Source organism: Rutidosis leptorrhynchoides, chromosome 11, assembly GCF_046630445.1.
Source record: "Rutidosis leptorrhynchoides isolate AG116_Rl617_1_P2 chromosome 11, CSIRO_AGI_Rlap_v1, whole genome shotgun sequence".
Taxonomy (NCBI): Eukaryota; Viridiplantae; Streptophyta; class Magnoliopsida; order Asterales; family Asteraceae; genus Rutidosis; species Rutidosis leptorrhynchoides.
This window is the reverse complement of record NC_092343.1, coordinates 3,817,107-3,889,195: the sequence shown is the minus strand read 5'-3', so window position 1 is coordinate 3,889,195 and position 72,089 is coordinate 3,817,107. Positions and strand designations below refer to the sequence as shown.

Sequence of the window (72,089 nt, the reverse complement as noted above, 5' to 3'; positions counted from 1 at the left end):
CAAATCTGTATTACATCTGAAGAAAATATACATACATATATTTTTATAAAGACGGTAATAAAAATTCTTTTGTACAAAGTATTAATTGTGAAATCTTTAACGGGTAGGTAATACCCGGGAAATATATAAGTTCGCAATTAATATGTTACACTGTACATTCTCCAACTTTGATTCAAAAATTATTAACAAGGCTCACAACGATATACAATCGTTTTCATACAAATTCAATTACATATTCTGATATTGACGGATCAGAATCCAAGTCATAACTCTGAACCGGTGACATCATTCTTAGATCTCTACAACTTTCAAAGCTATACTTTAACTTTAAATATGTGCAAGATCCATTAGCATTGTTTTTACCGAAAATAACCTTGCAATTCCTTTTCAAAGTATACAGTTTTACCACACTTTCAACCAGTCAACTTCAACTTTTTAGATTAACCTTATTATAAACTTGACATATACGTTCTTGTTACTGAAGAACCTTTCATGTTCCACCACATTAGCAGTAAATTTACCAACAACTTTATTAATCCTTGACCTTTCATATCATATACCTTTTATCAGTAATATATGTATTTACTTCGTGATTCATCATAACTGTTTAACGACAAAATTTAGCATACAAGCATGCATAAATATATATACTCGAGCACTAGACATGGATACACAATTAATGCATAAAAGATAAAATATGAGTGCTTACGTATCAATATTGAGATTCATTATTGTAGGAAAGTACGTAGACGCAACAGAGATGATGAACACTAGATTTGATTCACAAAAATACCCTTGAACATTACCCATAACCTCCTTGGCAATAACCCATAATTTCCTTAGCTCTATCCCGCTCAAAAATCCATTTTGAAGGTGACACGCTCATAACCTCGTCGTAGTATTTTAGGTATATATACTACTAATAATAATATTATAATAAGATTAATAATAATAATATTAATAATAATAATAATAATAATAATAATAATAATATAAAAAAATAATAATACGGAGGAATGAATCGAGCTTTTATAGTATGTGGCCTGCTACAGTACCTCATGCGATCGCATAAGTTTTCAGTGTTTTTGCCATGCGATCGCATGGCCGCCTTATCCGTTTTTGTTTGCTAGTTCGTCGACATCAAATAGTGTCACTGTAGCAAATAGTGTTTACTGTAGCAAATAGTGCTGACTGTAGCAAAGTCGTTTTCACTGTAGCACTGTAGCAAAATACGGTTTCACTGTAGTAAATAGTGTTTTACTGTAGCAAATAGTGTTTTACTGTAGGAAAGTCATTTTTACTTTTACATATATATATATATATACATACATATAATTGTTCATGAATCGTCGAGAGCAGTCAAATGTAATGAAACAGTTCTAAAATTTTGAGGTTCAACTTCATAGACTTTGCTTATCGTGTCGGAAACGTTAAATCATTTAAAGATAAAGTTTAAATTTGGTCAAAAATTTCCGGGTTGTCACATGATATGTTCAAAAAGTTCAACTTTCCTGAGATGAAAATCAGCCCCACTCCAATGTCAATCAACATATCATTGCATGCTGGTCTGGATGGTCAATCTTTCGATCAAACTCTCTATAGGAGCCTCATTGGCTCATTGATGTATCTCACTGCTAGTAGACCCGACATCATGTTTGTTGTATGTCTGTTTGCTAGTTGACCTGGCATTCGCTATCACTTTATTAAAGTTCATGTTGAAAAAGGGAATGTTGAATTATATTTTGTATCCACCAAAAGTCAACTTGCTGACTTACTGACCAAGGCCCTAGATGAACCCACATTTAAAAATCTGGTTTGTAAAATTGGCATGGTTGATGATGTTATGCGAGGGGTATATGAAATAGTATTAATTTTTACAAGGAAATACTATTAAATACGATATAATTTTACACAAGTGATTTATTTATTTATAGAGTGGATATACCTAAACCTTGCTACAACACTTATAGGCAGTGTACCTAATCGTATAGTAGTGTAGTTTTTAGTAAGTCTGGTTCGTTCCACAGGGATCTTTAGCCAAGCTTAACGCTATATTTTTAACTTATAGTTGTAAAAATACAAAAATATATATAAGTAGTATTATTATTATAAATGGGGGTTTTACCGTTTAATGACCGGTTTGTCGATTTTAAAACTTTTAGTCGCAGTTAAAACCTAATGTAAAATATTAAAAATAAATATAACTTAATTTAAAGCGTAAAGTAAATAACGATAATGAAATTGTGATAAATAAAAGTGCAATAAAATAAAATTGCGATAATTAAAGAGTACGATAATTAAAAATGTAATTAAATAAAATGACAATAAATAAAAGTGTGATAATTAGAAGTGCAATTAAATATGAAAATAAAGGAATTATGCTTATTTAAACTTCCGTAATCATGATGTTTGACGTGTTGATTTTAGTTTATTACCATGGGTTAATTGTCCTTTGTCCTGGATTATTCAATATGTCCATCTGGTTTTTGTCTATAACAGTCCATCAGTCATTAATATAAAGTGCGAGTGTCCTCGTCAAATTATCCTTATATCCGAAGTCAAATATTCCAACTAATTGGGGATTTAAACTGTAACAAGGTCTTAATACTCTGTTTAATAATTACACCAGGATATCGACTGCGTGTAACCCAAGGTTTTAATACTTTGTTAACAATTACGCCAAGTGTCCTTGTACATAATTCACCCCTGTTTTAATAAGTCTATTAACTATTAATCCATTCCCGTTGATGTCAAAGCTAAGGTATAAGAAATAGTTTATATTTTACTAGGAAAAACTATTAAATACGATACAATTTTACACAAGATATTTATTTATTTATAGAATGGATATACTTAAACCTTGCTACAACACTATAGGCAGTGTACCTAATCGTAGAGTAGTGTAGTTTTTAGTAAGTCCGGTTCGTTCCACAGGGAGCTGGTGATACTTACTATATTTTTAACAACTATATTTATACAAAATATATATAATTATATAAGTAGTAATATTATTATAAAAGAGGGGTTTTACCGTTTAATGACCGGTTTGTCGATTCTATATTTTAAGCGCAAAGATAAATGACGATAATTAAAGTGCGTAAAATAATGACAATAAATAAAATGACAGTAAATAAAGATACGATGAGAAATACAATAAAAGAATTATGCTTATTTAAACTTCCGTAATCATGATGTTTGACGTGTTGATTTAATTTATTACCATGGGTTAATTGTCCTTTGTCCTGGTTTATTTGATACGTCTATCTGGTTTTTGTCCATAATAGTCCATCGGTCATAAATATAAAGTGCGAGTATCCTCGTCAAATTACCCTTATACCCGAAGTCAAATATTCTAACTGATTAAGGATTTAAACTGTGACGCAGTTATCACTTCTGTCAACAATTACACCAGTTATCACTGTATGTAATCCACCCCTGTTTTAATTAGTTTATGAATATTAATTCATCCACTTGATCAGAATGAATAATCAATTACCCAACCCAATTGATTAATTAAATGATTATAACAGATTCCATATGAACGTCACTAAATAGGACAACCATAATCATTATTAATTATTAGGTTAATTAATTTGAAGATAGGTTCGACAGACTCCAATGAGTTGCCACTCAATTAGACAATACCCCCCATCTATTAATAGTCAATAGTCCAATTTCCACAAGTGTCGGTCTTTTGCCCAAACCTTAATTATGGTCCAAAGTTCAATAACCCCATCTTAATATTTTAGCCTAACATCACGATTACTTCGGCTCAAATAAGCATAATAATAACTTAGTTACGAGACATTAATTTAAAAAGGAAGAACATAACTTACAATGATTATTTATAGCGTAGCGTTACACGGACAGAGTTCCGACTTAAAACCCGTTTAAACATTTGTTACACTACCCCAAAATTATTATTAAACTTAAAATTAAAATTAATATTATAAATATAAATATATATGTTACAAAGAAAGAGAATTGAAAAAGGTGTATTATGGTGTTTATGTTGGTGTGGGTAAACGAGCAGAAAACTGGCGCCTTTTATAGACCTGAGCTGAAATTGATCCTCATGCGACTCGCATGGGTTTTGTGCCTTCAGCCATGCGAGTCGCATGGCTATGCTGGCCAGCTCACATTGCTTTGTCACATAGCTCTGCCGACATAATATAAAATAAATATAAATATATAAATAATTAATATAATTATTTATATATTATATTTTATTCTTGTGCATAGTAGACTAGATATTTTTGGTCCGTTGCGTCGGGCGTTTCTTCTAGGCTCGGGTCCCGGTTCCGGATTTTCGGACGTCCTTGCGTACTATTTTATATCGTGTACTTTGCGTTTCGTAACTTGTACTCTTGTTATTTTTAGACGTTCCTCATCAATAATTTGAACCATTTTAATTGTATCTTGTACATTTGAGCATTTTGGACCTTTCCGTCTTCAAATCTTCATTTTCGCCTTTTGTCTTCGCACTTATTTAATATAAACGAATATTACTTGAATATGGAACAATTGCAACTAAAATTTTGTCTTTCTTGGGGGATAATGTTATGAAATATATGTTCCTTTTTAGCCTTATCACCCGTGTCCGGTTAAATGAACGATTATTCGTACATATAAATATCCCGCCCATCGTATCCGATCGAGTGTATGTGGTTATTTATAGGTATGTCCAATTGTAAATCTTTATATTAAATTAACAAACTATCATTTAATTAAACAAATATAAAGCCCATTAATAGCACATAGTCTAATTTCCACAAGTGTCGTTCTTTTGTCCAAACCCCAATTATGGTACAAAGCCCAATTACCCCGTTTTAATATTTTAGCCCAACATCATGATTACTTCGTCTTAAATAAGCATAATAATAACTTAGCTACGAGACATTAATTTAAAAAGGTTGAACATAACTTACAATGATTAATAATAGCGTAGCGTTACACGTACAGAATTTCGACTTACACCCTTACAACATTCGCTAACATACCCTTATTATTATTATTTAAAATTAAAATTAAAATTAAAATTATAATATATATATATATATATATATATATATATATATATATATATATATATATATATATATATACGTTGAGATAGAGAGAATGAATTAGAAAAAGGTGCAGAATTCGAGCAGAATGCATGGCCTTTTATAGGCCCACAAACTCCGCGAGTGTGGAGTTTTTATGCCTTTAAACTCCGCGAGTGCGGAGCCTCCAGTTTCAGCTAACATTCTTGGATCCTTTTGACTGCCGACGGTTTTAATTATATAAATATAATATATATATATATATATATATATATATATATATATATATATATATATATATATATATATATATATATAATTTATATAATTAATTATATATTATATTATATTTATATACATAATTAATTTGTAACTTTCGGTCCGTTGCGTCGATCGTTGAGAGTTGGTTCATGTCTTGGTTCCGGATTTTCGAACGCCCTTGCATACAATTTAATATCTTGTACTTTGCATTTTGCTTTTTGTACTCTTGTAATTTTGAGACGTTTCTTATCAATAATTGGAACCACTTTGATTGTACTTTGTACTTTTGAGCTTTTTAATTTTTTGCGTCTTCAATTCGTCGAATCTGTCTTTTGTCTTCACCTTTTATTATTTAAACGAATATCACTTGTAAATAGAACAATTGCAACTAAAAGCTTGTCTTTCTTGAGGGATAATGCTATGAAATATATGTTCGTTTTCAGCATTATCAAATATTCTCACACTTGAGCGTTGCTTGTCCTCAAGCAATATAGTCTTGAAATAAAAATACTAGAATCACTTCTTTATTCTACATACTATGTACATCAGTGATTTCTATACGGCGGTATGAACAATGGTAGTAACGATGTGGTTTACAGTCCCACATGACTATAAAAATTTAGATCCTTAAGGAAATTGAATCTTTATGAAAACATTTGATCTTTTTGAAAATTCAATCTATAGCTTTTACCCTAGATAAGTTTTCCGGAATAACCCTTCACCGGTGTTTGCAAAATCTTTTTGTGAGTTTTGTGGGTTTCAGATTTGAAAATTTTAGCTCAAAACTTGCGGTTTTGTGTCACCCACTTGCTAACCTTGTTTTAGGAAAGCAACACGTCCAGTTTACTTGTCCCGTATATTACCTTTCGGTAAACTACCGTCCGGTTGTAAAGGAAAGCGTTTGAACAAGCAACTGTTAAGGCAATGTCCCGTGACATGCTTTTGATTATGGTCTATATCGTGTCGGATGCAATTACTATCCTTTGTAGGAGCAATAGTAAAGATCACCCTATAGTTTTTCGGTCTGGCACAAGGTCCTGTCTTCGACCATGCTATGCAACCACCGTTCTTACGGTTGACACCCGATTTGGTTCAGATGACCTAATGAATTCCAGGTGAATTCCTAGGATTTTACGTTCAATAGTAATGAACGCATTGAAAATGAGTTTTCAGAAAACAAATCGGTTTGTATTTTTGATCAAAATATTTTCTCGTTCAAGCTCGAGTTTAGATATCATCGAATTCCATGAGTTTGTAATTCTCAATCTTTAAGGTCAATCTCTAGGATTGAGTAATATCAGGCTTAAAAGCTGATTTTTGATCTTTAAGGAGATTATCGTTTCTGGGGATCTGATTCATTAGTCTTATCAAGCTAATTTGCATGGTGCCCTCCCCATTTTACGAGACAGATCCTCTCATGGTTATGATAAGTCTGACCACTTGACGACCCTGTTTGATGCTGAGGTCCGTGAATTTTCTGCTGATTTTAGAGATGACTTTTCTAGATTTTTCGTCAACCTACAGCTGGTCTGGACGATAACTTCCTGACCTAAATCAAGAAGCGCGTGTCTTTTTTGGAAGACTTTACTTCCTTTTAATGATGGAATTGATTCATCGTGTAGATCCATCTTTCTTTCAAATATATTACAGTAAATCGGGTAAAACTGATTAGTTTAGTCCAAAGCAAAAATATCTTCATTTATTTGTTACAAAAATATGTGACATATGTTTTAAATAACTTGGTAAATTTTCTCACACTTGGCTTTTATTTTCCTTTCTTTGCCTTTTTTATTGTCCTCTATTCCATTTTAAATGAATTCTAACATTTTGGGTTGTTTCTCAATTTATGTCCTTTCCGAGGTAACAATAATTTCGGTGTTAACACCTAGTTTTATCGTTCATAAATATGTATAAACATGATTTTGAATTCATTTAATTGAAAATTTTAAAAATTTTACTAGAATTGGGTAGTCAGTATATAAGACTAGGGATGTTCTTTATTATCAGAGAGCACTAGATTCTAATACAACTATGCGTTACTAGTATTTTTAATGGTAACCAAGTGTTTAAGTCAAAAAATTTTAAAAATCTGAAAGAATTTAACCCCTTCCCACACTTAAGATCTTGCAATGCCCTCATTTGCAAGAAATCAGTAACAATTTAAATTATTGAGGGTGATTAGCATAGAAAAATGATTAAATTTTACCAAAGTTTCCAAACATATTGGCGTTTAAAAGCAAAGATTTTTAGTTTTTTTTTAATGTTTTTGGCATACTTTAATTCAATAAGATTAAAAATAATGATAATAAAATTTCTCGTCCCGCACTCGGGTAAAGCAATTTCGGTTCAACGACCTAGTCTTTAACTCACGACGAATTTTAAATATCAAATTTTAACTTAGTGAAATAAAGTAAATTTTTGTTTTTAAATTCACACCAAACTAATATTTAAAATGCATAAAATTAAAAATTAATATAAATATCATTAATATTTTTAGTTTTACAAACTTATATTGAAAATATTAATTTTTAAAATATTTACAAACTTAATTATATCGATTTATAAAAATTTACAATATTAATTTAATATTTATATATTAATTTTAAACACAAGGTAAAAATAAAATAGAATTAGAAATCTTTTTGGTCTTTTATCCTACTTTAATCAATCAAATATTATCAACAATATACGCCCCTCTTTTCGGTAAAGTAATTTCGGTTCCATAACCTAGTTTAACTCATGACGAATTTTTGAAATATTTTGGGTTGATTGATTAAAGATATTTATACCTTAAGAATAAACGGTAAATTTCACAGTGATGTAATAAATTTTTGTATGATATTAATAATTTCGGTCGCAAAACCTAATTTTATTGAATACCAATTTAATACTTTATAGCGAACTATTTAGTATTTATTATCAAAAGGTTAATAATAAAAATAAGAACTGTACATACTTACCTGTGAGATAGAATTCTCAGTGACCTGCTTTAGCCCACTCATAAGATAGTCGGACTAATTGGTTTTCCATAGCTACATAGGGGTAACCTCGAGCATTCAACGATTTTTCTTCTAAACATATGAACGGTCCATCTCTGCATAAAGTAACGAATTCGGTATTGGAATATGTCTAATTCGTCGAGCATTTTCCTTCGTGTGACCATTTTCCGCATTTGTGACATCTTTCAAGGTGTCGTGCTCTTCTTTTCGCTGCGGATTTTGATTTTCCTTTACCAAATTGTAACTTATTATTTTCGTTCCTGGATTCTTTTCTTACTCCGTCCAATTTGGCTCTTATTACTGATACCAGGTCACTCGGGAGTGTGTCATTATTACGTTTAGTGATCAAAGCGTGTAGCATTAGACCATAGTTTAGTTCACAGGAAGTCTTCATCTCGTAAAACCTAAAAAAATAAAAATTCAGAATGGGAGGAGAAGACTAGTTCTTTAGGGTCTGCTAGGGAAAGACCATTCGGATTCCATTCTCGAGAACTACACGAAAACAAAATATCTAACTCTAACAGAAATACATATTATTCTTAAAAGATTCGAACCTCCCTACACTTAGTTAGCTGTGGTGTTGAAATTGTGATTAACTTCGTTGTCAACTTCCATTGGATTATCTATGTAATGTTTAACTCTGTGACCATTAACTTTAAATTCAATCCCATTTGAATTCATTAATTCTACCGTTCCGTATGAGAAAATTTTTTTGACTATGAATGGTCCAGACCATCTTGATTTCAATTTTCTAGGAAATAGCTTGAATCGTGAATTGAAAAGAAGAACTCTGTCTCCTTCTTAAAATTCTTTTGATCTTCTGATTCTTTTATCATGCCATTTCTTCGTTCTTTCCTTATAGATTAACGAATTTTCGTATGCTTCATGTCTTAATTATTCTAATTCGTTTAATTGACTTAACCGTAGACGTCCAACTTCATGTAAATCAAGATTACATGTCTTCAAAGCCCAAAATGCTTTGTGTTCAATTTCTACTGGAAGATGACATGCTTTTCCGTAAATGAGTCTAAAGGTGTGGTTCCAATTGGAGTTTTGTAGGCTGTTCAAAAAGCCCAGAGTGCATCCTCCAATTTCATGGACCATTCATTCGGATTTGATCCTACGGTTTTCTCTAGAATACGTTTTAAAGCTTGGTTGGTATTTTCAACTTGTCAACTTGTTTGTGGATGATAAGCGGTGGAGATTTTATGAGTTACTCCATAACTTTTAAGAACTTTCTCAAGTTGATTATTACAAAAATGAGTACCCCGATCACTTATTAAAGCTTTCGGTGTTCCGAACCTTGCAAAAAGACGTTTTAAAAAGTTGACTACAACTCGTGCATCGTTAGTTAGGAGAGCTTATGCTTTCGCCCATTTAGATACATAATCAATGGCAACGAGAATGTAGAGATTATTATGAGATTTTGGAAATGGACCCATAAAGTCAATACCCCAAATGTCAAATACTTCACATACTTGAATGACATTTTGTGGCATTTCATCACGTTGACTTATTTTTCCGGCCCTTTGACAAGCATCACAGGATTTGCAAAGAAGGTGTGCGTCTTTGAAAATTGTAGGCCAATAGAATCCAGCATCGTAAACTTTTCTTGCTGTAAGTTGAGGCCCATAATGCCCTCCTGTTGGTCCTGTGTGACAATGGTTTAAGATTTGACTGGCTTCATTTCCGAATACACATCGGCGTATTATTCCATCGGGACAACTTTTAAACAAATGTGGATCTTTCCATAAATAGTGTTTTATATCACTAAAGAATTTCTTTCGTTTTTGGTACGACAACCCTTTTTCAAGGAATCCACATACTAAGTAGTTTGCATAGTCTGCAAATCATGAAATTTCATTATAATCTATCTTCAATAGATATTCATCAGGAAAGTTGTCTTGTATGGCCGATTCATTCAGAACTTCTAATTCAGGATTTTCAAGTCGAGAAAGATGATCAGCGGCGAGATTTTCTGCTCCCTTTTTATCTCGGATTTCAATATCAAATTCTTGTAAAAGTAAAATCCAACAGATTAATCTTGGTTTGGCATCTTGTTTCAAAAATAGGTATCTAAGAGCAGAATGGTCGGTATAGACCACCGTTTTAGCTAGAACGAGATATGAATGAAATTTGTCGAAAGCAAAGAGAATAGCAAGGAGTTCTTTTTCAGTAGTTGTGTAATTCGTTTGTGCTCCTTGTAATGTCTTACTAGCGTAATAAATAGGTTGAAATCGTTTTTCAATCATTTGTCCTAAAACGGCTCCCATTGCAAAATCACTTGCATCGCACATTAGTTCAAACGGTAGATTCCAATTTGGAGTTATCATGATCGGCGCATTAGTGAGTTTATCTTTAAAAATATTAAAAGATTTGATGCATTCATCTGAAAAGATGAATGGAGCATCCTTTTCTAGGAGTTTATTCATAGGAGTGGCAATTTTAGAAAAATCTTTTATGAAACGTCGGTAAAAACCGGCATGCCCTAGAAAACTCCTAACTCATATAACATTGGTGGGATGTGAAAGTTTAGCAATTACATCTACTTTAGCTCTATCCACTTCAATTCCTTCCTATGAAATTTTATGACCAAGAACGATGCATTCTTTAACCATGAAATGACATTTCTCCCAATTAAGAACTAGATTTGATTGTTCGCATCTAATAAGCATTCGTTCAAGATTAACTAGACATGATTCAAAAGTATCACCGAAGACTGAAAAGTCATCCATGAAAACTTCCATGCATTCTTCTATCATGTCGTGAAAATTCGCCATCATGCACCTTTGAAAGGTTGCAGGGGCGTTGCAAAGTCCAAATGGCATGCATTTGTAAGCAAAAGTACCATAAGGGTATGTGAACGTGGTTTTCTCTTGGTCCTCGGGTGCTATTGGAATTTGAAAATATCCGGAAAAACCATCAAGAAAATAATAGTAACTATTTCCGGCTAATCTTTCCAACATTTGATCAATAAAAGGTAAGGGAAAGTGATCTTTTCTGGTGGCGTCATTTAATTTTTTATTATCAATACAAACACGCCATCCTGTTACAGTCCTAGTAGGAATAAGCTCATTTTTCTCATTTGTGATAACAGTCATGCCACCCTTCTTAGGTACGCATTGAACTGGGCTTACCCATGGACTATCAGAAATTGGATAAATTAAACCTGCATCAAGCAGTTTAATAATTTCTTTTTTAACAACATCTTGCATATTAGGATTTAGTCTTCGTTGGCGTTGCACATACTGTAACAACCCAAACCATAACCGACCAAACACGACGAGATTTCAAACAAAAAAAAAAAAAAAATTTTTCTGGTGCAGGCCATCTGCGCGGCGCGCCAGATGGCCGCGCGGCGCGCCAAATCCCCTGGACAGCCCGCTGTCCCCGGAAGTCTATTTAACGAAAATGTTTGACTAGTTCCCGACATTTTTAGCCAAAACGCTTTTAACCATACATTCATATATGTAAAACTAGCACATAACTAAGGTTTGAGCGAGTTTTACAAAGTGGGGCCCACACGTGCCCAAAACGCCACTAAGTTTAAAAATACAATGTTTAATACAAATTAGAGTTTCGACCACGAAAGGTTTATTTGCCAAACGATACAACGAGCATGGTGTTTGGGGTTAAACTACCCAAGTCTCGGTCAAACTCCAAAATCATCACATCCCAAAAGCGTCACTAAACAAGACGGGATCTCTAATCCAACCGGATGCCCTTACCCTTGTCCACACCGGAACCTATAAAAATAGTAAACAACGAGAGGGTAAGCAAAGCTTAGTGAGTAAAACATATATATACATGCATATACAACTTACCCACACGCATCCACGATATCAAATAACACATAACAAATCTCGATAAGCAAGCTAGTATCACCAAACGTATCACTAGCAATAATCATAGCATAAATACTCATAACAATAATCAAATGCTAGTATGAACAACAATAAATCATGGTTAACCAATCTCTTCGCTAGGGAACGACTTCGCGAAACAAGTCATCGATGTTCATAACATTCGTTAGCTTCCAAAAACGGCTATGGCATGCTAACCCCCCGAGGTGTTCCAAAAACGGCTATGGCATCACCCCTCAAGTGTTCCAAAAACGGCTATGGCATCACTTGCTCAATGTGAGTAGAACACGGCTATTACTCACGCTTTCGTACACCAACACGGCTATGTGTACGGGTAACTCAAATAACAACGTGGGAGTAAAACACGGCTATTACTCGCCACTAAATGCACAAACACGGCTATGTGCCTTAGTACAAAACATGGACTAATACGGCTAAGTCCCACAACCTTGGTCACAAAACGGCTATGTGACACCATCAACACGGTACATAAATCATATACATACATATATAGATATTCCACTCACCTCAAAATCTCTTGTCGAAAGATAACCGAGCTTGAACACTTCAATGTAACGCACCTATTACATTTATCACAATATCAAAATCATAACTCAAGTTGGTCAACACTCTAAAGCTCACTCCTAGATCCAATTTGACCTATGGTGTAAATCCGACCCATTTGCACCCTTAACCCTAAAATCGGGTTAACTCATCACAAAACCCTATCATTAACCAAAGTAGGTTCTTTACACATTTTAACATTAGTTTTAGGCTTCAACTACACATATTAATTAGCTTAAGTTCAATTTGACCCATTTGGCACTTTCAAAGTCAACCTACCCATTTTTGGGTCAACCACTAACCCTTTTTACACCCATTTACATAAATCATAGTGTTCTAACCCTCTTACTAGCTAATTAGGGTTCTCTAACATCAATTAACACTTCCAAAACCCTAGTTAACTCAATATTGAGTCTATATGACCCAAATTACCCAAGAATACCCAAAATTAACCAAAAGTGGGTTTTATGTCCACCTTTGACTCAAACCCTAGCCCTAAATCGAATTAAACAAAGGAATTAAGATTAGAGCATACCACAACTATCAAAATGTAGCAATTGACGAGATGAACAACTTTAGAACTTGCGATAAAACTCGAAACGAACTCCTTCACCTTCACAATGAGCTTTCTCTCTCAAGGTTTTACCTCTCTCTCTAAAATTGATTTGGGGAAGATAAGGTTGGTAAAAGTAGAGTTATGGCTCTACCAAATCTGCTCTCCAAGCCTTTAATCCGGCCCCAAGGTGAATTTACCAAAATACCCACAAAATATCTAATTTAAAAGAAAGGGAGAATCTGCCAGTCATATGGCGCGGCGCGCCACCAATCCGCGCGGCGCGCAACCCTCCCAGTCCAGCTTCTTTTGCCTTCTTTAATATATACAACCAACCCCGATTCGAGTACCGCACAATACACTTATTTACACATATGTACACTTCAATTATTCGGGTCTTACAACTCTCCCCCACTTATTCGGATTGCGTCCTCGCAATCCAAGCCGCATGACACGAGGGAAGATAAACCAATACGAACTCTTCGGGCTCCCAAGTGAACTCGGAACCCTTGCTACGCCGCCATTGGACTTTAAAAGTCCTCACTTCTTTATGTCTCAACCTCTTAACTTTCTCATCGAGTATGGCGACTGGTTCTTCAACATATTCCAACTTGTTGTTTAGTTCGATCTCGTCTAAAGGCATCCATGAGGAATCATCCGCAAGACACTTACGGAGGTGGGAAACATGAAACGTGTTATGGATCCCCGCAAGCTCTTCGGGCAATTCCAATCGATATGCAACTTCACCAACACGAGCTAAAACTTTAAACGGTCCAATAAACCGAGGATCTAACTTTCCCCGTTTTCGAAATCGAATAATACCCTTCCATGGCGAAACCTTAAGCATAACCATGTCGCCCTCTTGGAATTCGATCGTTCGTCTACGTTTATCGGCATACGACTTTTGCCTATCTTGAGCCTTTTTCAAATGCTCCCGGATAATATCAATCTTGTTATTCGTCTCTAGAACCAAATCGGTACTCCCGATTTCCCTTTGTCCCACTTCTCCCCAACAAATGGGAGTTCGACATCTTCGACCATAAAGCATCTCGTACGGTGGCATCCCGATACTAGTATGAAAACTATTATTGTACGAAAATTCCACCAAAGGTAGATGCTCATCCCAACTACCACCGAAATCGATAATGCACGCCCGTAACATATCTTCCAAAGTTTGGTTCGTACGTTCGGTTTGACCGTCCGTTTGAGGATGATACGCCGTGCTCAACTTTAATTGTGTACCCATATCTTCGTGAAACTTTTCCCAAAATCGAGATGTAAAACGGGTATCTCGATCCGAAATAATAGATATAGGAACGCCATGTCGCGAGACCACTTCCTTGATAAACAACTTAGCCAAGGCCTCCGACGATATTGCTTCTTTAATGGGAAGAAACAAAGCACTTTTCGTCAACCGATCCACTATAACCCAAATCGAATCATATTGAGTTCTCGCCGTCTTAGGTAATTTAGTGATGAAGTCCATGGTAATGTGCTCCCATTTCCATTTCGGGATCTCTAATGGTTGCAACTTACCATACGGCTTTTGATGTTCGGCTTTAACTTGCAAACAAGTAACACATCGTTCAACGTATTTTACAACATCACGTTTCATGCCCGGCCACCAATAATCTTTCTTCAAGTCATGGTACATTTTCGTCGCGCCCGGATGAATGGAATATTTCGACTTATGTGCTTCATCGAGTAGCACCCGTCGGTAATCACCCGTCTTAGGCACCCACACCCTTCCTTGAAAGGACAACAAACCCCGCGGACCCATAGTAATAAACTCCGATTGGCCCACAATTCGTTCCGTGCGCTTATCGTGAACATAAGCCTCTATTTGGTCTTCAACCATCTTTTCAAGAAAGTCGTTAGTGATAATCAAACGTAACGATGTTATACGTATCGCCGGATGTTGAGTCTTTCGACTTAACGCATCCGCGACCACATTCGCCTTACCCGGATGGTAAAGTATCTCACAATCATAATCTTTCACCACATCCATCCATCTACGTTGACGATAATTCAAATCCCTTTGAGTAAAAAGGTGTTTCAAATTCTTATGATCCGAATATATCGTACACTTGACACCATACAAGTAGTGGCGCCAAATTTTCAACGCATGCACAACCGCCGCCATTTCAAGATCATGAGTCGGGTACCTCGTTTCGTGTTCCTTTAATTGTCGAGAGGCATAAGCAATGACTTTACCCCTTTGCATAAGGACGCACCCGAGCCCATTTAAGGAAGCATCACAATAAACCACCATGTCTTCGACGCCTTCCGGTAACACTAACACCGGAGTTTGACACAACTTCTCTTTCAATAATTGAAAAGCAATTTCTTGCTCGTTTTCCCAATTGAACTTAGCACTCTTCCTCGTCAACTTTGTCAATGGAGAGGCGATCTTAGAAAAGTCTTGGATAAACCGACGATAATAACCGGCCAATCCGAGAAAACTTCGGATCTCCGTGGGCGTAGTCGGTCGTCCCCAACTCTTCACCGTCTCAATCTTCCCCGGATCCACTTGGATACCGCTTTCGTTCACAATGTGACCAAGGAATTGAACCTCCCTTAGCCAAAATTCACATTTAGAGAACTTTGCATACAACTTCTCTTTTCTTAGCGTCTTCAAAACTTCACGTAAGTGACGTTCATGTTCGTGCATATTTTTCGAGTAGACTAGTATGTCGTCAATGAATACAATAACCGACTTGTCCAACATAGGTTGGCACACCCGGTTCATAAGATCCATGAATGCCGCCGGTGCATTCGTAAGACCAAAAGGCATAACCACAAATTCATAATGCCCGTAACGCGTTCGGAAAGCCGTTTTCTCAATATCTTCCTCACGGACCCGCATTTGGTGATAGCCGGACCGTAGGTCGATCTTAGAGAAATACGTTGCGCCTTGAAGTTGATCAAACAAATCGTCGATCCTAGGTAATGGATAACGATTCTTGATCGTCACTTTATTCAACTCACGGTAATCGATGCACATGCGCATACTACCGTCTTTCTTTTTCACGAATAAGACCGGAGCGCCCCACGGCGAAGCACTCGGTCGGATAAAACCCTTCTCTAGCAACTCTTGAATTTGATTCAATAGCTCTTGCATTTCCGTTGGTGCTAAACGATAAGGAGTTTTAGCAATGGGGGTAGCCCCCGGAACCAACTCGATGCGAAATTCGACTTGTCTTTCCGCCGGGACACCCGGTAACTCATCCGGAAAGACATCTTCAAACTCATTAACTACCGGAATTTCACGAATAGGTGGTGGCTCATTACGAGTGTCGACAACATGAGCAAGGAAAGCCATACCACCGGTAACAACGGAACGACGTGCCCGTGCAAAAGTGCATATCGGCACCGGTCTTCTTCTCTTATCGCCATGAATAATCATTTCTCCCCCACTTGGGGTCTTCACACGAATACACTTATCATGGCATGCAATATTGGCTCTATAACGATCGAGCCAATCCATACCAACAACGATATCAAAGTCGCCCAAGGTCATTGGAATAAGATCAATTTTAAAAGTTTCGGCACCAAAAACAACATCACAATTTTTACACACATCAACCACTAGCACCGTCTTGCCGTCCGCTATTTCGACTTCTACCGGACGACTTAACTTAGCTAGCGGACTATCAAGTTTAGGCACAAATTTAGGAGACACAAACGACAAATTTGCACCGCTATCAAAAAGAATCCTTGCCGGATTAGAATTAACCATGAAAGTACCTGAAACAACTTCGTTGGATTGTTTGGCTTCATCGTTCGTCATCAAGTAGTTTCGCCCTCTAGCCGACCCCGCCGCCTTCTCAATCTTCTTAACATGATCATTATTCAACTCGGGGCATTCCGGCCTCTTGTGCCCCACTTTACCGCAATTAAAACACGTAACCGTCTTGACCGTGCATTCACGGGCGTAATGACCCGACTTCCCACAATTAAAACAAGTGGGCGCAAAAGTACCCGTGCCACCTTTCTTCACACTATTAACGCTCTCGGTGCCTTTCTTAGACTTCTTGTTTGAAAAATTCGAATAGCTCGAACCTTCAAACTTCCTTTTCGAGAAAACAAAATCACTCTTCCTAGGCACCTCCGGCTCAAAACCCCGAGCCAACTCAAACAATTCATCGAAAGTCTTAGCCATACCCCGGCTAATCTTGCTCTTGTAGTCGGCATTCAAAGTACGATAAAAATCTTTCATAAGCTTATGATCATCACCCACATACTCCGGGCAAAAACGAGTCTTTGCCAAGAATGTAGACTTGAGGGTAACTAAATCCATGGAACCTTGTTGCAAATGATGCAACTCGTCCCGAATTCGATCAAGATCGGATGAAGTTCGGTATTCCTTGAAAAACTCTTTCTTGAACTCCTCCCACGTCAAGCCCATGCATTGCTCCTCGCCATACAAATTGATTTTATCATCCCACCACAACTTGCCTTCTTCACGTAACATGCTAGACCCAAACCTCGCCTTCTTCTCGGGAGGACACTCCGCGGTACGGAAGGCCCCCTCGATGTCCGAAATCCAACAAGTACTTTTCAACGGATCCCTCACCCCATTAAACGTCGGAGGTTGAGTATCCTTAAAATTTTTGTAGTGGAAGTCTCTCTTTCCATCACCCCCTTCACCTCGAGGATAAACGTTTCTAGCATCAAGGGCCTCTTCAATAGTGGCCTTCAATCGTTCATTTATCATTTCGGTCACTTGCCCATCGACCGACTCTTGGAAGACCCTTCGGACATCCGCAAGAAAATCCGATTTCAACTTCTTAAAGACGGCCTCGACCTTGGTCGAGAACTCGGCGTCTTCACTTGTACTCCCGTTTTCATGATCAGGACCGTTTCTCGTCTTCATTCTATAAAACGAATTAGGTTAAACTATGAATCGAAAGGACAATTATACTCAATTACATACGTATACACCACACTACCCCATCTTGCTCAACAATCGTCGTACATTGCTTGTTTGACCCGATTTGCACCCGTAGTAATGGTAGCTAGTCATTACCACGCAAGCACGTCGCGCTAACTCGCTAGTACAACGTCCATCTCGCTTGATGATTGCTAAACACAACACAAACAAATAGCGCATGATTAGTTCACATAAACCTATGCACTAATCATACCGGTCCGACCCAAAGTCCTACAAGTCCCGCATAAACACGCACACAAAGTCTAAGTCTAGGCGCCTATCTCAAGTCACCTAAATCCCTTAGACCATGCTCTGATACCACTTGTAACAACCCAAACCATAACCGACCAAACACGACGAGATTTCAAACAAAAAAAAAAAAAAATTTTTTCTGGTGCAGGCCATCTGCGCGGCGCGCCAGATGGCCGCGCGGCGCGCCAAATCCCCTGGACAGCCCGCTGTCCCCGGAAGTCTATTTAACGAAAATGTTTGACTAGTTCCCGACATTTTTAGCCAAAACGCTTTTAACCATACATTCATATATGTAAAACTAGCACATAACTAAGGTTTGAGCGAGTTTTACAAAGTGGGGCCCACACGTGCCCAAAACGCCACTAAGTTTAAAAATACAATGTTTAATACAAATTAGAGTTTCGACCACGAAAGGTTTATTTGCCAAACGATACAACGAGCATGGTGTTTGGGGTTAAACTACCCAAGTCTCGGTCAAACTCCAAAATCATCACATCCCAAAAGCGTCACTAAACAAGACGGGATCTCTAATCCAACCGGATGCCCTTACCCTTGTCCACACCGGAACCTATAAAAATAGTAAACAACGAGAGGGTAAGCAAAGCTTAGTGAGTAAAACATATATATACATGCATATACAACTTACCCACACGCATCCACGATATCAAATAACACATAACAAATCTCGATAAGCAAGCTAGTATCACCAAACGTATCACTAGCAATAATCATAGCATAAATACTCATAACAATAATCAAATGCTAGTATGAACAACAATAAATCATGGTTAACCAATCTCTTCGCTAGGGAACGACTTCGCGAAACAAGTCATCGATGTTCATAACATTCGTTAGCTTCCAAAAACGGCTATGGCATGCTAACCCCCCGAGGTGTTCCAAAAACGGCTATGGCATCACCCCTCAAGTGTTCCAAAAACGGCTATGGCATCACTTGCTCAATGTGAGTAGAACACGGCTATTACTCACGCTTTCGTACACCAACACGGCTATGTGTACGGGTAACTCAAATAACAACGTGGGAGTAAAACACGGCTATTACTCGCCACTAAATGCACAAACACGGCTATGTGCCTTAGTACAAAACATGGACTAATACGGCTAAGTCCCACAACCTTGGTCACAAAACGGCTATGTGACACCATCAACACGGTACATAAATCATATACATACATATATAGATATTCCACTCACCTCAAAATCTCTTGTCGAAAGATAACCGAGCTTGAACACTTCAATGTAACGCACCTATTACATTTATCACAATATCAAAATCATAACTCAAGTTGGTCAACACTCTAAAGCTCACTCCTAGATCCAATTTGACCTATGGTGTAAATCCGACCCATTTGCACCCTTAACCCTAAAATCGGGTTAACTCATCACAAAACCCTATCATTAACCAAAGTAGGTTCTTTACACATTTTAACATTAGTTTTAGGCTTCAACTACACATATTAATTAGCTTAAGTTCAATTTGACCCATTTGGCACTTTCAAAGTCAACCTACCCATTTTTGGGTCAACCACTAACCCTTTTTACACCCATTTACATAAATCATAGTGTTCTAACCCTCTTACTAGCTAATTAGGGTTCTCTAACATCAATTAACACTTCCAAAACCCTAGTTAACTCAATATTGAGTCTATATGACCCAAATTACCCAAGAATACCCAAAATTAACCAAAAGTGGGTTTTATGTCCACCTTTGACTCAAACCCTAGCCCTAAATCGAATTAAACAAAGGAATTAAGATTAGAGCATACCACAACTATCAAAATGTAGCAATTGACGAGATGAACAACTTTAGAACTTGCGATAAAACTCGAAACGAACTCCTTCACCTTCACAATGAGCTTTCTCTCTCAAGGTTTTACCTCTCTCTCTAAAATTGATTTGGGGAAGATAAGGTTGGTAAAAGTAGAGTTATGGCTCTACCAAATCTGCTCTCCAAGCCTTTAATCCGGCCCCAAGGTGAATTTACCAAAATACCCACAAAATATCTAATTTAAAAGAAAGGGAGAATCTGCCAGTCATATGGCGCGGCGCGCCACCAATCCGCGCGGCGCGCAACCCTCCCAGTCCAGCTTCTTTTGCCTTCTTTAATATATACAACCAACCCCGATTCGAGTACCGCACAATACACTTATTTACACATATGTACACTTCAATTATTCGGGTCTTACACATACGTTTTATGACCTTCTTCCATAAGGATTTTATGTGTGCAATACGAAGGACTTATTCCTTTAATATCATGAATCTTCCATGCAATAGCTGGTTTATGAGCTTTTAACATAGAAATGAGTTTAGATTTTTCATTTTCAGTAAGAGAAGACGATATTATTACAGGTAATTCAGATTCACCATGTAAATAAGCATATTCCAAATGGTTTGGAAGTGGCTTTAACTCTACTGTCGGTGGTTCTTCTATCGATGATTTATATCGATATCTGTCTTCTTCTTTTAGCATTTGAATTTCTTCTGTTGTTGGTTCATATCCATTAGCCATAAGTGTAGCTAACATTTCAGTTTCATCAATTGGTTCAGTTCCTTCTCCTAAAGAACATTCTCTTGTTCCTTGTAATTCTGGAAATTCTTCTAACAATTCTGCATGTGAATCTATAGTTTGAATATAATAACATGTATCATCTGCAGATTGCGGTTGTTGCATGGCTCTATCAACAGAAAAGGTAACACTCTCGTCCTCTATACTTAGGGTCAGTTTCTTACCAAACACGTCTATTATTGCTTTAGCCGTGTTTAAGAATGGTCTTCCTAATATGAGAGGAACTCGAGAATCTTCTTCCATGTCCAGAATAACAAAATCTACTGGAAATACTAAAGTACCAACTTTAACTAGCATATTCTCCATTATCCCTCTAGGATATTTTACTGATCGATCGGCTAGTTGTATGCTTATTCGTGTTGGTTTCAATTCTCCAAGGTCTAGTTTAGCGTATAGTGAATACGGCATTAGATTTATACTAGCACCTAAGTCTGCCAATGCTTCTATTGAACTAAGACTACCCAGAAAATATGGAATTGTGAAACTTCCTGTATCAGATAATTTTTCTGGTATCTTATTCAACAGCACTGCAAAACAATTAGCATTCATAGTAACAGCCGAGAGTTCTTCCATTTTCTTTCTATTTGTGATTAGATCTTTCAAGAATTTAGCATATCTAGGCATTCCTGAAATTACATCAATGAAAGGAAGATTTACATTTATCTGTTTAAACATATCCAAGAATTTGGATTCCTCAGCTTCAAGTCTCTCTTTTCTCATTTTACTCGGGTAAGGAAGTGGTGGTTGGTATGGTTTAACATAAGGTTTTGCCTTAACTGTGTTATCTTCATTAACCTTCTCAACTATCGGTTCTTTTTCCTTATCTTGATCAGATTGCGGTTCTTGTGGAGTAGGAATAGTGTCATCAGAAATTACAGGTATTTCAGGTGGTTTAAGTGTGATACCACTTCTTGTGGTAATAGCTTTAGATGTTTCATTCCGGGGTTAGCATTTGTATCACTAGGTAGACTTCCCGATTTTCTTTCACCTATCAACCTTGCTAGGTTACTTACTTCTTGTTCCAAATTTTGAATAGAAGCTTGTTGATTTCTAAATGCTTGAGCATTTTGTTCATTTGTTTGTTTCTGAGATGTGAAAAACTGCGTTTGAGATTCAACTAGCTTTGACATCATATCTTTTAAATTTGGCTTTTTATCATCGGTTTGTGGTGGTTTGTTTTGAAAAATAGGTCTTTGCTGATTGTAAGTATTATTGGATACTTGTTGATTGCTTGGACCTTGTTGGTTGCTGTATGGAACATTTCGATTATAATTCTGATTTTGATTGTAGATTGGTCTTGGCGGTTGATAATTATTCTGATAATTATTTTCAGGCCTTTAGTTTATGTATGAAACATTCTCTCTTTGTTCCATTGTTAGTTCAATACTGAGACAATCTTTTGTTAAATGTGGTCCTCCACACTGCTCACAACTAATTCGTATTGAGTGAATATCTTTAGTCATCTTTTCCATTCGTCTCTCGACAGCATCTATCTTTGCAGAAATGGAATATAAGTCATAGCTAGAATCGGCTCTAGCCGCTTTAGATGATCTAACGATATCTTTTTCTTGGTGCCACTCGTGTGAGTGGAAAGCAGTGTTATCAATAATTTTGTAAGCGTCAGTTGCGGTTTTCTTCATAATGGAACCACCAGCTGCTATATCTATGTCTTTTCTTATAGTGATGTCGCATCCTTGGTAGAATATTTGTACTATTTGACAAGTGTCTAAACCATGTTGCGGACATCCTCTTAACAACTTTCCAAATCTTGTCCACGCCTCATATAGAGTTTCATTTGGCTTTTGTGCGAACGTAACTATTTCTCCTTGAAGTCTCACGGTTTTAGATGCCGGAAAGAATTGTTTAAGAAATTTTTCAACTAAAACGTCCCATGTATCAATCGCCCCTTCAGGTAACGATTCTAACCAATCTTTGGCTTCTCCCTTTAGAGTTCAGGAAAATAACATGAGATATATCTGTTCATCCTCCACTTCTCAGATTTTAAATAGAGTGCAGATCCTATTAAAGGTTCGAAGATGTTCATTTGGATCTTCCTTCGGTGCACCACTAAATTGGCATTGATTAGTTACCATGTGTAGGATTTGTCCTTTGATTTCATAATCTGGCGCATTAATGTCTGGTTGAGTAATTGCGTGACCTTGGCCAGTGCGTTTAGCTCGCATTCGGTCTTCCATACTTAGAGGTTCCAGATTTTCCATGATTGAATCTGTTGAATCTGAATCACTATAGGATTCTGATTTAATGGTTGGTTCCTCAACAATCTCTGTTTGAATGATTGGTGGTTCCGGAGGAAAGATTAATGGTTCATGATCTCTGAATTGTCCCTGAATATCTTCCGGATTCTCAATTGTGAGGTCGGGTTCAAAAAATGGATTATCGGAAATTTGAATTGGAGTACTTGGTCGATTGGATGACGATTCTAAAGAAAAATCAACGGCGACAATGTTGGCTAAATGTCTTGATCGAGTTACAGTTGGTGAACGTACAAAAGGTGGTGAACGTTTTGCTCGGTGCATTCACTGAATATCCTATTAGTTATAAAAGATAAAAATTATATAAGTTATCAAATTAATAGACTTTTCTGATTTTGCCCACGTTTCGAATAGCCAATAGATGCAGCAGGTAGCCAGGACCCTTTAAATCGGAAGCCCACAACTCGCCACTAACAAATCCAACTATTATTACGAACCAGAAAATTTTGGATATCTATCAATTTAACCGCTTAAAATAATTTTTCGTTGAAATTTAAAGAAATTTTAGAGAAGAAATAGAAAATTCTATGTCCTAAAATCTAGAGCGGCGAGAAATAAGAAAGAAAAAGAGCGCGTCGAAAAACGTCAAAAAATAAAAGGTCGAAAAATAATAGGCGTTGAAAAATAAAAATAAGAAAGTAGCGCGTCGAAACTTAAAAAGGAACTAAAAACTAAGAATTAAAAGTTACGTCTAAAAAAATTAAAGCTTACAAGAAATACTATATCCAAAACGGCAATAACTTAAAAAGTACTAAAATATAAAAACGGCGTCGCAAAATTCTAAAGCACCTAAATCTTAGTCTAAAAAAAAGGCACTTAAGGGATTTTACGGCAAAGCCTAAAAATCTAGAAATAAAAATAACTATGGCAAAAACTATAAATTAAAACTAAATACGAACGAAAAATACAAATATTATGCTAAAACAAATAAAAAGATACAAAATATAAAAATAAAATTAAAGTTGTAAAAAGATACAATTTTTATTAAAAATATTATTTTTATGTTATTATTTATAAAAGTATTAATTTTATAAAACTAATTAAAACTTAAAATACAAAATTAATTAAACTAAATTAATTAAATTAAATTAAACCTAATTATAATTAATAATAATTAAATTTTAACCCAAAATTCATAATTAATGCTGTACCAGGTTTCGCCTGTCAGAGGGGCTCCACGAGTGCGGATTTTCGACACCCCCAAACTCCGCGAGGGCGGAAAGTGCAGGTTCAAATGAGGTGCAGGCCAAAAAATTCGGCAGGTTCTGTTTTTTTTATATATTTTTTATTTTATTTTCTGTTTTATATATATATAAAGTATTTATATAAAATAAATAAAAACTAAAATAGAAATATAAATACTTAATAATTTTATAGATTTTAAACAAATTCTTAAAAATTATATAGATTTTTTTTTATGTTTTTGTATTTTTAATATTTAAAGCGTATTTATACAAAAACGTAATTAAAACTTTAATAAAAAATCTTTTTTTTATTATTAGTGTTGCGCTTTTGGCGTTTAACTTTCCCCGGCAGCGGCGCCAAAAATACTTGATGTTATGCGAGAGGTATATGAAATAGTATTAATATTTACAAGGAAATACTATTAAATACGATACAATTTTACACAAGTGATTTATTTATTTATAGAGTGGATATACCTAAACCTTACTACAACACTTATAGGCAGTGTACCTAATCGTACAGTAGTGTAGTTTTTAGTAAGTCTGGTTCGTTCCACAAGGATCTTTAGCCAAGCTTAACGCTATATTTTTAACTTATAGTTGTAAAAATACAAAAATATATATAAGTAGTATTATTATTATAAAAGGGGGTTTTACCGTTTAATGACCGGTTTGTCGATTTTAAAACTTTTAGTCGCAGTTAAAACCTAATGTAAAATATTAAAAATAAATATAACTTAATTTAAAGCGTAAAGTAAATAACGATAATGAAATTGTGATAAATAAAAGTGCGATAAAATAAAATTGCGATAATTAAAGAGTACGATAATTAAAAATATAATTAAATAAAATGACAATAAATAAAAGTGCGATAATTAGAAGTGCAATTAAATATGAAAATAAAGGAATTATGCTTATTTAAACTTCCGTAATCATGATGTTTGACGTGTTGATTTTAGTTTATTACCATGGGTTAATTGTCCTTTGTCTTGGATTATTCAATATGTCCGTCTGGTTTTTGTCCATAACAGTCCATCAGTCATAAATATAAAGTGCGAGTGTCCTCGTCAAATTATCCTTATATCCGAAGTCAAATATTCCAACTAATTGGGGATTTAAACTGTAACAAGGTCTTAATACTTTGTTTAATAATTACACCAGGATATCGACTGCGTGTAACCCAAGGTTTTAATACTTTGTTAACAATTACGCCAAGTGTCCTTGTACATAATTCACCCCTGTTTTAATAAGTCTATTAACTATTAATCCATTCCCATGTCCAGTTAAATGAACGATTATTCGTACATATAAATATCCCGCCATCGTGTCTGATCGAGTGTATGTGGTTATTTATAGGTACGTCCAATTGTAAATCTTTATATTAAATTAACAAACTATCATTTAATTAAACAAATATAAAGCCCATTAATAGCCCATAGTCTAATTTCCACAAGTGTCGTTCTTTTGTCCAAACCCCAATTATGGTACAAAGCCCAATTACCCCGTTTTAATATTTTAGTCCAACATCATGATTACTTCGTCTTAAATAAGCATAATAGTAACTTAGCTACGAGACATTAATTTAAAAAGGTTGAACATAACTTACAATGATTAATAATAGCGTAGCGTTACACGGATAGAATTTCGACTTACACCCTTACAACATTCGCTAACATACCCTTATTATTATTATTTAAAATTAAAATTAAAATTATAATATAAATATATATATATATATATATATATATATATATATATATATATATATATATATATATATATATATATATATATATATATATATATATATATATATATATATATATATATATGTTGAGATAGAGAGAATGAATTAGAAAAAGGTGCAGAATTCGAGCAGAATGCATGGCCTTTTATAGGCCCACAAACTCCGCGAGTGTGGAGTTTTTATGCCTTCAAACTCTGCGAGTGCGGAGCCTCCAGTTTCAGCTAACATTCTTGGATCCTTTTGACTGCCGACGGTTTTAATTATATAAATATAATATATATATAATTTATATAATTAATTATATATTATATTATATTTATATACATAATTAATTTGTAACTTTCGGTCCGTTGCGTCGAACGTTGAGAGTTGGTTCATGTCTTGGTTCTGGATTTTCGAACGTCCTTGCGTACAATTTAATATCTTGTACTTTGCTTTTTTCTTTTTGTACTCTTGTAATTTTGAGACGTTTCTTATCAATAATTGGAACCACTTTGATTGTACTTTGTACTTTTGAGCTTTTTGGTTGTTTGCGTCTTCAATTCGTCGAATCTGTCTTTTGTCTTCACCTTTTATTATTTAAACGAATATCACTTGTAAATAGAACAATTGCAACTAAAAACTTGTCTTTCTTGAGGGATAAAGCTATGAAATATATGTTCGTTTTCAGCATTATCAGTTGATTTCTTTTTCATTTAGGAACCTGGCAAGTGCCTAGGGGGAGTGATGCACTTGCCTAGGGGGAGTACTGTGTTTTTCAAAATCTGATGCATCACATTTTGAGGGGGAGATGAGAACGAAGGCTCTCGCATAAATTACAGTGTGAGACCCGGTATCATAATTTGATTTTCAAAATCTAAACTGACTTTTACACAAATAACAATGTAAAACTCGCTCTTCAACTAACTCTTCTGAAACCGGCAACTGTCTAGGGGGAGTTAACATCAAAATGTCAGCAATGACGGAGGATGTGTCATGGTGACTGCCTCAGGAGGATGTGTCTATATGACATTCTCAAAATCTCAGTCAACAAATGACGGAGGATGTGTCCATGTGACTGCCTCAAGTGGATGTGTCTAAATGACTGCCTCAACACCACAGTCAACAAATGACGAAGGATGTGTCCATGTGACTGCCTTAAGAGGATGTGTCTATATGATTGCCTCACGGTTCCTGGTCTCAATAACTATTAAAACCTGAGAAAATTAAATTTTGAAAAATAATTAAAGTTTAAACTTTAACTTGATTATTTCACAGAATTTCTTAAAATTCTTAAGGCTTTCACACTGAACCAAAATCCCTTTAAAATCCATACCTGCTCCAAAAATTGAAAGTTTTCGAGCAAGTTCAATGTCTGAAGGTTTTCGAGCATTGGTGTCTGAAATCCAAACTTTTCGAGCTATGCATTTGTGTGTAAAGGTTCTCGAGCAAGGTTGACTGAATTTTTTTTTTTGGTCATTATGTAGCTATAAAAGGATAAAAAAAAATTCACTTTTGACCCCATCACTTTCAAATTTCACTTTTAAATTCAAAAACTCACTTGCTTAGAAGAACCATCATCATCATCATTACTGTTCATCGCCCCCAACCCTTAACAAAATCGGTATTTTCTTCTATTTTATGTGTTTATGATTCAATCCTTTGTCACATAGGAACTTAAATAGCATCTGTAATCATCTAAACATGTAAGAAATGCCATGATTTATATGCTAGTTTGCTTGATATCTGTTTACTGTGCAAAGGGGTATCGAACCCTATAACTGAAAATCGATCGATTACACCTAAAATGCAAATCTGTTAGGTTAAATTGATTTAGGGTTCATGTTTGTGATGATTTGAACATGCTTACTTCCTTAAATCCATCGTTAGATGCTTCTGTCATCTCAATTTCGAAAAGGGGACAAATTTAGGGTTCTTAATTGAACTTAAGCATATCAGATGTTTAGTCTCAACTCATACTTTTAAATGAGTTAGGTTTAGTGTAGATTTCACTCATTAAAGCTTATCTTGGCCTGATTTGTTGATGTCTCTGCTTTACTATAAATATGTGTTCAAACAGACAGAGTGCTCGAAAACTTCATGTTTTCGAGCGCTCGAAAACCTACCCTTGCTCGAAAAAGTACTTGACTGAAAACTTTTAATTGCTCGAAAAAGCTTTGCATGAAAACTCTTGTTGTGCTCGAAAATGTGCTTTGCCTGAAAACTTACTGCTCGAAATGTTCTGTCTGAAAAACTTGTCTGAAAAAATGTGTTATATGTAATGTTTGAATAGAGCATGCTCGAAAACCCACTATTGCTTGAAAACCTTCCCTTGCTCGAAAAGTGTTCCTGTTCAAAAATTTTCTAAGTGTTGGAAATATCTTAAAACTGTCTTTGACAAATTTTTGATTTAAAAAAAAATTAATTAAAATTAAATGTTTTTGACACAACCTTTTTAAACACACCATATGAACTGTGTTTTAACTAACCTTGCTCATGATACAACAACAATGTCGAACAATGCCTTTTTCGATGAAGATGTCCCCACCCCATGTGACTACTGGATCCCCATATTGCTAAACCACCCAATGCGCAACGTATTCACTGAGTTCGAGCATGCTTCTGAGCGGCAGCTTCTCTTGATGCGAGACACCATGACTTACCATCCATCTGTTGATGACACCCCTGACTCCTTTTCCTTCCTGGTCACTCAAAGCCCTGATCGAAGAGTCTCATTCACTCTAACTGACATGAGAAGATTCTTAGGCATCCCTGCAAGAGCTGAATATGATGCATTCCCTTCCGAGAATGAGATGTTAGTAGCCGTACAACAACTTGGATATGATGGAGAGGTCACAAAGATAAGAGCGTTCAAAAAACAACGTATGGCACAACGATGGGCAGTACTGTATACATTTGTTAACCGATGTTTCAACCCGATGAAAACTGGATCCGACCACATCACCATTTTCTTGTTAAAGATCTTCTATGGAATCGTGTTCCTGCCAACTGCTAATTTTGGCCGAGTTATCTGGGATCGCATGATAGAAATACACTCAGCACCTCTCCTATCATATATTCAATTTCAGAGATTCTAAGCAAACATTCTCTCAGGCATCATTGATGACAGCATCAGAACTCCTGAACCTATCCCTAGAGATCGGGTTGAACCATTTGTGGAGCAGGAATATATCTCATATATTCAAAAGAAAATAGGGTCCAAGAATGTTCAAGCTCAACTCATACCTGCTCATTTACTAAATCTCGGACCACGAGACGATCCAAGAATAATGAGCTACTTAAGAGAGATAGGAGCTCCTATGGATCCCCTACCACCCGGGGAACCTGCCCAAGGAGCTGATAGGACACCTGGTGAGGGGTCTAGTAAGCGAGGGTCAAAGAAAAGAAAACTTGAGGGGAAAAGAATTGAGGGTGAAAATAGGCCTAAAAGAAAATCAAAACCAAAGCAGGTAACCTCTGAACAACTCCAGAAGGTTCTTCACGATATTGATCGGGGTGATAAGGATGGAAATGAGGGTAGGGTTAAAAAATCAAGAGAGGATGTGCGGACCAAGAGTGAGATAGGGCAAAAAGAAAACGTTAGCCCCCCAAACATTAGGAAGCCACTCAGATGCACAAACATCTGTTTCATATGAGTTAGAATCGGCATCTCTAGATGAGATTCGCCAAAAACAATTTGAAAATGTGTCTAGTGTTCGCAAGGATTTGGTGCAGTCCTATACCGAACGTTCAGTGTCTATAGCTCAGACTGCAACAACAAGCGTAGAGCTTAGCAAATCTCCGGAAATTGCTTCTCTAAGATCGCTTGGAAGTCCTGTTTCAGCAGGCCTCACTGCTCAGCTCTCTAGCTCAACAGTGGTGACAACTGAGTTTTGTCAAGAATCTCAGCCTGTTTTCACTAACACTTCTTTGCAGGGCTCCATCACATCCTCACCAATTATCTCCATGGCTCTTTCACCACCACAATTAACATCACCACCACCTGATCTCAATGCTTCCCCACCACCGTTATCACCTCCAATCATGACATCATCTCCTATCACCCAGACTGTCACTCATCAACCAAATATCACGTACATTCAAAGGGAAAATGAATTCCACGCTTATCTTCTCTCAGTTAATCTTTCTGAGGGTGGCTACATCAGGAAAGCTATCCTTGGTCTTCTCAACTCTCTTCAACTCATCCCGAATTATCCACCAGTACTTGAACCAATCCTGTGTCGTGTTGATCAACCACCTTCCTCCAGGCGACATGATGACCCCGATTCCAGCGGCCAACATGAGGGGGAGAATATCGGAGGAAGATCCACTGTGCATATCACTCAATCTATCAGTCAAACACAAACTCCACCTAGCTCTTCCAGGAAAGGGAAAGAAATTGTTAATGACTCTGATATGCCTGAAGGAATGGTCGAAGGGATCGATTACATAGTAGAAGAAGATGATGTTGCCCCAGAAGGACATGACGTGATCACAATCAACTCTGATGATAAAGATGATTTTGATGAAGTTATGTTTGTTGATGTCAAAGAAGAAGTTGAAACCGAAATCGAAATGTCCGAAGTAGTGGTTACCTCAGCTAAAACCACCCTTGCTATGGTTGTGTACACAAATCCTGACGTCGAACCCATCACTTCTCAGTCTGAAACAATCATCTCATTCGCACCACAGCTTATCATCCCAAAATCTGAAGAAGAAGAAGAGGAAGAATTCTTCACAAAATTGAAACACCAACCTACTACGGTCATTGAAGGAGCATTCACTAAAGAAAATTACGTAAACTTAGAAGCTCCGGACGAGGAAGATCTGAATGAATTTGACCGGTTTGTCACTCAGGAATACACCAGTGAACCTGCACCAAGGTTTCCCAAACCAACCGCTCCACCACCTCCTGATCAATCCACGTCATCCGATCCTCAACATGGAGAATTCAACAAACACATATCACTTCCGATCAAACTTGGTGAACCTCAATCTGAAGAAGTATTACAGGGCTGTTAGCTGGAGGAACAAGCTCATAGGATCTTCGTTAGTGAAGATAAACTCAAAAATGTGCCAGTAGCTGAAAGGTTCAAACCAATCGGGTGTTATGATTTCCTCAATGACAAAGAAAAGTTGATAATGTACCGTTACCAAAGGAGGGTTTATAAGAACTGGGATGAGTTTGAAATGGAAGACCAGAAAGAGAATCCGATTATCGTCATAAACAGTGTGTTCTGCAGATCATTATCTAAGAGAGTGTATACTCCATTTTTTAGAGTAATTCGTTCAAACGACCATGAATACACGTTCTCAGAGTATGATCTGATTGAACTCAATCCGGTTGACGTATTGTTTCTATACAATTGGTTGAGAAACAAAATAAGAAAGACTTGGGTTATCGAAACGGCAATCGAAAGGGTGAGAAGGTTCATGAAAGACCGAATTAAACTGGCTTCTCTATATGATCTGCAGCTAGGTGTCGAATCAATTCGAAAGAAGATTCTGCTCTCCGCACCTAATCAAACCATCGATACTCTGGATTTGTCTCAATTCAAGATATGCTATTGCTTGGACGCCCCCTGAAGAAGGCTTCATTTTTTGCAACAAAATTAAAAAACCCATATTCATTCGCAAATCCGAGCTGCCCAAATACTCTGATGGAACCCTCAAGCATGCTCTAAAGTTTTTCGACATTTGCAAACGAACAGAGAACATATGGAACCATCAAAAGCTGATGACGAACGAGATGGAAAATCACATCAATGAACTTCTTGAATTCAGGCTGTACATGAGGCAATTTGATACTTCGTTAGGGATTAACAGGAAAAATAACTACTTCACGGGTTCTCAATATGTACCACGATTTGAATACAAGATCACCAGCCTCAAACAGTTCATCATTCCCAAACACTATGAAAGAAACTATACACCAGGAAGTGATGTGATTAAAGCGATGAAAGCTGAGGAAGAAGCTAAGAGAAAGGCCTCAGAAGGTGCAAGTCAGAGCTGATGATCTGGAGATGATATTTTTTTGAAAACCACACGCCAAGGGGGAGATTGTTGACAAATGTTTATGTAATAGATTAGTGGCGCATGATTTTATCTTTTATTTGTAATGTATTTACTGTTTTACCTTGTTAACTATGTAACTTTTGTAACCATGGAGGTTGTCATATATAAACAACCTCCCCACAACTATTGTATCTAGTTATCTATCTTGACACTTACTCAACTTATCCTTTCCTCTCTTGTGTTCTTGAATAACTAATACTTCTAACCCACTAATCACTCACAAACCGGTCGATCTAGGCTTCTTTAGGGACTAACACAAGTTGTTGAATTACACGGAGAAAAACGAGCTTTAAACATTAATGATCTCTCGTCTGAACAATATTTTCGAAAGCTTGACTCGATTACTGCGATGTTAAGCAATATAAGAACGGATGTTGATGAAGATGAGTTGGTACCTTATGCGATAAACAGACTAAGTGATCGCTTTCCTCATGCATCTCACATCATTCACCATAGCAAACCATTCCATGATTTCAATATGGTCTGTTCCATGATTACACTTGAGGAGATGCAACTTCAAAGAAAAAAAGCGAGTGACACTCGAATCTCAAAGAACACCTTATGCTCCCACATCCTTAGCATGCAAACTACTAACCCTTCAACGGGAAACACTCGCCTGGATAATACTCCAGAGGTTTGTCGCAATTTTAGTTGTGGACATTATAGGTTTGGTGAAAGATGTAGCCATGTAGGTATCTACATCAAAACAGCAGGGAAGTTCTTCACATGCTAACTGAAATGTCCTGTTCTTATTGATTAAAAACGTTCCATATTAATTGATTTCGTTGCGAGGTTTTGACCTCTATATGAGACGTTTTTCAAAGACTGCATTCATTTTAAAACAAACCATAACCTTTATTTCATTAATAAAGGTTTAAAAAGCTTTACGTAGATTATCAAATAATGATAATCTAAAATATCCTGTTTACACACGACCATTACATAATGGTTTACAATACAAATATGTTACAACAAAATAAGTTTCTTGAATGCAGTTTTTACACAATATCATACAAGCATGGACTCCAAATCTCGTCCTTATTTAAGTATGCGACAGCGGAAGCTCTTAATAATCACCTGAGAATAAACATGGTTAAAACGTCAACAAAAATGTTGGTGAGTTATAGGTTTAACCTATATATATCAAATCATAATAATAGACCACAAGATTTCATATTTCAATACACATCCCATACATAGAGATAAAAGTCATTCATATGGTGAACACCTGGTAACCGACATTAACAAGATGCATATATAAGAATATCCCCATCATTCCGGGACACCCTTCGGATATGATATAAATTTCGAAGTACTAAAGCATCCGGTACTTTTGATGGGGTTTGTTAGGCCCAATAGATCTATCTTTAGGATTCGCGTCAATTAGGGTGTCTGTTCCCTAATTCTTAGATTACCAGACTTAATAAAAAGGGGCATATTTGATTTCGATAATTCAACCATAGAATGTAATTTCACGTACTTGTGTCTATTTTGTAAATCATTTATAAAACCTGCATGTATTCTCATCCCAAAAATACTAGATTTTAAAAGTGGGACTATAACTCACTTTCACAGATTTTTACTTCGTCGGGAAGTAAGACTTGGCCACTGGCTGATTCACGAACCTATAACAATATATACATATATATCAAAGTATGTTCAAAATATATTTACAACACTTTTAATATATTTTGATGTTTTAAGTTTATTAAGTCAGCTGTCCTCGTTAGTAACCTACAACTAGTTGTCCACAGTTAGATGTACAGAAATAAATCGATAAATATTATCTTGAATCAATCCACGACCCAGTGTATACGTATCTCAGTATTGATCACAACTCAAACTATATATATTTTGGAATCAACCTTAACCCTGTATAGCTAACTCCAACATTCACATATAGAGTGTCTATGGTTGTTCCGAAATATATATAGATGTGTCGACATGATAGGTCGAAACATTGTATACGTGTCTATGGTATCTCAAGATTACATAATATACAATACAAGTTGATTAAGTTATGGTTGGAATAGATTTGTTACCAATTTTCACGTAGCTAAAATGAGAAAAATTATCCAATCTTGTTTTACCCATAACTTCTTCATTTTAAATCCATTTTGAGTGAATCAAATTGCTATGGTTTCATATTGAACTCTATTTTATGAATCTAAACAGAAAAAGTATAGGTTTATAGTCAGAAAAATAAGTTACAAGTCGTTTTTGTAAAGGTGGTCATTTCAGTCGAAAGAACGACGTCTAGATGACCATTTTAGAAAACATACTTCCACTTTGAGTTTAACCATAATTTTTGGATATAGTTTCATGTTCATAATAAAAATCATTTTCTCAGAATAACAACTTTTAAATCAAAGTTTATCATAGTTTTTAATTAACTAACCCAAAACAGCCCGCGGTGTTACTACGACGGCGTAAATCCGGTTTTACGGTGTTTTTCGTGTTTCCAGGTTTTAAATCATTAAGTTAGCATATCATATAGATATAGAACATGTGTTTAGTTGATTTTAAAAGTCAAGTTATAAGGATTAACTTTTGTTTGCGAACAAGTTTAGAATTAACTAAACTATGTTCTAGTGATTACAAGTTTAAACCTTCGAATAAGATAGCTTTATATGTATGAATCGAATGATGTTATGAACATCATTACTACCTTAAGTTCCTTGGATAAATCTACTGGAAAATAGAAAAATGGATCTAGCTTCAACGGATCCTTGGATGGCTCGAAGTTCTTGAAGCAGAATCATGACACGAAAACAAGTTCAAGTAAGATCATCACTTGAAATAAGATTGTTATAGTTATAGAAATTGAACCAAAGTTTGAATATGATTATTACCTTGTATTAGAATGATAACCTACTGTAAGAAACAAAGATTTCTTGAGGTTGGATGATCACCTTACAAGATTGGAAGTGAGCTAGCAAACTTGAAAGTATTCTTGATTTTATGTAACTAGAGCTTGTAGAATTTATGAAGAACACTTAGAACTTGAAGATAGAACTTGAGAGAGATTAATTAGATGAAGAAAATTGAAGAATGAAAGTGTTTGTAGGTGTTTTTGGTCGTTGGTGTATGGATTAGATATAAAGGATATGTAATTTTGTTTTCATGTAAATAAGTCATGAATGATTACTCATATTTTTGTAATTTTATGAGATATTTCATGCTAGTTGCCAAATGATGGTTCCCACATGTGTTAGGTGACTCACATGGGCTCCTAAGAGCTTATCATTGGAGTGTATATACTAATAGTACATACATCTAAAAGCTGTGTATTGTACGAGTACGAATACGGGTGCATACGAGTAGAATTGTTGATGAAACTGAACGAGGATGTAATTGTAAGCATTTTTGTTAAGTAGAAGTATTTTGATAAGTGTATTGAAGTCTTTCAAAAGTGTATAAATACATATTAAAACACTACATGTATATACATTTTAACTGAGTCGTTAAGTCATCGTTAGTCGTTACATGTAAGTGTTGTTTTGAAACCTTTAGGTTAACGATCTTGTTAAATGTTGTTAACCCAATGTTTATAATATCAAATGAGATTTTAAATTATTATATTATCATGATATTATCATGTATGAATATCTCTTAATATGATATATATACATTAAATGTCTTTACAACGATAATCGTTACATATATGTCTCGTTTAAAAATCATTAAGTTAGTAGTCTTGTTTTTACATATGTAGTTCATTGTTAATATACTTAATGATATGTTTACTTATCATAGTATCATGTTAACTATATATATATCCATATATATGTCATCATATAGTTTTTACAAGTTTTAACGTTCGTGAATCACCGGTCAACTTGGGTGGTCAATTGTCTATATGAAACATATTTCAATTAATCAAGTCTTAACAAGTTTGATTGCTTAACATGTTGGAAACATTTAATCATGTAAATATCAATCTCAATTAATATATATAAACATGGAAAAGTTCGGGTCACTACACTAACCCTCCCCAACGGACCTCTGGCAACACACAAGCCCGTCTCCTGGAAATCATCGTGGCCCAACAGCAGCTCATACCCCAATAAGGAGCCATTATTGAGATGCCCCGTACAAAACCATCGTGCACGATTCATCAACAACAAGATCATTACAAGGTCAAACACTATATGCTGTTTCAAAATAAGTTTGCATTCATAAGAAAAGGTGACGTCATAACCAACGTCAAATGTTTAACAACCGATAGTATGCTTCTATGAATAGAAGCAATTAATAATAGTACGTGACCCACAGGTCGTTACAAATTCATTGTTTCAAAAGTAACAAAGCTTGAATGCAAAATAAACGTTTCATGCGAAGACATCTCTAATAAGCGCAGCGGGAGTCTACAAAGCATGGCAACTACAGCGGAAGCAATCAAACCTTAAGCACCTGAAAAAACATGCTTAAAAACGTCAACACAAAGGTTGGTGAGCTATAGTTTAAGTATAACAGTAACGTAAGGTAGGCCACGAGATTTAAGTGCTTCAAACAGCATTTCAAAACAGTATGAAAAGTATATGTATAACCGTGGGCGCTTGGTAACTAACTTAACGTAAATAACACCCCCTAAAAGTATACTTGGCGAGTGTGTAAGTTTACGAAGTATTAAACACCCGTTAAATGCTAGCGCTACTAGCCCGAGTGGGGATGTCAAATCCTATGGATCCATATCTAAGATTCACGTTCACCGGTTCAAAGACCAATGACTAAACGTTACCGAGCTAAGGGGAAAGTTTATGCCGTTGTATAACCCACAAATATATAAAGTTTAAGTACTCGTGCCTAGTATGTAAAACGTAAAATGCGCATGTATTCTCAGTTCCCAAAATAGTTAAAGTAAAAAGGAATGCTATAACTCACAGTGGAAAGTAGTAAAAGTCGATACGTGGGAATAGTAAGCAAGTGGTTGGTCCGAAAGGTCCTCAACCTAAGTCAAAAGTTACTAAGTCAGTAAATCGTTCCCAAGGGTTTAAAAGTATGTAAATTAGGTCTTAAGTACCATCATCATTCATCATTAAACAAAAAGTATAAAGTAATTTTTAAGTCAAGACTAGGGTTTGAAACAAGGGCTGACTTCGTTCAGTCACCACGACCTCTATACAAACTTAAATAGGGTGAGACTGGTGGCCATGTCTCCGTATATGAGTCCCCTAGAGGCTGACCAATTTCCAGAACCAAACTCATCTTCGTTTGACCGTGGTGACGGTTTAAGTGCGAGTAGGTCAGAAATTTCAGCACAACGTTAATAGGGTGTAGTGACTTTCGGGAGGCCATAGATCCTAAACCGTAACTCGGATTAAGAAGAGGTCTAAATGGAAAATCATATAATCGAAATGAACTAACTGAAAATCAACTTTCCAGTAGCCCAGGTAGTCAGATCAGTTCCAGAAACAGTAAGTAAAGGTGTTCCAGTGGGTTCTTGGTGCTTGATGCTCATCACGGTTCTCATCTTTGATGCGTATAGCTTCAAGTGTACAACTCATTGATGTGTGTGCATCATCTTTACCAAGTTTTGACCATCATAACACTAATGTAAGTCTAAGATATGTAGCACAACTCACTTAAGAGTTGTATGTAGTTTGATGAACCAAAGTTACATCAAGATCTTAGATCCGACACATACATGAGTTCTACTAGTAATATTAAGCTACAAACTTGAAAGTAAACTAAATAATTAAGATCATAAGTTGTAGAACTTAGATCTTAGCTAGATCTTAAAGATCCTAGACTAGAAAGTCTAGATCTAGTGTTCTTAAGTTAGATCCTAAGTTACAAAACTTGGATCTACACTTTAATGAAACCATAAGTTATGAAACTTAGATTTTCAACTTGTAACATGTATATAAGCTTATAAGCTCTTATTTACAACAAATTTAGAAGACCATAAGCTATAGAAACTTAGATCCAACACAAGTATATGAAGTTGTAACTAGAAAGTTAAACCTCCATGTTCTTGAACTTATAAAGTTAACTTTTAGTTTCAAGAAATATGAGATCAAGATTAACTAGTAATACTTGACCAAATTAACAACATCACAACTTTAAAATACGTACAAAAGAAAGAATTAAACTAAAGTACAAGTATTATGTTCATGTTTGTTTCATACTTAGGAAGATTCAAATCAAAGTTTGGATCTTAGGATTTAAGTCTACAAAACATGAACACAAGTATGATTATGAAACTTAGGAACTTTAAATCTTGAAAACATTTAAGTATAGAACCATAAACTAACAAGTTTAGATCCTTGTCCTTGGTTCTTCATCAAACAAAAGATGAAAGTAACCAAGATTACATGAAGATACAAGTTAGAAAACTTGATCTTTAACATAAACAAGAAACAAGTAACAAAGCAAGTAATTAAAATGATGATGATGTATTCGGTTTTGGAACAAGAAAAAGAAGAAGAAAAAATTTTGTTACTTACAATATTTGAGAGAAAAAATATGAGAGAAAGTTGAGAGAAAGTGTAAGTATGTGTGTGTGAAGAAATGAGGAAGTAATACTAGTAAATAAGTATACAAAAAAAAAAAAAAAAATTTGAACTCCTCCCTCCTACACACCAAAACCGACGGTTTTAAGGGAGCCAAAAGGGGCAAGGTTCAAATCTACTTTCATGCATGGGGAGGTGGTGAGAGCTTGAAATGATATTAAAGCTAAATGGTATGGGAAAGTGGTGTAAGTATACAAGTAACTAGTCTTTACATAACACTAATTAATCTAGTTTAATCCTTAATGAAATACTAGCATATAAGATGGGCTTACAAGTCCATTAAGAGAGTAGGGTGGGCTTCCAAGTCCATTTCCAATAATAAAGGCCCAAGTCCAAGTAAGTAACAAATTAAATAAACAAAGCCCAAGTAATTAACTAGTTACATTAGTTAATTAAAAATGATCAATATTAATTAATCATGAATGTAAATAATATTCGAAAATATTATTCGTGAAAAGTACGTGTGTCACAAAGACAAGTCGGGCCATGAAAAGTTAAATACGGTAACAAGTAACACGTATAAGAACACGTTTATTAAAACACAAGCATTAATAATAAATTATTAATAATTAAACGTTGAAAAAACCAGGGTCGTTACAATTATGGCCAACACTTCACATGCGGCCCCTTTCCAGTTCAGGTCGCGTACACCTTTGGCCCATATAACAGGCCCACCATGTAATCCTTCGTATGGACCACACGCAAATTTTGTTGCGCCACCATCGACTTTCTTACCTTTTGGGCCTGCCGCTGCTCCTGGTCCGCCACAAAGTGGGTAGTTGCAAAATAATGTGGTCCAATATTTGGAGCCCAAACAGGACAAATAATTGATATGATCATGTATATACATGATCTAAATATTTTGTGGAACGGATATGGATGACAATTTATCGATATATCAAGTATCAACCGAAATACATCTATATGTATATATCTACGTACTAAAATATATGCATATACATCTAGATATCGATGTACATATACATAGGGATGCCAATGATGTGTTCAAAAGGCAATAATTAGCAGCATAGAAAAGTCTTTTTAATACTTTTTTCTGTTATATGATATCATTTTGAAAAAATTTATAATAATTTATGAGTCATCTTTTCTAGAAGAGTTTTAGATTTTTGAAAAAATTCGTCTAATTAATTGGTCAATGGGTGAACATCGGATTCAGTTGGTCAAAGTCAACTTTTGCCGTCAAAATTGGTCAATGTTACGTTAGTCAAGATTTTATATGAATTTAAATTAGAATTTTATAAGAAAAGATGTTTCATAGGATGCGACAAGATGGTTATGTCGCGAGGTTGAAACAATATCATTCTCTTTTACAAACGAATATTAATTAGTAATATATTAAATATTAATTATGGTGACAAATCACTATTTACAATATAAAACATGTAAATAACTCAACTTTGGAGTATTTTGGTAACTAGTTATACCTAAAAAGTATAGTTTTATGTATGTTGCTTAGTTTTGTTGTTTATTTTAATTTCTTATTAACAAGTTTGTTTAAAAGTAAATAAAGTAAATTAAATTAATTAGCAATTAAATATTGTTATTTTTATTTCTTGTTATGATTATTGACTAACACTTTATTCTGTTTAATGTATAATTTATAAATTCATTAAATCTCTAAATTGATGATGTCATAAATAAATATTATTCAAGATTAATAAAAAATTTAAAAGAAAAAAGAAAATTTCGAAGACATTCAATCAATGATGATGTCATTAAAATAATTAATTATATTTAGTAAAAATTAAAACAGGTTAAATAAATGTACATTATGTAAAATATTATGTATAATCTTATGGTAAAACACCCCTGTTATCATATGTATAATATTTGAAACATTATGTACAATCTTATGATAAACACTCTCATGACCATATTTACAATATTTGAAACATTATGTACAACCTTATAATAAAACACTCTCATGACTATATTTACAATCTTTAAAATAAATTATACAATTATTTACAATTCACCACATGAACACATATACAAATTTTGAAGATATTGCATAACTTTCAAATAATAATAGTATTTTAATTAAAAAAATTAAGAGACATTTATTATTAGTAATAATTATTATTAACAATATAAATATTCAAAATTTTAAGTAAAATTTATTATAATATAATAATTATAATTTAATTATATTATTATTATTGAAAAATAGTGGTGAGAGAATAAAGATAGTTCATTTATTCTATCCATCAATATGTTTGTAGAACTAGAGTTCCACATTAAAAAGTTATAGTTATAAATATACTTCATGTAGTTAGTTACTATGTTTTAGTTAGTTATATATATATATAATTCATTAATGATCAAATTTAATAACATTTATCAAATATAATATATCATTCACCATTTTTCTTAAACTAACTCATGATTCTACGAGTCCTTCAACTAGTGTATAATGTATATGTATATATTGCTTTGCAAAAGAAAAAAAAATTGTTCAATATTTATGACAAAATCAAGTCATTTTATAATCTATTTATATAGTCTAATAAACTTCCAAAATGACGACATTATGATTAAGTTAAATTACCCTTTATTTTTTATAATGATGATGTCATAATTATATATTAATTTAATTAAAAAAATAATACAAAATCTTTTATAAAAGGAAATATTAATCTCTCTTAAATTGTAATTTTAAAATTTAAAAGATATTTAATAATAATAATAATAATAATAATAATTATTATTATTATTAAAAATATAAATATAAATACTCAACTTGGAGCGAACTTTATGTTTGTAAAATCAACGACAAGTTTCTTAGTCGAAATCCGTGGTTCCACGGGTCAATAAACTAAATGACTTTAACATTTACATTCACTTAATACGTAATATATATTATTAAACTGTTTTGTTTAAACAAACCCGTATTTTCACTGGTTAAAATTTTATTTATTTATTGATTTAAAGGAAAGGAAAAGGTGACCTGGCTCGCTGCCCATTTTTTATTTTTTTAGCAAAAAAATGGAATCATATACCCGTATTTTCACGGGTAATTTCACTGGTTAAAATTAAAATTTTATTTATTTATTGATTTAAAGGAAAGGAAAAGGTGACCTGGCTCGCTGCCCGTTCTAAAGCAGACTAGACCAAATAATTAAAAACCATCAGTGGTCGGGCAGCTCTCACAATCTCACATCCACCACTTTTGACGATTTCAAGCTCACCGGACCACCACGGGCAACGTCAAATCGTCACGTAGTCGGAGCCGTAAATCGGCGATGGCTGCTTCCAACGGGGCTAAAATTCAAAAATCGTCGTCATCATCATCTTCTATTTCTTTGAATTCATTCGATATGTCTACTCGATTTCCTCCAAAATTGGCTCTTAAACCCGATCAAATTCGTTACTGCGTTCAAGCTCTCAAGTTTTTAAAAGCTAAACAGACTGATCAGTATTCAGTTATCGAACAAGAGTTTTCAATTTTGCAGGTTTCTCTTTGTGCTTATATGCCCTAATTTGATTAGTTCGTACGGTTAATCTTATTTTAGTTATTTTATTACGCAATTGACTTGAATATAAATTACACATGGATTAAAGGCCAGTAAACTCAGGCTTATGACTTTTTGGCTTGTTATTAGCTAAACTATGGGCCTTAGTATTAGGCTTAGAAAGAGATAATTGTATTTTGGAGTGATATTGTTTGTGGTAACACTCAAATTTCTTTTTATATTCTCATTTCATGCAATAATAGTAGCTTAATCATTTAGGTCAAAATTTGACCTAAATAGGCTGATAAACTCTAATTGTTAACTAGTATCCAGATTGAGGAAACACGCGTACTAAGTTACCCATACGTTACAATGGCGTGGCATGTACTTAGGAGGGGATATCGGCTGCATCAAGAGCCAGTTAAATTAAACTTTACCTTAATAATTAAAAGGTAATTTATCATTGAGATTAGAGAAGTATAAGAAGTTATATGAACTAAGTAGTTTAGGGTGTTATGTAGAGCTATCAACATGGGCTATGTATAGCCTGTATTGTGTATACTCTTATTTAGACGTGAAAGCTAATAAAAGTTATTTGTATTCCTTTGCTTTTCTTAACAACTTCATACAGATCCCTGTTGTTCACAAATTAAATAGACTAAGTTACTACATGCAGGCAAACTTATCATTATCGTCAGTTGATATATAGAAAACAAGTGAAGTGCTTGTTGTATTCTTGATATAGAACTTGCTTAGTTTCTTTAATGACTATAAAAGAATGATGTTTTAGTGATTTTGATAGGAATGATAGTACAAGGAACTTTTGTAAATTTGTGAGGCAGTATTAATTCTTGGTGGTTTATATCCATGTTATATATGCATATAGTTAGGTCAAAAGTTTTTTAATACGCGTATGTGGCTAATATTGGATCCATTTTGTAATGAAGGATCTTAGGATGATGTCATCAGAAGTCAATAGTAGCTGCTCGGTGGCTAGACTACATGTTAATTGTAGAAAAAACCGCTACTCTGATGTTGTACCATGTATGCTACTCACACTCTTTTTTTATCATTTTCCTTCCATGTGCCAATATATCATTATGTATTGAAATAAGTCAAATAACAATTAGTGGCGTTGAACTTTTTTTTTTCAGTTGATGCAAACAGGGTTGTTATTGATCCATGCAAAGATCACAGGCCATCAGCAATGGGATACATTAATGCTAGCTTTATAACAGCAGAGGTCATCCAATATTCTATATAGAAATTATGTATTTATTAGAATGAAACCAAATTTGAGATCTTTAAGCTTAATGAAAAGTTTCCATTATGATATAGGCTAATCCATCTGAGAGTGTTTCTCGGTTCATAGCAACTCAAGGCCCCCTTCCTGAAACCTTCGAAGATTTCTGGGAAATGGTACTCCAGAATCATTGTCCAGCAATTGTGATGCTCACTAAGCTAGTTGATCACAACCGGGTATTGAACTTTATACAGTCTCTATCAACTTTTATAATTATATTTCATTTCTTGTATTTCCAATAAAATAGTAGATTTTGGTAATAAATGTGTTATCGAACTAAATTAGTCATGTCATTGTCTATTTGATATCTGTTAATTGAAGTCTTAAGCTATCATCTATTATAGTCTAACAGAGTTTCTACCATATCGGTTGATACTGTTCTTATTTTCTTGTTTTATTTTATAGAAATAAGATACAGGGATATAAATTTACATTTATGTACAACCATCATTCCGTTGTTTCTTTTAATATTGATGTTTCATCTGCCTAATTTTAGACTCAATTTCATAATAGATCCAAAAGTGTGGAGACTATTTTCAAGCAGAGAACGGTCCAAGATTGTTTGGCAATATCTCTACTGTTACCCGAAGCATAATAACAACCGACAGCTCATTAGTGTTACGACACATGGAGGTGAATCGTGAAGAGGTTTGTCAGTTACACAATAATAATAATATCTCTCATATACATACATACACGCACTCACGCATGCTCGCACACGCACACACACATTGTTGGCACTGATTCTTGTACATTCACCTGGATTCAGTCAGAGGGTCCCGCTCTACCTGTGTTACATATTCAATATCCTGAATGGCCTGATCATGGAGTTCCATATGACACTTTGGCTGTTCGAGACATTTTTAGAAGATTATGTCATCTGCCATCATCGAAAGGGCCAATTGTGGTGCATTGCAGGTTTGGCTGATTCTTACAACAACCATATGTGCAGTAAAGATGTTTCGAGATATTACTTTACATGTACATGATAAATTATTACTTGTTATACAGTGCAGGTATAGGTAGAACTGGAACATATTGTGCAATTCATAACACCATCCAAAGAATTTTAGTTGGTGACATGACTGCCTTAGATCTTGTCAAAACTGTAAGCACTTTCAGGGCTCAGCGAATGGGGATGGTCCAAACATTGGTATGTCCCATTTACATAAATATGTGATAGTGTTTGTATGCGTTCTTGCTTTTTAAAACTGGTAAAGTTAGATGTTCAGTTGTTTGTGTGTTTGACAATATAACACAAATGTCCTAAAAGAAATATCGTTTGAAAATAAAGATACATTTCTGACCAAACGTCTCTTGTATTTGGTTAATAAATTATGTCTAGGTGATTTTATGTTTACTGATAATCAGTATTGTTGCATTTAGTATAAAACTGTTTCATATAATTAACCTATAATTGATCAAATAATCAGACTGTATAATCAAACATGAAAAGCTGCAATACTTTTGATACTCACATTGTATTGTATGCTTCAGGATCAATATGTATTCTGCTATGAAGCTATCATTGACGAACTTGAAGACCTTATCTCGGGTTCCAACATTCAAGAGAGCTTAAAATGGTAAAGTCATCTTTATACAGTTTCTAAATTCACTTGTTGTTAATCAATGAAATGTTATAAACCTTTCACATCAATTGCAGATTGGTGATGGGTTAATCTAACTAAGCTTATGCTCGTGAAGGACTCAAACTGTATGCCCGATTCATTTTTTACCAACCAGAGTTAACTCCAAAGTCGGGTAGCATATCTTTGTTTAGGCGTGAGGCGTTTTGCATTCTTTGCCCTAGGGTCGAATTGGTGTTTAATCAGGTGTGATTAGGAATATTACAAATTCAATTGTGATTTTGCATGTTGTTTTCTGCTGATAAAACCCTAACTGAGAGTTTTTACGTCACCATGTACACTTTTTTTACTTTTTTCGTACACAGAAGATGATTGAGTTAAACAAAACCAGACAAAACCAGAAAAAATTGAACAATTGCTACAGTTTATTTCTTGAAGTTACATTAGTTTGTTCATAATGAATATATAGATTTTGGTTTTCAATACTACTAATCCATCAGCTTGTTTTGAGAGAATTAAGTCATCCATTGACTAAAGTCTTGCATTTCTCTTATCAATAACCAAACTTTTAGAATGAAATGCCTAAGATTCCCTTGAGCAGTAGCATGTAACAAAAACATAGATACAAGTAGCCAATGTTGTTACAATTTTCACCTATATATGAATACTTTATTTAGTTCGTATATCTTAGGGATGATCAGAAACATCATGTAGTTGAAATGCTCTTGCTCTTTCTTCTGTTAGTATTCCTCTGGTCAAGTGTAATTCGTACATGAAAATTACATATCCTTTTTCTCTGTAAGATTTGGACGATTCAAGTTCACCTATTCGAATGAGGGAGAAAAACTAACAATAAACTTCCCACTTTTGTGAGAACGTGAACTCCCAACCATTTATGCATTGGAGACACAGTTTGTTATTTTGTGCCGAAGCTATTTATAAATCACAAGCGAACTAGGGGAATTCTAACGGTACATGCGAAGAAATTAATGTAATTCCTACTTGAAAATTTACCGACTCTACTTGCTAACAACTATATTAGCATCTTTTTTAGCTGATACTAAGCGAAGTTGTGATCCTAAAGAATGATTGCATGTATAAAATGGAAGTAATGTTGTAAAATATAAAAGCGAAGTAATTTGCAAGGCAGATACAATCAAACCCTGTGTTTCACTGTTTCCTTTGTAAACTCCCCAAACTCACTCCGTAAGAGCCAGATGCTTGTAAAATACCTCTACTGAATAGCCCAATGTTACATGAACGAGTATTATCCACTTTGTCAATGGTTGTAAATCCTTGCCAAGAGTGAGACTCGAACCTGTGTCCATTTTGGCAAAGGCTTACACATGGTGGGCCCAACTTTAAGGCTCTGTTCCCAAGTTCATTTTTGGAAGTAAAAGAAGGGATTTAGAAAGAAGGAAACAGATTGTATAGAAAAAAAAGGTGTTCCTGAGATTTTTGTAGGGAAGAAAAGAATTGAAGGGGAAGAGGGGAATTGAGTCTATTTTTCCCTCATAATTTCCCTTCCAAGTTAGGCAGATTTGGATTGAAAAGAAGCGTTCCTATCTTTTCTGTTCCCAAGTTCATTTCAATTGCAAATCATTCACCTTCTTTTCTTTCTTGTAATAATCATTTCTCTTCCCTTCTTTTCTTTTAATAAAAAACTCTGGAACAGAGCCTAAGACAACGGGTACTACTTTGCTACTCGACCATTGGTAAAAAGTTTCCATTATGAATGGACCTCAAAGTTTCTTTCTCAATCCGACGGGGACGAGGTGTTACATATTAACAGGGACACAATATTAACAAGGGCACAATCACGCAATCAAATTTGCAGCTAACTGCAAGTGTACTGTGTATTACAAATCTAAACATTTGATTTGCATAAATGCGTCTGATATTCTTTTATTCGAGTATCACGTTAATAATCTAACAAGGTGATTACATAGTTTAATTATTTACATTTTTATGTGTTCCTTCGACATTTTTTTGCAAGGAACAAACAATGTATATAACCTTTTCAGTAATTATCAATTTTTTATTCATTGTTTGTTAGCAATATTGATTTGACTTTTACTCTTTTAGTAACTTTTGGCAAAATTATGTCTCGTCACACATTTCATGTGGAACTTCTCTTGGGTCGTCTCATATACCATTGATAAAATAGTTAAGTGTATCAATCACCAAGTTGTTGATCTATATTTCTGATACACATATATATGTTAACTGTAACAAAATAAAGCAATAATCTTTGACAAGTGTAGTGCTCTTGCATCCAGAAGAACATATATTAATCCCCTGTAAACGATTTCGAGCTGCAATTTGTATACAAAGTCTGTGAATCTACTTAAACGACTACACACACGAGTAGTATACCAACCCCAATCGCCTGAAACTAAAGTACCCATTTGTGACTTTAGTTTGGTCATATTTAACTTTTAAAGCAACCTAATGTTGACCTCCCTCAAACGGGTTCAGAAGACTTTCAGCTGTCATACAATATACTTTAAGGCTGCTATATCCTCTAACTGAGTCACAACTCAAACAATAAAATTATTCCAAAACTTGTTTCTTATAATGTGAACAGTTTTGAACATCCAGAGACACAGTTTTGAAGGCACTGGACACCTGTCCCAAATAACTGAATCCAGGCTATTCGATCTACACATGTACTCACCTCAATTCCTAATACAAATGCTCACCTCATGCATGTTGATATGAAGCAGGGTCCTGCAAGAAACCTTCAGGTTTCTCTTAACTAAACCTATGCAGGCTGCATCAACCTTGCAGTAACATACCACATTTACATACATAATCCTAAGTTCACAATTTTGTCAAGATAGAATGCAGTACCAATTGACACCTTACAAGGCTGCAAGCAGTAAGATAAAATCAAAAGTGCAGGAACTATTAGCAAGAAGACCATGCTCATTCTAAACAAAGAATCAACATAGGATGAACCCAAAATAACATTGGAAGGAAATATTGGATTTTTAACCAGTAAACACAAAATTCAAGCCTGATTGTATAAATGCAATAGACCAAATAGATTTATAGCAAGAATGGACCATATATCAGTAACAGCAATCAAATTATGCAACTTGAACAAAAAGTAAAACAAGAGACCAAATTTCTGAAAGAAAGATTAATGGGTTCTGAATAGATGTAACTACAACATTAACATTCTTAACTAAAGATTGTAATAATTACTCTTACAGTTAAAAAACCATCCTCATCCTTGAAAACCATCCGGATATTATATATACCTTCTTTTTTCAGCATATGCATAAATACCAGAATGCAAATAACAATTATCATCTTCATCAAATAGGAGAGATCAACTGTAAACATCATCATCTGAAACATTCCTCTTAACTTGCTTAATCTTTTCCAGCTGAACCTGTGTATCCATAAACAACTGCATCCTTTGCACTTCCAAATCTTTGGTGAATTGCATCCTTTGTTTCTCCAATTCAATCATCTGTTTCTGTTTTTCACCTTCAACTCGTTCATAAATCTTACCAAACCTTTCAATTGCACTAGCCAATCGTTTCATCGAATCCGTTTCACCGCCACTTTCCTTCCTCCCTCCTTCCCCTCCACCGGCAGCACCTTCATCTTCACTACTCTCTAATGACACGTCATCCTCTGAACCTTCTTCTTCAGCTGCCGCAGCAGCAGCTGCAACCGCTGAGTAATTCCTACGGAAATACGATTCGTCAACAGCCGGTGCAACTGGTGCGGGTCGTTTCTGCGGAAGAATCGCAAGCGGTGTAGAAAATTGAGGCGATGATAACATCGTCGGAGGTTTTCTGTACGGTAGCGGAACTCCGGTCGGCGGTGACGGAGACGGTGTCATCGTTGCCGACGACTTCTTCGCCATCGCGGCGGATCCGATTAACGGATCTAATCGAGAATAAAACGGCCAGGTGCTAGTAATCTGCCCATTAGATTCTGAAACCCTAGCTTTCTCAACCTTATATTTTTTCTTCAAAGTATCAATACGATTCTTACACTGAACATCGGTCCGGCGAGTTTTCTTCGTATGACCATGACGAGCGTTAACGGCGTCTGCAACGTCCTGCCAATCCTTCTGCCGGAGATTACCTCGGTTAAGTTCAAGGTACCGCCGGCCCCAAGCATCGACGAGAGTCGACGTGGCATCTTCGGTCCAACAATCTTCACGGAAAGGAATCGGACGAGATGACGGAGGTTGTGTAGCTCCGGCGACGGTAGCCGGAGATTGATAATTGGTTAATGCTAGGTCGTCGGCCATATTCTAGGGTTTGTTAAAAAAATTGGGGGGATACAGAGGTAAATTGATAGATATAGAGATAGGGAGAGAAAGTACAAGTGGGTAATGCATCGGTGTCGGTACCGTTTTCCCATCACTGCATATTCACTTCGCCGATGTACGTCTCCAACTCCGACGTGGAACGAAAGTTTTTCATGCCTTATTGACTTGTACATATTATAGGTTTCCACGCTTCTTTTACTTGTACTTTTTTACTTATATTGTTTTTAGTTTATTTAATTTTATAGTAAAATAAAATAAAATAAAATGAATCATGATGATTAAAAAAAGAAGAAAAAAAAAGTTAACCCTATATTAATTATTAATTAAGCTTGCTATATCTAAAAGGAATATGCTAATATGTGTAATAGGGCATAGGTTAATGATCTTTAATAAAGTTTTAACTTTTTTCTTATAGCCAAAAAAAAAAAAAAAAAAGAATAATATTAAGATGATCAAGATTAACCATCAAAATGATATCTTGATACATTACAAAACAAGCCCTCTTTTAGTCCATTATAATTTTGGATTAGATGCTAAATGAAATAAGAAGAGTTGGTGACATAACCCATCTAATATTCCACCAATACATAATATCCGACCAAATTAATGAAACCCAATGACAATGTAGTAACAAATGGTTAACCGTTTCGACCGAATTAAAACACCAAAAGCAACCATTCTTGAATAATACCTCTTTGAAAAAGAATATCCTTGACCGGTATAGAATTTCGAATAGATAACAAATGGAATATGAGAACTTTCAAAGGAACTGGATTATACCATATTAAGTTTGCCCACTCATGGATGGAGCCTATAGATTCATTTACCAATAAACTTACACCCTCCGAAATCGAATACGAACCATCCAAAGCGGGCACCCAAAACATTGCATCTTGTTTGTCTTTTACTAAAACGGTGTAAGATATCTCGTCCATTAAAAGATCATATTCAAATGAATCGTATTGTTGTGTAACATGTACAATTTCTTTGAGGTCTTATTTTTGTTATAGTGTTCCGTTAAATTTACATGTTGTGAATGGGTTGTGCTTTTATCTCAAATCCGATCGTAATGTATAATAATAATAATTAACCCATCAAATGTAATGCAGGTAACTAAACTGAAAGACACGTTTGGCCAGAAAGAATGAGGAGATAGCACACTTGAGAGTTCAGACAAGTTCAGGTTCAGGTTCGTCTTCACAACGAAAGGGGCGGCCACATGCACCTTCTCGACCGTCTTTAACCAGTGGCGGAACTTGAACCCGGACACAGGTGGGGCGAATGTAAAAATTTAATAAAAGTTTCATTGCCAGGAGGGTAAACACTAAAAAAAACCTTATTTTTTAGTAAATTTTTTTTTTTTAGTGTAAATTTTTTTTTTTTCAAATCCGGAGGGGGCGGGCACCCCCTCCGGATATAACTAAGTTCCGCCCCTGTCTTTAACCAAAGGTGTCCCACGTACTACTGCATCATCATGTATGTTCTCTGACTATCATCATTATTATGTCTTGATGTTAAACATGGCAATTGAGACCCGTACTCTCAAATTTGGGCCAATTGGGTCAAGCTTTTGGGTAGGGGTGTTCATTAAACGGTTACACCCGAAACCGCCCGATCCGAATGCTATTAGGTGAAACGGGTTTGTTTAATGTTCGGATTTTTGGTGATACTCGATTTATAAAATGGTTAGTGGATTGGTTATACACAAGGTTGAAGAACTCGGAACTCGAGGAGAACTCGGTGGTTGACTTTCGTTGGCTTTTAATATAAATATATGTATAAACATTAGATTTTTGAGATAATTTTCGAGATTTGACCGATTTTTCCGAGAAGTTGACCGATTTGACCGAGAAGTTGACCGATTTTCCCGAGAAATCGGCCGTTGACTGATAAATTACGCGTTGACCGATTTTTTTGCCGATTCACAAACGAGTTCCCGCCAGGATTGAGTTTTCGAGTTCTCGCCGAGTTCACGACGATTTTTTCCGATTTTTGCAACCATGGTTATATATATAAAGTTTAATGCATGGTTTTAAACCAAATACCTTAATAATTGGTTAACAATTTTTCAAATTTTCATAATTTTTTAAAATCTACTATTTGTCATTTTAGAGCGTGGAAATGACGGAGCTGATGCTATTTGAAATGGAGCACTTAGACTTATAGAGCTGATGATTTAATTTTTTTTTCATTTGCTTTTATTTTGATATATTAAGTATGAGTGTTTCTTTTTTCCCTTTTTTTTTTTTTTTTTTCAAAAAACCGAAACTATATAAAAAAAGAATAGAGCTGATGTTTTTTTTTTTTATATTACGAGTGTTTAAAGGTTTGACTATGTAGCATCATTACACCCATTTTGCCGAGTAGCTTTGTCACTTCATCCATGTCAATTGTATGCGCATCATTGCACCCTCACAAGTACTTGCAAAACACCTCGTCTCAAGCCGTTGCGACACCCGTTGTGACGGTTTGGTGACTAGTCCATCCCGTCTCGAAGAAAACCGTCTAATATGACAGTCAATGGTCAAAATTCGGGTCAAAGTCGAAAAAAATCAGGTCAAAGTCTCTCAAATTTCGAAAAAGCCAGAAAGTCCGTAAAATCGGTCAAATTTGTCGTATTTTAATTTGAATTTTATGTATTATATTAACGGTGATAGCGATTATGGGTACAAATTAGTCAATTAAAGTTTTTGGCTTTAAAATATGTGCACATATATACATTTATATACTTATATATTCAATAGTCAACTTTGGTCAACGTCCGTCTCGACTCCCGTCTCGACCCCGTCTCGACCCCGTCTTGAACGTCTCGACCTTTTCAGGACCCGTCACGTCTTTTGCAACCTTGCCAACCCATTACATATTCTATCTATCATCTATCATTCTATTATAAGCATAAAACAACTAATTAAAATCTTAATTATTTGTCTTTGAATTATATGTATATGTTTTTTTTTTTTTTCGTTTCAAATGCAAAAGTTCAAACCCTAAATTTAAAATTAGTGCCTCTCTTTGTATAAACTTTGTAACAAATTGTTATATTGTTGTGTTGGTAGTTGCTTCTCTATTGTGAAAGAGCATCCTAATGGCTGAAGCAGAAGACTTTAAGAAGACTTCAAGAAGCGTGAGGATAAGTATAAAGCGAAAATAAAAGTGTCTGAAACTCTAATAACTGTGGCAACAGTTATTAGAATCCTGTTCAAACGTGTAAAGGTAACTTTTTGTCACCCTAGAAATAGATACATTTGGTCTACTTTCAATCTTTGAACCTATCACGTTTTAGCTAAAAAAGTTATTAATGTATCTTTGCAGGCAGAGAAGGCTATGGTAGATTCCGAATTAGATGACCGTAAACTGGATCTTGCAACTTTAAATCAGGAGCTTGAAACACATGCTACTTGTTTGAAAAAGATTAGTGATCTTGAAAATATTGAGTTAGTCTCAAGAAATTGCTCTAGTACCAATTGTTATAGTTTCCTAAATTCAACCGAATTGCACATATACAGTGTTTAACCTAAAAGCTTAATAAAAGGAATAAGTTTTGGATTGCAACACTTTTATTTATAGAATTATGGAGAGAAAGACTGCTTACAACAACCTTCTGAAAGGAACTGTTAATCTGTTACCAAACACGTGCAAGGCATGTAGTGTTCATATAACTTTTATGACTATATAATAACACACAAATGATACATAACATACCAAAAGTTACATCTTTAACATAATTATTAACCAATAGTATAATTTATAACCTATCTACCTAAGTAATCCCTTGAATTTGCACTTCTTATAACTCAACTTATCACACGAGTCCTGCAAATCGCATAAGATAATGCAAGTTAGTAGCCATTTTGATAATCAATGTTTGTGCACATGTAACAAATTCATATTCATGCCAATGGGGCTTTGCCTCATTGGTCACCATGTTAACATGGTGTTCGAGGAGACCAGGGTTCGAGTCTCGGGGGGGGGGGATTTTCGTGAATTAACTCTAACCACTAACATTGCCTTTCAAAAAAAAAAAAAAAAAAAAAAACAAATTCATATTCATCACTATTCATTTAAAAGAAAAAGAAAAAGAAAAAAAAACTTTGCTTGTCACTTTTTATCCAACTGTTGGCTGAATACTAGAAATCTCAACATACAATGGTTGTATACTTGTATCATAAACTTAATAATTACATACATGTGGCAAAATGGGCAGGTTGGGGATGGTTCACACATCAAATGGTTTATGGGTCAATCACAGCGATGTTGTAAATCATATGAAACTTATATAAAAATCTAACCTGGGAACGCTCGTACGTCGTACCATACGACTTTCTCGTTCTTTAACACCAACCCTTAACGACGCAAGTTCTTTTTCCATTGCAGCTATTTCTCTCCTTGTTCTTTTGCCCTCGATCTCCATTGCTCTATTCAGCGTCTCAACGTTTTTTTCCAACATCTGCAAGTTTCAGATTATTAACTAACACATAAAAAAACATTCTTAAGTTATCAGTTATATATGACACGCGCGACGAACCTCAATTGTGTTGGTTTTGTCTTTGATAGTTAGATCTTTTTGATGACAAGCTTTTTGCAACGCTAAAACCTCCTTTTGTAACATATCATAAAGCATCCCCGATACAAAATCCTCGCGTTTTGACTTATCTTTCTCGTCGGAATGATCATATTCATCATGAAATAGTTTATCCGAATCTACTAATTTGCTACTATCATATACTTTTGATGAGATATTTCCATTCTTAAGTAACGTTCTTGATGTAAATCTACTAGAAGATGATCTAGATAAGTTTTCAACTCCTCCAAGAGATTGGCGTGGCGCACGTATATTGCTCATTGTCCTTTCAATGGAAGCACACGAAACACCATTACGAGATGATTGCTTAAATCTTTCTTCCAACACTTTGAAACGCAATTGATATTTTTCCTATAAATATTATGGTTTAATGAGTAAAGTTAAGTTTCAAACGCGAAACGACAAAAACTATACCATCCTCAAATAATATAACTCCACTTACTTTTAACTGTGCTTCTGCCTTTGCAGTGCGTTCAGCAATCGTCAGTTTCTCTTTTAGTTGCTGCAATTCTCCCTAAAAAACCAAAAATCTGACATGTCAGATTTCTAGTTAACATTATCATTTAGATAAAAAAAAAAAAAAGGAACCAAAATACCACATCGTGCAATGCGTACCTGAAAAACGCGCCTTTCTTCGAGCCATTGCCTAACAGGCATTACTTTGTTGTCGGTATCTTTCCAGTCATTCGCCACAACAACAGCAACACGGTTAGCCGATATTTTCGCACGAGCCAATTCACGGTCCAACATTTTCTTCTCTTCCTACAAAAAAGTTTCAAATAACATCACCAACTTTAATACTAATTAACAATTTCCAAGGTTTTTAAACTTATTATATAAAGTTCATTATAATGAAATATTCACATTTGTCTCTTGTAGTCTACGCTCATAATCGCGCACTACATTAGCAGCAGCTCCACCAGCCAAAACGGCTTCTTCAAGCTCACGAACAGTTTGAGTTAGTTTCTCAACCTCTGAAACTTTTTGTCGATTCATTTTGTCCAAGATTTTGTTCTCCTCCTACAATCCAAAAGTTAACACTATCACACACACACACACACACACACACACACACACACACACACACACACACACACAAAAGAAGGTCTAACCTGACATATCTCAATCTGTTTGATGAGTTCCTGGTTTTTGTTCTGAACATGATCAACCATTGATGCTTTTGCCATGGCTATTTCAACGGTTCTTTCTGCCTCCAAAAGTGCAGCTTCTTTTGATTTACTAAGACGATCGAGTGCTCGATTGTCATCCTGCAACTTTGATACCTGAAAAACTCAAACACAATCATAAATCTTTGACCTCGGTTGTTAGTTAGTCAAAGAGGGTGTGGTTTGGTTTGATTTGATTTATTTACCTCCATTTTAACCAACTTGAGTTCGGCCTCTAATGGAGCAAGAATAGCCTCAATAGGAGGTATCTCGTCATCTTTTTGTGCTGCGTGAACTCTTCGAAGAGTAGCTTCGGCTGCAAATTGTGCAGCCAACGCTTGCTTTTTCTCATCATTAATTTTCTTAATCTCTAAATTCTGTAAACTCAACACATTAAACCCCCTCAAGTTAATAAAATATAAAAAATGCTAACATTATATGTTAAAGTAAGAATAACAAATTTATGTACCTTGCTTTCTAGAAGCGATTCAGTTTTCTTAAGCTTTTCATCAACTTTACCTAATTCTTCATTCAGCTGCAACAACAAAAACATTACAGGTTGACTATGAACCATGAATCCATCACACGTTCAAAGATTCATTTATAAAAAAATAAACCCTCGATGGTGATAATCGATTAAAAATTGCCAAAAAAGTGAACCTCTTCGACAGCCTTTTCTTTAAGGTGTTCATGGTGCTTCAACGCCTTGATTTCGTTATACGAGTCTCCCAGTTCCCTATCTTTATCTGGTATACAATGAGCAAATGAAAAGATGACAAATTACATAAAACATGCACCTTTTTTATGTCAGAATTATTGTTTTATGCAATCACCAAAAGAAGTCGCATTCATACTGATCACAAAGGATAATCAGTATTCCAGCCAAAACCACTCGCAATTTTAGACAATAAGATTTAACATAATTTATCAAACAATTTAATTTTCAGTTCCAAAATGCATTTTTAAGGAAGTAGTAACATACTTTTTCTACACAATAGCAATTTTAAATGTTAAGTATACACACCAAATTCTGTAATGTTTTTTTTACCAAAACAAACAAGATAGCCGTATTATTAGTCATTTTCTTACTATTAGATAAAATCTATTAATTGTCTAATTATATATCAAGCCTAATAGCTAACAATACTAATCATATAAGAAGACTAATACTACATATATATGTCTAATACTTACTGGTAAGTGCAGCATTTTCTTATAAAACAGAACATTATTGTTATATAGGATATCCTTTTAGCATTTTTTTGTCAGGCGGTTAATTAACCGGCAAATGAAAATTTTCAGTAACTAATAAGTCAGAAGCAATACAATAACAGTATCAGTACTTAATAATATCATACCAACAAAAACTCCAATACTGTTTTATACCAAGATCCCAAATTAGTGTCAATATTGCCTCAAAATGTAACAAAAAACCAACATCTTTAGCTTAAAGAAACAATATATTAATGACTAAATTCTGCTCTCTAAATGAAATGTAACCTTATAAGTTACCTCGCAGTTGGTTTTCAAGACGATTGAGCTCGTAACGAACAGGATCTGAACCATGTAAATGATTAATGATATCATCAATCTCAGTTGCTGTTCTTGATATTGATTTTTTTCTAGTGTATCGAAAAGAAGGCGATTTCTTTAACGGTGAAGAATCCGGAATTGTGTTGTTGTTTAGTTGAAGAGTACCCATTGAAATCAATGCAAGATTGTGTTAAAATAATATTAAGAGGGACTGTTAATTATAACTCAGTTGCATTTATCTGTCTATATATATAGAGAATATATAGAATGTAAATGAAATGAAATGTATGTTATAAGAGAGAATGTATTGAGGACCGTTTGCAGTTAAACTGATAGAGAGGGAGAGATAATGAGTGAGTGTAGGTGGATACTCTACTTTTAATTTGTTTGTATTTATATTTATTTTTTGTGATAATTAATAGTGTGACCAATTCTTGTTGAAACTTTTAATTCTTTTTATTTTATAATAGTGCTTTTTTATCTTTTACATTTGTTTGACTTGCAAGAGTATAGTAAAGAAGACAATGGTAACTAACCCATTTTTTATGTGCATAATATATATTGATATTTAAACTTACTAGAAGTTTAATCATGTTACAGTAAAACGTAAAAACAAATAGTTTTTATAAAATTATACATGATATTATTGTGGAAGAGTTCGGTAGAAGTAATTGTTAGCTGAATGTGAAAGATTATAGCTCAAGTTGGAAGTTAGGCTGCTTATGTTTTATAAGCATTTACTAAAAGTGTAAAAGTGACATTTAAAAACAAAAAGTAGACAAAAATACATAAAGATAAAGATTAAAGATATAAGAGGTAATTAAGGTAAATAATATTGTAATGGTAATTATTATTATATATATTATATATTATATATAGTATCAATTGGAAAACAAAAGAAGACAAAAAATTTCGCAATTTTGTCACTTTACATTATGTTAAATTTCACCCCCTTTTGATTACCTTTTTAATTTTGCCCAACTCTCTAATTTTAAAGGATATATATTAAACACTATAAAATAATAGCACAAAGATATAAGTAGCTGGGTGGCTTGGTGGCCTTTATTGTTTCTATATGGATGCAGGTTCGAATCTTGCAGGGGGCGTTTTTTTTTTCTTTCAGGCTAGCGATTTTGGGCCCAGCGAAGCGGGCCGACCCGAATACTAGTTAAGTTAAAAAGAAAACAAATGAAATAGAACAAAAGGAGATTAATGTGGACCCGCCAAATTAACGGGTGAGTGAACTATGAAGGCAACGGTAACAATAAGAAGAACAAGCTCAAGTTGGTAGAAAGTAGAAAGTAGTAAAAAGGGGAATTCATGATAACCGTTAGAAGTGACTTGTGTCCACACTAAAAAGTATGGACAACGTGATCGTTACATCATCCACTTGATTTTAAGCATGCAGCCTATTATTCCTATACCTATGTTATCTCTAAAATAATATAAAGTCAACTAAAAATAATGCAACTTAGAGGATAATGTCACAAAAGTTGAAATAATGCAACTTAAATTTAATTTTTGGGGGAGTATAAACCAAAAGATTTTTTTTTTTTTTTTTTTTGATAACAGTGGAACCCCAACTACGAAGCAGTCACATTGGCCCAAACGCAGCGAGTAAACCACCGGGTAAACCAAAAGAATTGCAATACTTCATTAGCCATATTTTCCAATTTAAATAGGAAATTGTCACAAAAGAATGACAGAGTAATATGGTTTATCAGTAACTGTGTTGTAGTTCATGTGGTAGTGGACTGACTCTTTTAACGAGAGGTGAATAGTTCGACTCCCGTGTGGTGCAACATTGCACACAAGGTTGCTCCTTAACCATTGAATATCACTCAATGGTGTCTTTCGCACATCGCATTACGAGGGCAGTGAGGGAGGGGGTTTTTACCGCCCATACCTTCGGATTGGGTCGGGTTTTCTCCTGGCAGCAGTTGATATAGATGCACAAACCGGATAAAAAACCGGATTCGGAAAGAAAAAAAACGGATTTTTTTGTCTGGATTTTTCAGAACCGGTTCCGGATCCGGTACCGGTTCTTGGCGTCGGATTTTTTTTGGATTTTTTTTCCGGAACCGGTTCTTTTTCGGATCTCGATCGGATTTTTTTGGACTAGGATTCGATTTTGCCAATTATATTTTTACCGGTTCGATGTTTTTTAACGTTTGAACAACAATAATATAATCGATATAAAGAAAAGTTATAATGCTCAACACAATAGATAATATAAATAACAATATTCGAACAATACAATTATAAAAATAACACTTTTATTAGAACGATACAATAATAAAAATAACAACACTTTTATTCGAACAATACAATTATAATTAATACATTTCGAGCTTCGGCATGACCATCACCCAATAATTTATTAAGACTAAAGTATATCTAGCTTCGGCATTGCCATCACCCTTTATACTTTAGTCGTCAAATGACCCAAATGTGTTATCTTGTTAAGCACGTTGAGGACGGTGCCTTCGATCGTATTCTTCAGAATCGAGGTCATCAACTAGAGAAAGGTAAGCTTATTGGTAACCCGATACATTCATTTCGGTTTGGTCTATGACAAACGGTTCATAGTCACCTTCATCCACTTCGTTTAGTTCATTTTCGGAATTCTCTTCAGTTGATGTAGGTGATAATCCTGCTAAATTTTCTTCATACTCTATACATTCTTCAATGTCATTATATAACGGACCTTCTAATGAAGTTTGATCTTGTATCCTATCTACCCCATCCAAATAATCTTTCAAACATACACATATTTTCACGGCTTGAGGGGTAAGTCTTGACCTTCTTTCCGATATAATTCGACCACTCAAAGAAAAGGCCGATTCGGAAGCTACGGTTGAAGCTTGAACGGTAAATAAGTCACGAGCCATAATCCTTAATATTGGATACGTGTCTTGTTTTGATTCCCACCATTTTAAAATGTCAAGGTTGTTAAATTGTTCTTCACTCATGTTTAGTGCAAAGTTTCCCATCTTATAATTCCCCAACTCGCTTGTGGGTGCCGATGTCCGTGCACATTTGGAAGCGTCTTCACGTACTAAGTTAAAAAGACTTATTTTGAGTTCTCGGCCCCTTCGAGAAGATGATCCGGGTTGGTCAACAATTGGGTTTGATTGTCGACCATATTTTGTTGCATAAATACCAAACATATTCTCAAAAACTTCATTAAATTCGTGTACTTGGTTATTTAGATAGTTGGGTTGGTCATCTAAAATACCATACGCACAATCAAAGTTGGTATATATTATTGTCATCAATCGTTCGACCCCATTAAAATTTAATCGTGGGTCAAGTGCGGCCGTACATAAATATGTATATATATATATATATATATATATATATATATATATATATATATATATATATATATATATATATATATATATATATATATATCTTATATGAAAAATCGCTTGTCTAAACACCCGATAACATTGTCGATGCATCTTTAAAAACTTGTAAAAAACTTGTTAATGATTCCAAGTCATCCCATTCGCCGTCGCTAATTGGTTCGGAAAATCCTTTTCTAAGTAGTTTTCTATTATAACCGATTAACGTTTCTTTTTGACGTAAAATATTTTCGAACATTAAACAAGTAGAATTCCATTTTGTATTATTATCAAAATAAGGACCTAACCTGTAACAACCCAAACCATACCGCGTATAAAACCCCGTTAAATTTCATGACAAAAAAATTTTTTTTTTGCTGACTGACCCAGTTGCGCGGCGCGCCAACAGGTTGCGCGGCGCGCAGAACCTGTCTGGCAGCCCGCTGTCCCGTTTTACTTAAAATGCCAAAATGTTTGACCCGTTCCCGACGTTTTTAGCCAAAACGCTTTTAACCATGAATTCATACATATAAAACTAACACGTTTAATTAATAAAATTAAGTTTACGAAGCGGGTCCCACAACGACCCATTTTACCACCTTAAGTACCGAAATACAATATTTGACCAAAAGACTTTAATGCAATACAAAGCCGAGCATGGCGATTGGGGATACGCTACCCAATCCTAAATGATCCAAAAGCAAGTCACTAAAGCAACTATGCACGTCTTCTAGTCCTCGCGCTTACCCGAGCCACCATATCCGCATGCGATCTATAAAAAGAGTCAGCAACGAGAGGGTAAGCTAATGCTTAGTGAATGATAACATACTACATACATATATATGTATAAAATGAATACGCCACACAAACAAATACCGCATACCGGGGCATCCAAGTATAAAGCATCTACACTAAGCATACCGTACGATCTAAGCAACGAGCTAAAGATACAACACAAAAGATAGTCCATCAACGACAAAGTAAACATCGCCAAATAGCTACACCCGGAGGGTTAGCTACAACACAACAACACATTAATATATATATAACAATATAAACGAACAAGGTTAACCCCTTAACCTCAAACACACGAACATTGGCCGAACAACCCGAGCCTTGTGAATTCGCACAACCCGAAATTCACTTCTCAACCATAAGATGACCGAACAACCCGAGTCATCATGAATCCGCACTACCCGAGATTCATTACCTCCAATAAGGTGACCGAACAACCCGAGTCACCATGAATCCGCACTACCCGAGATTCATTTCACAATACTAAAACCCATGGTCACGGGATTATAAAATCCACCAAATCGGGGTCATCCACAACACAACCATATCAACCCTTCGCCATTAGGGTTATAACAACCAAATCACAACCAAGTGTGATAACGTGCACACAAACGTGTACTTCGCCAAAGATGGTCAACCAAGACGCACAAACGTGCCAATTGGACTCATACACAAGTCCTTCAAATCCACCTATATGTGAAGTGAGCTCTATAACCGAGAATCACTTCACCCGACCCGCACCCATCCTACACATACATATGCATATAGGATATTATCACTCACCTTGAAGTCTTGAAGAAGCTTCCAAGTGAATCCGCAACTTGCCAATGGAAGATACCTATTCCATTATCACAATTACAACAATACAATTAGGATGGATTTATAAACCACCCAATTCGACCCTTAGTGCAAATTCGACCCAAATGCACTTCCAAGTACAAACCGCGCCCAAAACTAATCAATAATCACTAACACGAGTGAGAATGGTCCTAATACATCCATTAAACCCGAACACAAGTGCCAAACACGTGTCATACCCATTTTGACACTTAAACCCTAATTTTGACCCATAAAGGTCAAAATCTCATCCTTTACAAGTTTTGACACCAAAACACATTTAGCTTGGTTTAATACTTCAACTTAATCCATTTTAAGTTTATAAACCTCATTAAATCGCCAATCGGGTCATAGTCACCACCAAACCCTAATTTGACCCAAAGTCAAAGTTAGTCAACCAAACAACCTCCAATGGGTTCCAATACTTCCATAATCGCTAACTAAAGTGATTAAACTAAATTTCAAGTTCTAAACATGGCCAATTTGTTCACCAACCCAAAATCCACCAACAATTAACAATAAACCCGATTACTAGCATCACTAAACCCATTTCATCACCTAAAAGGGTATTACAACAAATTAACTCAAAACCCTAACTTGAATATCAAATTAAATAGATGAAATTCGGAGTTTGAGCTTACCAATACTATCACCGCGTAGCCGAGAACGAAAGAAACAACTTTAAAACCCGAGACTTTGATCGATTCGAGCTTCTTCTTCCCCAAAACCTCAAATCTCTCTCTAGACCTCCCTCTCTCTCTAACAATGGATGAGGATGATGAATGGATGTGAAATGATCCAAAGTTGGATCTAAACCAACTGATAATGCCCACAAATCCGGCCCCATGTGAAATTACCCAAATACCCTTCATTTAAAATAAATAAAACAAGATAGGTTCTGTCAGTGCGTTTGCGCGGCGCGCTGCCGCTTTGCGCGGCGCGCAGATTGACAGATTCAGCTCTTTTCCAATTTTAATATATATAAATATTCAACGAAGCCCGATCTCATATGCCTTTAATAAACAAGTATACAAAATAAATATTCGGGTCTTACAACTCTCCCCCACTTAAACTCGATCACGTCCTCGTGATCCTCATCACTTAACCAAACAGACCTCACCCTACGGTCCTCGACATAAGTCTCAATCCGACTTCCTAAGCAATTCTTTCCAACGAATCGCCTTCCACAACTAAATCGTCACCCGCGACTTCTCAAGTCCACAATCCGAGCACTAAAACCATGCTCCTACCCTAACATCGGGAAAACTCAACTAACCTCGTACCGAGATATCATTCCCTTAGCGTACTATTACCGAGTACAACGCTCAAGGCAACCAAGCCTCAACCTAGGGTCAACAACCCGAAAAGATGAAACCGAACCAAACGAATCCTTACGGATATCACCTAATCATTAAACATTCCTTGTAGTGCGCAATACGACCAATACGCAACTACCGTAACAATACAATCCAACGGTTAGAAACCGATAGCGCCCAAAACGGCTATGGGAACGCAAATCCCAAGGGGTACGAAATCATCTATCGTCACACCCGTAACAAACATGTGAGCGAAATACGGCTATCGCACCACTAATCATACCACATGGTCCTCACGACCCCACCATCGACGCATAAAACGACCGATAGTTCCCACAACATGGTCCTCACGACCCCACCATTGGTGTATCAAACAACCAATAGATTACAACTCAACATGGCCGAAACAACCCGAGCCAAAAGACATATGGAGGATGGTCGAAACAACCCGAACCTTAGTGAATTCGCACAACCCGAAATCCACCAACCCAATCCATATATCTCACAACGACATGACCGCAAAACCCGAGTCATCGTGAATACGCGCAAACCGATATTCACTACTACCGCCACATAGTATAACCGAGGATGGCCGTACAACCCGAACCTTAGTGAATCCGAACTACCCGACATTCACTACCTCAAACTATGAGCCCAACCAACAGGGACATTCGTACTACCCGAAATATTGTGAATACGAACAACCCGATATTCACGTCCCACAACACAACCCTCTTGATGAAGTCAGCGGACCCCGAAGGTCATGCTCCACCAATCTCAATATCGGATGAAGTCAGCGGACCCGAAGATCATGCTTCACCGATCTCAATACCGGATGAAGTCAGCGGACCCGAAGATCATGCTTCACCGATCTCAACACCACGCTCATGACGAAGTCAGCGGACCCTAAAGATCATGCTCCATCAATCACGTACTCCCATGATGAAGTCAGCGGACCCTAAAGATCATGCTCCATCACGCAACCATACTATAATGAAGTCAGCGGACCCCGAAAGTCATGCTTCATTAATCATCAATACCACGATGAAGTCAGCGGACCCCGTAAGTCATGCTTCATCAACTACATACCATAATCGAGCAAGAACCACCTATATCAAACATAGGTACCGAACAAGAATTCTCCAAAAGAGAACCCGACACACACCTTCCTTAACCGAAAGATTTCACCTTGCTCACCAAACACGTCCATTATCTCTCAACGAGATTTACCACATTACCGCCTCGGTGGGATTCCAATCCAAACCATAAGTACAATTTATCCGAAATCGCACTCTACCACGAATCGACCCAAAACTATGTCTCGGTAAAAATTCCAGATCTACCAAAATCATCATCCGAAATATCACACTAACACTTTCCTCGCGCAGGAGTGCGACTCCCCCACTTGGAAACACGTTCCTATATCACAACTCGTACACCCGTACGATGCTACCAAAGGTAGACTTTACCAACAATTGGGTACACACGACCCATCACCACACCTTGCTCTAACCTTGAGCACACGAAGGATTTCAATCAATCCTTAAACACTTCGAACGAAAAGTGTACCACGATTACACAAACCATACCCTCGCAATTATCCAATTGCTTTAGTTTGTCAAGTTTCACCTAGTCACTCATGTACCTACGGGTTTCTCCCGGTACCCTAAGTACAATGTAACCACAACACAATCGGAGTCGACACCACGCTAGTAGGTATAAAAGAGGCACCTAATGTTGCGTCATAAAGACTCCATTACCAACACACATCGAGATTTTAAGCACTCGGCCTCAAAGGTTCCAATCACCCGACGAACCTCATAGTTCATCACTTCAACACCAAAAGCGAACACGCGCTAAACAATCGAACACCAAAACCATTTCCGTGGCTTGGTAGTAACATTCCCCAAATACTAAGGAATGCTTGGTTACACCAAGTCTTACGCCCTTCGTCCAACAACCAAACATCACCATAGGGTACTTCCGTTAGGAACGTCACCCTTAACCATAACATGCAAATCACTATGCAATTAACAAGTCCGAACATAAACGCCACATAAATAAATATTCAAAGACATATTTATCAAAACGAAACGTACCTCAACGTCTCCTTGCGGCATTCGCCGCCGCCAACTCGGGACAATCCGACTTGCGATGTCCCTCTTTATGACAATAGTAGCACATTCCGCCTTCACTTCTCGGCATCGTGCATTCCCACAACTTGTGACCCCTAACGCCACAATTGAAACATCTAGGCGCACGAGATTCCACCGCGCCCTTTACCACTTTACTCGTACTCGCACTCGGACCCTTAGTCCTCTTACTCGGAGCACCATAAGAAACAACCCTTCCCTCACTTGAAGGTTCGCCCTTTTTCGATCGCGTATAAGACTCGAAACCTCTAGCCACCGCAAATAACTCCGCAAACGACTTCGCGTAACCCCGGCTAATTTTGCTTTTCAAGTCATCGCTCAAAGTTCGATAGAAATCCTCCATCAACAAACGATCGTTCCCCAAATATTCCGGGCAAAAACGAGCCTTCGACATAAAAGTCGTCTTTAAAGTATTCAAGTCCATAGAACCCTGTTGCAAATTTCCCAACTCACAACGCAATTCCGATAAATCGGCTGAAGTTCGGAACTCCTCGAAGAATTCCTCCTTAAATTCGTCCCACGATAACGTCATAAACGTTTCACCACCGATAAGATCAATCTTGCCATCCAACCAATCCTTCGCCCTACCCCGCAACAAACTAGTAGCGAGTCTCGTCTTTTTCTCGGGAGGGCATTCCATAGTACGAAAACACCCTTCGACTTCCGAAACCCAAGTCGTACTCACCAAAGGATCCGGTTTCCCATCATACATCGGGGGTCTAGTCCTCATGAAGCTCTTAAGACAACGCTCCATTTCACCCCTATTTTGGAATTCGGAATACTTCCCATCCATTTCTTCTCGAAACGCTCTCATTTGCTCCGCAACGGCGGCCGTAACTCTAGCGTTAAATTCCGTGTCATTCGTCTCGGTCTCGTTTCGCGTCGTCATTCTAAAGAATGCAAAACGATTAGTCCACGCACGTATAAAACGACACGCACAACACCACCCCATCTTGCTAAACACTCGTCGTACATCACTTGTTAGACACGATTTGCACCCGTAATAAGGTCTGCAAGTTCTTATTACGCACACACGCCGCATCGACTTGTTAGTACAACGACCGCCTCGCTTGATGATATAAACAAACACAACCAAAATTCTACGCGGTACAAACACACGCGAGAATTACTATCACAACACAAGAGCATATTAATAATATCCGCATTACTAATATAAACGTTAGTCAACCTATAAACAAGGCACTAACTAAACCCATTCCGACCCGTAATCCTACAAGTCCCGCAACAAATTAAGCACACACAAAAGTCTAAGTCTAGGCACCTATCTCAAGTCACCTAAATCCCTTAGACCATGCTCTGATACCACTTGTAACAACCCAAACCATACCGCGTATAAAACCCCGTTAAATTTCATGACAAAAATTTTTTTTTTTTGCTGACTGACCCAGTTGCGCGGCGCGCCAACAGGTTGCGCGGCGCGCAGAACCTGTCTGGCAGCCCGCTGTCCCGTTTTACTTAAAATGCCAAAATGTTTGACCCGTTCCCGACGTTTTTAGCCAAAACGCTTTTAACCATGAATTCATACATATAGAACTAACACGTTTAATTAATAAAATTAAGTTTACGAAGCGGGTCCCACAACGACCCATTTTACCACCTTAAGTACCGAAATACAATATTTGACCAAAAGACTTTAATGCAATACAAAGACGAGCATGGCGATTGGGGATACGCTACCCAATCCTAAATGATCCAAAAGCAAGTCACTAAAGCAACTATGCACGTCTTCTAGTCCTCGCGCTTACCCGAGCCACCATATCCGCATGCGATCTATAAAAAGAGTCAACAACGAGAGGGTAAGCTAATGCTTAGTGAATGATAACATACTACATACATATATATGTATAAAATGAATACGCCACACAAACAAATACCGCATACCGGGGCATCCAAGTATAAAGCATCTACACTAAGCATACCGTACGATCTAAGCAACGAGCTAAAGATACAACACAAAAGATAGTCCATCAACGACAAAGTAAACATCGCCAAATAGCTACACCCGGAGGGTTAGCTACAACACAACAACACATTAATATATATATAACAATATAAACGAACAAGGTTAACCCCTTAACCTCAAACACACGAACATTGGCCGAACAACCCGAGCCTTGTGAATTCGCACAACCCGAAATTCACTTCTCAACCATAAGATGACCGAACAACCCGAGTCATCATGAATCCGCACTACCCGAGATTCATTACCTCCAATAAGGTGACCGAACAACCCGAGTCACCATGAATCCGCACTACCCGAGATTCATTTCACAATACTAAAACCCATGGTCACGGGATTATAAAATCCACCAAATCGGGGTCATCCACAACACAACCATATCAACCCTTCGCCATTAGGGTTATAACAACCAAATCACAACCAAGTGTGATAACGTGCACACAAACGTGTACTTCGCCAAAGATGGTCAACCAAGATGCACAAACGTGCCAATTGGACTCATACACAAGTCCTTCAAATCCACCTATATGTGAAGTGAGCTCTATAACCGAGAATCACTTCACCCGACCCGCACCCATCCTACACATACATATGCATATAGGATATTATCACTCACCTTGAAGTCTTGAAGAAGCTTCCAAGTGAATCCGCAACTTGCCAATGGAAGATACCTATTCCATTATCACAATTACAACAATACAATTAGGATGGATTTATAAACCACCCAATTCGACCCTTAGTGCAAATTCGACCCAAATGCACTTCCAAGTACAAACCGCGCCCAAAACTAATCAATAATCACTAACACGAGTGAGAATGGTCCTAATACATCCATTAAACCCGAACACAAGTGCCAAACACGTGTCATACCCATTTTGACACTTAAACCCTAATTTTGACCCATAAAGGTCAAAATCTCATCCTTTACAAGTTTTGACACCAAAACACATTTAGCTTGGTTTAATACTTCAACTTAATCCATTTTAAGTTTATAAACCTCATTAAATCGCCAATCAGGTCATAGTCACCACCAAACCCTAATTTGACCCAAAGTCAAAGTTAGTCAACCAAACAACCTCCAATGGGTTCCAATACTTCCATAATCGCTAACTAAAGTGATTAAACTAAATTTCAAGTTCTAAACATGGCCAATTTGTTCACCAACCCAAAATCCACCAACAATTAACAATAAACCCGATTACTAGCATCACTAAACCCATTTCATCACCTAAAAGGGTATTACAACAAATTAACTCAAAACCCTAACTTGAATATCAAATTAAATAGATGAAATTCGGAGTTTGAGCTTACCAATACTATCACCGCGTAGCCGAGAACGAAAGGAACAACTTTAAAACCCGAGACTTTGATCGATTCGAGCTTCTTCTTCCCCAAAACCTCAAATCTCTCTCTAGACCTCCCTCTCTCTCTAACAATGGATGAGGATGATGAATGGATGTGAAATGATCCAAAGTTGGATCTAAACCAACTGATAATGCCCACAAATCCGGCCCCATGTGAAATTACCCAAATACCCTTCATTTAAAATAAATAAAACAAGATAGGTTCTGTCAGCACGTTTGCGCGGCGCGCTGCCGCTTTGCGCGGCGCGCAGATTGACAGATTCAGCTCTTTTCCAATTTTAATATATATAAATATTCAACGAAGCCCGATCTCATATGCCTTTAATAAACAAGTATACAAAATAAATATTCGGGTCTTACATAACCAAGTGCCATGACAATCTTTAACAAAAGCCTTATAGTTATGATGTCATGCGTTGCTCGTACGATAAATCGTTACTAATAATCTTCTAAATTTATCTTTTAATGTAGCACAAAAAGCTAAACAATCTTGAACTCCCAAGTTTATAATATGAGCAACACAACGTGTATGAATAAATGCACCATTTAAAATCGGTTTAAGTGCAATTTTTAACTCACTCATGGCCGCATCGTTATTAGACGCATTATCTAACGAAATTGTAAAAACTTTATCGATTAAATTATATTCTTCTAAAGTGTCTTGTAAAGCTTTTTTTATATTATTACCGTTATGTGGATAACCAAATATTTTAAAATCGATAACACGTTTCATTAAAAGCCACGAATCGGGATTAAACCAATGAGCGGTAACGGCTAAATAAGAATTTGCTGTTCTATGTGGTGCGCTCCAAACATCACAAGTGTGATGACCCGGAAATTTCTGACCAAATTTAAACTTAATCTTTGTATGATTAATATTTCTGACACGATAAGCAAAGTCTGTAAAACTGAATCTCAAAATTTTTGAACTACTTTCATATATTCAAATACCTTTCGGTTGTTCTTGACGATTCGCGAACAATTATATGTATATAGATACATATATATATATATATATATATATATATATATATATATATATATATATATATATATATATATATATATATATATATATATATATATATATATATTCTATAACTTGAAAACGTAACAATGTATTAATTGTTTGATACCGTACATTAAACTTATTGGTTTAAATATTTATTTGAATATATATGAAAAGTTGGAATATTAATTGTATGAATAACTTGCGACGTATATTTAAAACGTGTTTATGAATGTTGAAAATATATATTAACTTGGTCATAAAACGATTTGTTATTATATATATATTAACAAATAGCGAGACAATGATTTATAGAAGTAAATGACCAAAACACTCGAAAGTTTAAGATACACTTAGAATGATATAGTTTATTGATAATTTAAGACTATATTTTAACAAAGGTACGAGTCACAAAACGTAAATTGCGAGTTTTCTAAGCGTACGAAAATGCGTTCGAGAAACCGGAACCGGGACATAAGTCGAGTGACAAAGTACGAGTCATCGGAACGAAAATTACAAGTCAACTATGCACATGAATTTAATATAATATATAATTAATTATTTAAATTATATATATTATATTTAATTATGTCGACAAACAAGAAAACAAAAAATATGTGAGCTGGATCTGACGGCCATGCGATCGCATGAGAAATAGGCATAGCATGGGCATCAGATTTCAAAAAGTTGCCTATAAAAGTCCAGTTTCTGCTCGAATTCTTTTACACATATACTCTATAAGTATTTAATTATTATAGTTATAATAATAATAATAATAATAATAATAATAATAATAATAATAATAATAATAATAATAATTATTATTATTATTATTATTATTATTATTATTATTATTATTATTATTATTATTATTATTATTATTATTATTATTATTATTATTATTATTATTATATTATTATTATTATTAAGATTATTATTATTATTATTAATCTTAATATTTTTAGTAATATTATACATAAAATATTACGACGAGGTCATGAGCGTGTCACTTTCAAAACAAGCTTCAAACGGGATAGAACTAAGGAAATTATGGGTTATATCTATGGAGGTTATGGGTAATGTTCATGAGTATTGTTCGCAAGTCAAACCTAGTATTTATCATCTCTGTTGCATCTACGTACTTTCCTGCAATATTGAATCTCAATATTGATACGTGAGCATTCATATCTTATCTTTTATATATTAATAATGTATACATGTCTAGTGCTCGAGTATATATTTATACATGCTTGTATGCTAAATTTTGTCGTTAAACAGTTTATAATGAATCACGAATTAAATACATATATTACTGGTAAAAGGTATATGATATACATGTTTTCGGAAAGGTGGTGAAAAATCAATAACTTTTCATTTAGAAATCGCGTAATTTCGATGAACGAATCAAAAGATATGGTCAACTGAATTATAATTGACGTTAATTGGAATTGCTTTTAAATCTGCAATTAATATTTAAACAACCTGTTTATGAGATTGATAAAATACTACTAGCCAAGTAAATGAATCCTTATATAAGGCACGTCTCGTTTTGTTGAACAATTGTCAAAATTGACTTTTTGAAATGACTTTTGATAACTTTTGTATGTCGATCTCGAGCATTAGGATTGTGATACACTATAACTGTGACGACCCGGAAATTTCCGACCAAATTTAAACTTAATCTGTATATGTTTTCGGCACGATATGCAAAGTTTGTTAGGTTGAGTCTTAAAATTTTTGAACTGTTTCATATATTAAACTGACATTCGACTGTTCCCGGCGATTCACAAATAACTATTTGTAAATAGATATAGATATATTTAAATATATGAATATATATATTAATTTGAGATATAATTTAAAATATTATATGAGTTAATTAATTATGTAAATAAAATGATATATGATATTATTATAAATCTATATACATATAATGTATATTGAATGTATATACATATGATTTCGAATTTATTTGGTAAACGATATCACTCCGTGATAAAACTGTCAGTAATAAGAAACCAAAAATGAGACGTCTATTATTATTTGTTTAACCATAACGTAACACTTAATATGCCTTTTATTTATTTTATAATTTGTTAAATGTTCTTTGATTAATTATAACAAAGTTAATAATCCCATACACAACCATTATTACTATTTACTAGCTAGGCTTTCCATAACCCAACGCCTAACACGTATGACTCGACACATATCAATAATCTAACATAATTTTGTTGGACTATATTTTTTTTTAGGAAGTTATAACAAATGACACGACTCAGAAAAGTTGTGATCTATTTATCACAAGCAATAAATAAATACTAAAAGCAGATCGACAGATTGAGCTCAAATGGAACGAGATATAATCGTAGAAACCAATATCCACCCAACTTTCTATTACGTATATAAATAAATGCACTCAAATATTTATTCAACTTTTCATTATAATCCATCACAACCTAATCATAATAAATTAAATTCAATGAATGACTACTATTTCTGTCATAACCTTTA

At 35.4% G+C, this 72,089-nt stretch overlaps 3 protein-coding genes across 3 annotated transcripts; 1 reads left to right on the top strand and 2 right to left on the bottom strand.

Moving 5' to 3' along the window:
- The first annotated feature begins 41,956 nt into the window (after positions 1–41,956).
- On the top strand, positions 41,957–45,475 carry LOC139876935 (protein-tyrosine-phosphatase PTP1-like). The gene is made up of 9 exons (XM_071864333.1): positions 41,957–42,303; positions 43,251–43,347; positions 43,458–43,546; positions 43,642–43,782; positions 44,120–44,254; positions 44,376–44,524; positions 44,618–44,759; positions 45,104–45,189; positions 45,270–45,475. Coding segments are annotated over exons 1-9 (1,050 nt in total). The 5' UTR covers positions 41,957–42,093; the 3' UTR covers positions 45,271–45,475.
- Positions 45,476–48,266: 2,791 nt separating this feature from the next.
- Positions 48,267–49,481, bottom strand: LOC139877021 (trihelix transcription factor ENAP1-like). Its single transcript, XM_071864429.1, has one exon. The coding sequence runs from the start codon at positions 49,466–49,468 to the stop codon at positions 48,530–48,532; it is 939 nt and encodes a 312-aa protein (XP_071720530.1). The 5' UTR covers positions 49,469–49,481; the 3' UTR covers positions 48,267–48,529.
- Positions 49,482–53,066: 3,585 nt separating this feature from the next.
- Positions 53,067–57,022, bottom strand: LOC139877919 (microtubule-associated protein 70-1-like). Its single transcript, XM_071865320.1, has 11 exons — positions 56,750–57,022; positions 55,898–55,983; positions 55,707–55,772; positions 55,444–55,614; positions 55,184–55,354; positions 54,936–55,091; positions 54,687–54,833; positions 54,514–54,585; positions 54,015–54,422; positions 53,779–53,936; positions 53,067–53,302 (listed from the first exon to the last, which is right to left on the bottom strand). Exons 1-11 carry the CDS (start codon positions 56,937–56,939, stop codon positions 53,284–53,286), a joined length of 1,644 nt encoding a protein of 547 aa, XP_071721421.1. The 5' UTR covers positions 56,940–57,022; the 3' UTR covers positions 53,067–53,283.
- Between the last annotated feature and the right edge of the window lie 15,067 nt (positions 57,023–72,089).

Bases quoted from the DNA above. Each gene is read 5' to 3' on its own strand.
- LOC139876935 (XM_071864333.1), top strand. From the start codon at position 42,094: ATGGCTGCTTCCAACGGGGCTAAAATTCAAAAATCGTCGTCATCATCA. The intron at 42,304-43,250 runs GTTTCTCTTTGT...TTTGTAATGAAG, and splicing joins AAGAGTTTTCAATTTTGCAG to GATCTTAGGATGATGTCATC. The intron at 43,348-43,457 runs GTATGCTACTCA...TTTTTTTTTCAG, and splicing joins CTACTCTGATGTTGTACCAT to TTGATGCAAACAGGGTTGTT.
- LOC139877021 (XM_071864429.1), bottom strand. From the start codon at position 49,468: ATGGCCGACGACCTAGCATTAACCAATTATCAATCTCCGGCTACCGTC.
- LOC139877919 (XM_071865320.1), bottom strand. From the start codon at position 56,939: ATGGGTACTCTTCAACTAAACAACAACACAATTCCGGATTCTTCACCG. The intron at 55,984-56,749 runs GTAACTTATAAG...ATTGTATACCAG, and splicing joins TCTTGAAAACCAACTGCGAG to ATAAAGATAGGGAACTGGGA. The intron at 55,355-55,443 runs GTAAATAAATCA...TGAGTTTTTCAG, and splicing joins TCAAGTTGGTTAAAATGGAG to GTATCAAAGTTGCAGGATGA.